Genomic DNA, 67600 nt, shown 5'->3' with positions numbered 1-67600 from the left:
GCGTGTGCCCTGCACAACCCTGCCAGCGTACTTTGACAGTTGCCAATCATATCTGGTGTCTCTTTAGCGTGCTTTTACAAAGAAAAAAGGTTTCCAGTGTAAGCTAATAGCAGCCAGTCAGTGTCCTTCAAGCGGCTCTGTCAGGCCTTCCTTCAGCGTGTGCCCTGCACAACCCTGCCAGCGTGCTTTGACAGTTGCCAATCATATCTGGTGTCTCTTTAGCGTGCTTTTACAAAGAAAAAAGGTTTCCAGTGTAAGCTAATAGCAGCCAGTCAGTGTCCTTCAAGCGTCTCTGTCAGGCCTTCCTTCAGCGTGTGCCCTGCACAACCCTGCCAGCGTACTTTGACAGTTGCCAATCATATCTGGTGTCTCTATAGCGTGCTTTTACAAAGAAAAAAGGTTTCCAGTGTAAGCTAATAGCAGCCAGTCAGTGTCCTTCAAGCGGCTCTGTCAGGCCTTCCTTCAGCGTGTGCCCTGCACAACCCTGCCAGCGTGCTTTGACAGTTGCCAATCATATCTGGTGTCTCTTTAGCGTGCTTTTACAAAGAAAAAAGGTTTCCAGTGTAAGCTAATAGCAGCCAGTCAGTGTCCTTCAAGCGGCTCTGTCAGGCCTTCCTTCAGCGTGTGCCCTGCACAACCCTGCCAGCGTGCTTTGACAGTTGGCAATCATATCTGGTGTCTCTTTAGCGTGCTTTTACAAAGAAAAAAGGTTTCCAGTGTAAGCTAATAGCAGCCAGTCAGTGTCCTTCAAGCGGCTCTGTCAGGCCTTCCTTCAGCGTGTGCCCTGCACAACCCTGCCAGCGTGCTTTGACAGTTGCCAATCATATCTGGTGTCTCTTTAGCGTGCATTTACAAAGAAAAAAGGTTTCCAGTGTAAGCTAATAGCAGCCAGTCAGTGTCCTTCAAGCGGCTCTGTCAGGCCTTCCTTCAGCGTGTGCCCTGCACAACCCTGCCAGCGTGCTTTGACAGTTGCCAATCATATCTGGTGTCTCTTTAGCGTGCTTTTACAAAGAAAAAAGGTTTCCAGTGTAAGCTAATAGCAGCCAGTCAGTGTCCTTCAAGCGGCTCTGTCAGGCCTTCCTTCAGCGTGTGCCCTGCACAACCCTGCCAGCGTGCTTTGACAGTTGCCAATCATATCTGGTGTCTCTTTAGCGTGCTTTTACAAAGAAAAAAGGTTTCCAGTGTAAGCTAATAGCAGCCAGTCAGTGTCCTTCAAGCGGCTCTGTCAGGCCTTCCTTCAGCGTGTGCCCTGCACAACCCTGCCAGCGTACTTTGACAGTTGCCAATCATATCTGGTGTCTCTATAGCGTGCTTTTACAAAGAAAAAAGGTTTCCAGTGTAAGCCAGTCAGTGTCCTTCAAGCGGCTCTGTCAGGCCTTCCTTCAGCGTGTGCCCTGCACAACCCTGCCAGCGTGCTTTGACAGTTGCCAATCATATCTGGTGTCTCTTTAGCGTGCTTTTACAAAGAAAAAAGGTTTCCAGTGTAAGCTAATAGCAGCCAGTCAGTGTCCTTCAAGCAGCTCTGTCAGGCCTTCCTTCAGCGTGTGCCCTGCACAACCCTGCCAGCGTGCTTTGACAGTTGCCAATCATATCTGGTGTCTCTTTAGCGTGCTTTTACAAAGAAAAAAGGTTTCCAGTGTAAGCTAATAGCAGCCAGTCAGTGTCCTTCAAGCGGCTCTGTCAGGCCTTCCTTCAGCGTGTGCCCTGCACAACCCTGCCAGCGTGCTTTGACAGTTGCCAATCATATCTGCTGTCTCTTTAGCGTGCTTGTACAAAGAAAAAAGGTTTCCAGTGTAAGCTAATAGCAGCCAGTCAGTGTCCTTCAAGCGGCTCTGTCAGGCCTTCCTTCAGCGTGTGCCCTGCACAACCCTGCCAGCGTGCTTTGACAGTTGCCAATCATATCTGGTGTCTCTTTAGCGTGCATTTACAAAGAAAAAAGGTTTCCAGTGTAAGCTAATAGCAGCCAGTCAGTGTCCTTCAAGCGGCTCTGTCAGGCCTTCCTTCAGCGTGTGCCCTGCACAACCCTGCCAGCGTGCTTTGACAGTTGCCAATCATATCTGGTGTCTCTTTAGCGTGCTTTTACAAAGAAAAAAGGTTTCCAGTGTAAGCTAATAGCAGCCAGTCAGTGTCCTTCAAGCGGCTCTGTCAGGCCTTCCTTCAGCGTGTGCCCTGCACAACCCTGCCAGCGTGCTTTGACAGTTGCCAATCATATCTGGTGTCTCTTTAGCGTGCTTTTACAAAGAAAAAAGGTTTCCAGTGTAAGCTAATAGCAGCCAGTCAGTGTCCTTCAAGCGGCTCTGTCAGGCCTTCCTTCAGCGTGTGCCCTGCACAACCCTGCCAGCGTACTTTGACAGTTGCCAATCATATCTGGTGTCTCTATAGCGTGCTTTTACAAAGAAAAAAGGTTTCCAGTGTAAGCTAATAGCAGCCAGTCAGTGTCCTTCAAGCGGCTCTGTCAGGCCTTCCTTCAGCGTGTGCCCTGCACAACCCTGCCAGCGTGCTTTGACAGTTGCCAATCATATCTGGTGTCTCTTTAGCGTGCTTTTACAAAGAAAAAAGGTTTCCAGTGTAAGCTAATAGCAGCCAGTCAGTGTCCTTCAAGCAGCTCTGTCAGGCCTTCCTTCAGCGTGTGCCCTGCACAACCCTGCCAGCGTGCTTTGACAGTTGCCAATCATATCTGGTGTCTCTTTAGCGTGCTTTTACAAAGAAAAAAGGTTTCCAGTGTAAGCTAATAGCAGCCAGTCAGTGTCCTTCAAGCGGCTCTGTCAGGCCTTCCTTCAGCGTGTGCCCTGCACAACCCTGCCAGCGTGCTTTGACAGTTGCCAATCATATCTGGTGTCTCTTTAGCGTGCTTTTACAAAGAAAAAAGGTTTCCAGTGTAAGCTAATAGCAGCCAGTCAGTGTCCTTCAAGCGGCTCTGTCAGGCCTTCCTTCAGCGTGTGCCCTGCACAACCCTGCCAGCGTGCTTTGACAGTTGCCAATCATATCTGCTGTCTCTTTAGCGTGCTTTTACAAAGAAAAAAGGTTTCCAGTGTAAGCTAATAGCAGCCAGTCAGTGTCCTTCAAGCGGCTCTGTCAGGCCTTCCTTCAGCGTGTGCCCTGCACAACCCTGCCAGCGTACTTTGACAGTTGCCACTCATATCTGGTGTCTTTATAGCGTGCTTTTAAAACCAAAACTTTGTTTCCACTGTAATAGAAGAGCAGTTGCCTGCCTGCCAGCTTCTGTGTGAGTTTCACAGTGGATACTGTGCCCTCTTGCCCAGTGCCACCACTCATATCTGTTTTTACAATAGCTTAAGCTTTAGATTTAAAATAAATAATTTTTTTCACTGTAATAGAAGAGCAGTTAGTTGTCTGCAAGCGTCTGGGTGTCAGGCCTACTTCAGCGTGTGCTCTGCAGACCTGTGCCAGCGTGCTTTGACAGTTGCCAATCATATCTGGTGTCTCTTTAGCGTCCTTTTACAAAGAAAAAAGGTTTCCAGTGTAAGCTAATAGCAGCCAGTCAATGTCCTTCAAGCGGCTCTGTCAGGCCTTCCTTCAGCGTGTGCCCTGCACAACCCTGCCAGCGTGCTTTGACAGTTGCCAATCATATCTGGTGTCTCTTTAGCGTGCTTTTACAAAGAAAAAAGGTTTCCAGTGTAAGCTAATAGCAGCCAGTCAGTGTCCTTCAAGCGGCTCTGTCAGGCCTTCCTTCAGCGTGTGCCCTGCACAACCCTGCCAGCGTGCTTTGACAGTTGCCAATCATATCTGGTGTCTCTTTAGCGTGCTTTTACAAAGAAAAAAGGTTTCCAGTGTAAGCTAATAGCAGCCAGTCAGTGTCCTTCAAGTGGCTCTGTCAGGCCTTCCTTCAGCGTGTGCCCTGCACAACACTGCCAGCGTGCTTTGACAGTTGCCAATCATATCTGGTGTCTCTTTAGCGTGCTTTTACAAAGAAAAAAGTTTTCCAGTGTAAGCTAATAGCAGCCAGTCAGTGTCCTTCAAGCGGCTCTGTCAGGCCTTCCTTCAGCGTGTGCCCTGCACAACCCTGCCAGCGTGCTTTGACAGTTGCCAATCATATCTGGTGTCTCTTTAGCGTGCTTTTACAAAGAAAAAAGGTTTCCAGTGTAAGCTAATAGCAGCCAGTCAGTGTCCTTCAAGCGGCTCTGTCAGGCCTTCCTTCAGCGTGTGCCCTGCACAACACTGCCAGCGTGCTTTGACAGTTGCCAATCATATCTGGTGTCTCTTTAGCGTGCTTTTACAAAGAAAAAAGGTTTCCAGTGTAAGCTAATAGCAGCCAGTCAGTGTCCTTCAAGCGGCTCTGTCAGGCCTTCCTTCAGCGTGTGCCCTGCACAACCCTGCCAGCGTGCTTTGACAGTTGCCAATCATATCTGGTGTCTCTTTAGCATGCTTTTACAAAGAAAAAAGGTTTCCAGTGTAAGCTAATAGCAGCCAGTCAGTGTCCTTCAAGCGGCTCTGTCAGGCCTTCCTTCAGCGTGTGCCCTGCACAACCCTGCCAGCGTGCTTTGACAGTTGCCAATCATATCTGGTGTCTCTTTAGCGTGCTTTTACAAAGAAAAAAGGTTTCCAGTGTAAGCTAATAGCAGCCAGTCAGTGTCCTTCAAGCGGCTCTGTCAGGCCTTCCTTCAGCGTGTGCCCTGCACAACCCTGCCAGCGTACTTTGACAGTTGCCAATCATATCTGGTGTCTCTTTAGCGTGCTTTTACAAAGAAAAAAGGTTTCCAGTGTAAGCTAATAGCAGCCAGTCAGTGTCCTTCAAGCGGCTCTGTCAGGCCTTCCTTCAGCGTGTGCCCTGCACAACCCTGCCAGCGTGCTTTGACAGTTGCCAATCATATCTGGTGTCTCTTTAGCGTGCTTTTACAAAGAAAAAAGGTTTCCAGTGTAAGCTAATAGCAGCCAGTCAGTGTCCTTCAAGCGTCTCTGTCAGGCCTTCCTTCAGCGTGTGCCCTGCACAACCCTGCCAGCGTACTTTGACAGTTGCCAATCATATCTGGTGTCTCTATAGCGTGCTTTTACAAAGAAAAAAGGTTTCCAGTGTAAGCTAATAGCAGCCAGTCAGTGTCCTTCAAGCGGCTCTGTCAGGCCTTCCTTCAGCGTGTGCCCTGCACAACCCTGCCAGCGTGCTTTGACAGTTGCCAATCATATCTGGTGTCTCTTTAGCGTGCTTTTACAAAGAAAAAAGGTTTCCAGTGTAAGCTAATAGCAGCCAGTCAGTGTCCTTCAAGCGGCTCTGTCAGGCCTTCCTTCAGCGTGTGCCCTGCACAACCCTGCCAGCGTGCTTTGACAGTTGGCAATCATATCTGGTGTCTCTTTAGCGTGCTTTTACAAAGAAAAAAGGTTTCCAGTGTAAGCTAATAGCAGCCAGTCAGTGTCCTTCAAGCGGCTCTGTCAGGCCTTCCTTCAGCGTGTGCCCTGCACAACCCTGCCAGCGTGCTTTGACAGTTGCCAATCATATCTGGTGTCTCTTTAGCGTGCATTTACAAAGAAAAAAGGTTTCCAGTGTAAGCTAATAGCAGCCAGTCAGTGTCCTTCAAGCGGCTCTGTCAGGCCTTCCTTCAGCGTGTGCCCTGCACAACCCTGCCAGCGTGCTTTGACAGTTGCCAATCATATCTGGTGTCTCTTTAGCGTGCTTTTACAAAGAAAAAAGGTTTCCAGTGTAAGCTAATAGCAGCCAGTCAGTGTCCTTCAAGCGGCTCTGTCAGGCCTTCCTTCAGCGTGTGCCCTGCACAACCCTGCCAGCGTGCTTTGACAGTTGCCAATCATATCTGGTGTCTCTTTAGCGTGCTTTTACAAAGAAAAAAGGTTTCCAGTGTAAGCTAATAGCAGCCAGTCAGTGTCCTTCAAGCGGCTCTGTCAGGCCTTCCTTCAGCGTGTGCCCTGCACAACCCTGCCAGCGTACTTTGACAGTTGCCAATCATATCTGGTGTCTCTATAGCGTGCTTTTACAAAGAAAAAAGGTTTCCAGTGTAAGCCAGTCAGTGTCCTTCAAGCGGCTCTGTCAGGCCTTCCTTCAGCGTGTGCCCTGCACAACCCTGCCAGCGTGCTTTGACAGTTGCCAATCATATCTGGTGTCTCTTTAGCGTGCTTTTACAAAGAAAAAAGGTTTCCAGTGTAAGCTAATAGCAGCCAGTCAGTGTCCTTCAAGCAGCTCTGTCAGGCCTTCCTTCAGCGTGTGCCCTGCACAACCCTGCCAGCGTGCTTTGACAGTTGCCAATCATATCTGGTGTCTCTTTAGCGTGCTTTTACAAAGAAAAAAGGTTTCCAGTGTAAGCTAATAGCAGCCAGTCAGTGTCCTTCAAGCGGCTCTGTCAGGCCTTCCTTCAGCGTGTGCCCTGCACAACCCTGCCAGCGTGCTTTGACAGTTGCCAATCATATCTGCTGTCTCTTTAGCGTGCTTGTACAAAGAAAAAAGGTTTCCAGTGTAAGCTAATAGCAGCCAGTCAGTGTCCTTCAAGCGGCTCTGTCAGGCCTTCCTTCAGCGTGTGCCCTGCACAACCCTGCCAGCGTGCTTTGACAGTTGCCAATCATATCTGGTGTCTCTTTAGCGTGCATTTACAAAGAAAAAAGGTTTCCAGTGTAAGCTAATAGCAGCCAGTCAGTGTCCTTCAAGCGGCTCTGTCAGGCCTTCCTTCAGCGTGTGCCCTGCACAACCCTGCCAGCGTGCTTTGACAGTTGCCAATCATATCTGGTGTCTCTTTAGCGTGCTTTTACAAAGAAAAAAGGTTTCCAGTGTAAGCTAATAGCAGCCAGTCAGTGTCCTTCAAGCGGCTCTGTCAGGCCTTCCTTCAGCGTGTGCCCTGCACAACCCTGCCAGCGTGCTTTGACAGTTGCCAATCATATCTGGTGTCTCTTTAGCGTGCTTTTACAAAGAAAAAAGGTTTCCAGTGTAAGCTAATAGCAGCCAGTCAGTGTCCTTCAAGCGGCTCTGTCAGGCCTTCCTTCAGCGTGTGCCCTGCACAACCCTGCCAGCGTACTTTGACAGTTGCCAATCATATCTGGTGTCTCTATAGCGTGCTTTTACAAAGAAAAAAGGTTTCCAGTGTAAGCTAATAGCAGCCAGTCAGTGTCCTTCAAGCGGCTCTGTCAGGCCTTCCTTCAGCGTGTGCCCTGCACAACCCTGCCAGCGTGCTTTGACAGTTGCCAATCATATCTGGTGTCTCTTTAGCGTGCTTTTACAAAGAAAAAAGGTTTCCAGTGTAAGCTAATAGCAGCCAGTCAGTGTCCTTCAAGCAGCTCTGTCAGGCCTTCCTTCAGCGTGTGCCCTGCACAACCCTGCCAGCGTGCTTTGACAGTTGCCAATCATATCTGGTGTCTCTTTAGCGTGCTTTTACAAAGAAAAAAGGTTTCCAGTGTAAGCTAATAGCAGCCAGTCAGTGTCCTTCAAGCGGCTCTGTCAGGCCTTCCTTCAGCGTGTGCCCTGCACAACCCTGCCAGCGTGCTTTGACAGTTGCCAATCATATCTGGTGTCTCTTTAGCGTGCTTTTACAAAGAAAAAAGGTTTCCAGTGTAAGCTAATAGCAGCCAGTCAGTGTCCTTCAAGCGGCTCTGTCAGGCCTTCCTTCAGCGTGTGCCCTGCACAACCCTGCCAGCGTGCTTTGACAGTTGCCAATCATATCTGCTGTCTCTTTAGCGTGCTTTTACAAAGAAAAAAGGTTTCCAGTGTAAGCTAATAGCAGCCAGTCAGTGTCCTTCAAGCGGCTCTGTCAGGCCTTCCTTCAGCGTGTGCCCTGCACAACCCTGCCAGCGTACTTTGACAGTTGCCACTCATATCTGGTGTCTTTATAGCGTGCTTTTAAAACCAAAACTTTGTTTCCACTGTAATAGAAGAGCAGTTGCCTGCCTGCCAGCTTCTGTGTGAGTTTCACAGTGGATACTGTGCCCTCTTGCCCAGTGCCACCACTCATATCTGTTTTTACAATAGCTTAAGCTTTAGATTTAAAATAAATAATTTTTTTCACTGTAATAGAAGAGCAGTTAGTTGTCTGCAAGCGTCTGGGTGTCAGGCCTACTTCAGCGTGTGCTCTGCAGACCTGTGCCAGCGTGCTTTGACAGTTGCCAATCATATCTGGTGTCTCTTTAGCGTCCTTTTACAAAGAAAAAAGGTTTCCAGTGTAAGCTAATAGCAGCCAGTCAATGTCCTTCAAGCGGCTCTGTCAGGCCTTCCTTCAGCGTGTGCCCTGCACAACCCTGCCAGCGTGCTTTGACAGTTGCCAATCATATCTGGTGTCTCTTTAGCGTGCTTTTACAAAGAAAAAAGGTTTCCAGTGTAAGCTAATAGCAGCCAGTCAGTGTCCTTCAAGCGGCTCTGTCAGGCCTTCCTTCAGCGTGTGCCCTGCACAACCCTGCCAGCGTGCTTTGACAGTTGCCAATCATATCTGGTGTCTCTTTAGCGTGCTTTTACAAAGAAAAAAGGTTTCCAGTGTAAGCTAATAGCAGCCAGTCAGTGTCCTTCAAGTGGCTCTGTCAGGCCTTCCTTCAGCGTGTGCCCTGCACAACCCTGCCAGCGTACTTTGACAGTTGCCAATCATATCTGGTGTCTCTATAGCGTGCTTTTACAAAGAAAAAAGGTTTCCAGTGTAAGCTAATAGCAGCCAGTCAGTGTCCTTCAAGTGGCTCTGTCAGGCCTTCCTTCAGCGTGTGCCCTGCACAACCCTGCCAGCGTGCTTTGACAGTTGCCAATCATATCTGGTGTCTCTTTAGCGTGCTTTTACAAAGAAAAAAGGTTTCCAGTGTAAGCTAATAGCAGCCAGTTAGTGTCCTTCAAGCAGCTCTGTCAGGCCTTCCTTCAGCGTGTGCCCTGCACAACCCTGCCAGCGTGCTTTGACAGTTGCCAATCATATCTGGTGTCTCTTTAGCGTGCTTTTACAAAGAAAAAAGGTTTCCAGTGTAAGCTAATAGCAGCCAGTCAGTGTCCTTCAAGCGGCTCTGTCAGGCCTTCCTTCAGCGTGTGCCCTGCACAACCCTGCCAGCGTGCTTTGACAGTTGCCAATCATATCTGGTGTCTCTTTAGTGTGCTTTTACAAAGAAAAAAGGTTTCCAGTGTAAGCTAATAGCAGCCAGTCAGTGTCCTTCAAGCGGCTCTGTCAGGCCTTCCTTCAGCGTGTGCCCTGCACAACCCTGCCAGCGTGCTTTGACAGTTGCCAATCATATCTGCTGTCTCTATAGCGTGCTTTTACAAAGAAAAAAGGTTTCCAGTGTAAGCTAATAGCAGCCAGTCAGTGTCCTTCAAGCGGCTCTGTCAGGCCTTCCTTCAGGGTGTGCCCTGCACAACCCTGCCAGCGTACTTTGACAGTTGCCACTCATATCTGGTGTCTCTATAGCGTGCTTTTAAAACCAAAACTTTGTTTCCACTGTAATAGAAGAGCAGTTGCCTGCCTGCCAGCTTATGTGTGAGTTTCACAGTGGATACTGTGCCCTCTTGCCCAGTGCCACCACTCATATCTGTTTTTACAATAGCTTAAGCTTTAGATTTAAAATAAATAATTTTTTTCACTGTAATAGAAGAGCAGTTAGTTGTCTGCAAGCGTCTGGGTGTCAGGCCTACTTCAGCGTGTGCTCTGCAGACCTGTGCCAGCGTGCTTTGACAGTTGCCAATCATATCTGGTGTCTCTTTAGCGTGCTTTTACAAAGAAAAAAGGTTTCCAGTGTAAGCTAATAGCAGCCAGTCAGTGTCCTTCAAGCGGCTCTGTCAGGCCTTCCTTCAGCGTGTGCCCTGCACAACCCTGCCAGCGTGCTTTGACAGTTGCCAATCATATCTGCTGTCTCTTTAGCGTGCTTTTACAAAGAAAAAAGGTTTCCAGTGTAAGCTAATAGCAGCCAGTCAGTGTCCTTCAAGCGGCTCTGTCAGGCCTTCCTTCAGCGTGTGCCCTGCACAACACTGCCAGCGTGCTTTGACAGTTGCCAATCATATCTGGTGTCTCTTTAACGTGCTTTTTCAAAGAAAAAAGGTTTCCAGTGTAAGCTAATAGCAGCCAGTCAGTGTCCTTCAAGCGGCTCTGTCAGGCCTTCCTTCAGCGTGTGCCCTGCACAACCCTGCCAGCGTGCTTTGACAGTTGCCAATCATATCTGGTGTCTCTTTAGCGTGCTTTTACAAAGAAAAAAGGTTTCCAGTGTAAGCTAATAGCAGCCAGTCAGTGTCCTTCAAGCGGCTCTGTCAGGCCTTCCTTCAGCGTGTGCCCTGCACAACCCTGCCAGCGTGCTTTGACAGTTGCCAATCATATCTGCTGTCTCTTTAGCGTGCTTTTACAAAGAAAAAAGGTTTCCAGTGTAAGCTAATAGCAGCCAGTCAGTGTCCTTCAAGCGGCTCTGTCAGGCCTTCCTTCAGCGTGTGCCCTGCACAACACTGCCAGCGTGCTTTGACAGTTGCCAATCATATCTGGTGTCTCTTTAGCGTGATTTTACAAAGAAAAAAGGTTTCCAGTGTAAGCTAATAGCAGCCAGTCAGTGTCCTTCAAGCGGCTCTGTCAGGCCTTCCTTCAGCGTGTGCCCTGCACAACCCTGCCAGCGTGCTTTGACAGTTGCCAATCATATCTGGTGTCTCTTTAGCGTGCTTTTACAAAGAAAAAAGGTTTCCAGTGTAAGCTAATAGCAGCCAGTCAGTGTCCTTGAAGCGGCTCTGTCAGGCCTTCCATCAGCGTGTGCCCTGCACAACCCTGCCAGCGTGCTTTGACAGTTGCCAATCATATCTGGTGTCTCTATAGCGTGCTTTTACAAAGAAAAAAGGTTTCCAGTGTAAGCTAATAGCAGCCAGTCAGTGTCCTTCAAGCGGCTCTGTCAGGCCTACTTCAGCGTGTGCTCTGCAGCACTGTTCCAGTGCACATTGCCAATCATATCTGGTGTCTCTATAGCGTGCTTTTAAAAACAAAATTTGTTTTTCACTGTTATAGATTGAATAGCAGTTACTTGTCTTCAAGCGGGTGTCTCAGGCCTACTTCAGCGTGTGCTCTGCAGACCTGTGCCAGTGTGCTTTGACAGTTGCCACTCATATCTTGTGTCTCTATAGCGTGCTTTTACAACCAAAATTTGTTTTTCACTGTTATAGATTGAATAGCAGTTACTTGTCTTCAAGCGGGTGTCTCAGGCCTACAGTGTGTGCTCTGCAGAACTGTTACAGTTCACATTGCCAATCATATCTGGTCTCACAGTAGCTTGCACGCATAGTACCACTAATCCCCCAAAAAATGACAGGCAGAGGCAGGCCACCCCGCAGGGGCCGTCGTGGTCGTGGTGCTGTGATTCCCTTTTGCCCTAGAATAATGCCCAGTTTTCAGAAGCCACGTACCCTGAACTTGAAAAGTTCTGAGGACATAGTTGACTGGCTAACACAGGACACCCAATCTTGTACAGCCTCCGCTCGGAACCTTGACGCACCATCCTCCTCCAGCTTAGCTTCAGGCACCTCTCAAGATAGCACTCACCCGCCTGCCGCCACCACCAAAACTAGCACCACAGCCGCTTTCCTTGGTATGTCAGAGGAGTTATTCACACACCCGTTTGAAGAAATGAGTGATGCGCAACCATTATTGCTAGAGGATGTAGATAACAGGGATATGTCTCAGGCAGGCAGCATTAAACACATGGAGGTACGGTGTGATGATGATGATGTTGTACCCGCTGCTGCTTCCTTTTCTGAATTGTCAGATACAAGTGAAGCGGTTGATGATGACGATGCGTCCATGGATGTCACGTGGGTGCCTGCTAGAAGAGAAGAAGAACAGGGGGAAAGTTCAGATGGGGAGACAGAGAGGAGGAGGAGACGAGTTGGAAGCAGGGGGAGGTCGTTGCAAGGAGCTAGTGGCACAGTCAGACAGCATGCACAGTCAGACGGGTCAGCAAGACAGCACGCCAATCAACGCATGCTGTTGCCACCACCAGAATGCCGTCATTGCAGAGCTCAGCAGTGTGGCATTTTTTTTGTGTGTCTGCCTCTGACAACAGCGATGCCATTTGCAACCTGTGCCAAAGGAAACTGAGTCATGGGAGGTCCAACACCCACCTAGGTACAACTGCTTTGCGTAGGCACATGATCTCACATCACAAACGCCTATGGGATCAACACATGAGTACAAGCAGCACGCCTACTCTAAGCCGCCATCCTCCTCCTGGTCCAGCATCTTCAGCCACGTCAACCACTGCTGTCCTTCTTGCCCCCTCTCAACCATCCGCCACTCCGTCTCCCGCCTTGAGCAGTTCCCGCTCATCTGCCCACAGTCATGTGTCTGTCAAGGACATGTTTGAGCGTAAGAAGCCAATGTCACCAAGTCACCCCCTTGCCCAGCGTCTGACAGCTGGCTTGTCCGAACTATTAGCCCGCCAGCTTTTACCATACAATCTGGTTGAGTCTGAGGCGTTCAAAAAATTTGTAGCTATTGGGACACCGCAGTGGAAGGTACCCGGCCGGAATTTCTTTTCACAAAAGGCAATCCCCAACTTGTACTCGATTGTGCAAAAGGAAGTCATGGCATGTCTGGCACACAGTGTTGGGGCAAGGGTCCATCTGACCACTGATACCTGGTCTGCAAAGCATGGTCAGGGCAGGTATATCACCTACACTGCGCATTGGGTAAACCTGCTGACGGCTGACAAGCAAGGAATGCGTGGCATTGCAGAGGAGTTGGTGACACCGCCACGAATTGCAGGCAGTCCTGCTGCCACCTCCTCTACTCCTCCTACTCCATCCTCTTCCATAACCTCCTCGGCTGAGTCCTCTTGTGCCGCTGCTTCTTGCTCCACATCAACGGCACCCCCCCAGCTCCCCAGGTACTATTCCACATCCCGGATACGGCAGTGTCACGCCGTCTTGGGTTTGACTTGCTTGAAAGCAGAGAGTCACACCGGACAAGCACTCCTGTCCGCCCTGAACGCACAGGTGGAAAAGTGGCTGACTCCACAGCAACTGGATATCGGCAAAGTGGTGTGTGACAACGGAAAAAATTTGATAGCGGCATTGAAGTTGGGCAAGTTGACACATGTGCCGTGCATGGCACATGTGTGTAATCTGATCGTACAACGCTTTGTGCATAAGTACACAGGCTTACAGGACGTCCTGAAGCAAGCCAGGAAGGTGTGTGGCCATTTCAGGCGTTCCTACACGGCCATGGCTCACTTTGCCGATATCCAGCGGCGAAACAACATGCCACTGAGGCGCTTGATTTGCGACCGCCCTACACGTTGGAATTCAACACTCCTAATGTTCGACCGCCTGCTCCAACAAGAAAAAGCTGTTAATGAATATTTGTATGACCGGGGTGCTAGGACAGCCTCTGGGGAGCTGGGAATTTTTTTGCCACGTTACTGGACGCTCATGTGCAATGCCTGTAGGCTCATGCGTCCTTTTGAGGAGGTGACAAACCTAGTCAGTCGCACCGAAGGCACCATCAGCGACATCATACCATTTGTTTTCTTCATGGAGCGTGCCCTGCGAAGAGTGCTGGATCAGGCTGTAGATGAACGTGAAGAGGAAGAGGAAGAGTTGTGGTCACCATCACCACCAGAAACAGCCTTATCAGCATCGCTTGCTGGACCTGCGGCAATGCTGGAAGAGGATTGTGAGGAAGAGGAGTCAGAGGAGGATTGTAGCTTTGAGGAGGAGGAGGAGGAGCAAGACCAAGCAAGACCATCCCAGGGTGCTCGTTGTCACCTATCTGGTACCGGTGGTGTTGTACGTTGCTGGGGGGAAGAACATACCTTCAATGACATCAGTGAGGAGGAGGAACGGGAAATGAGTAGCTCGGCATCCAACCTTGTGCAAATGGGGTCTTTCATGCTGTCCTGCCTGTTGAGGGACCCTCGTATAAAAAGGCTGAAGGAGAACGACCTGTACTGGGTGTCCACGCTACTAGACCCCCGGTATAAGCAGAAAGTGGCGGAAATGTTACCGAATTACAACAAGTCGGAAAGGATGCAGCATTTGCAAAATAAATTAAAAAGTATGCTTTACACAGCGTATAAGGGTGATGTCACAGCACAACGGGAATCTAACAGGGGGAGAGGTGGAAGTCATCCTCCTCCTCCTCCCTTGACCACGCCGGCAAGGACAGGACGCTTTAAAGACGTGTTGTTGATGGAGGACATGCAGACCTTTTTAAGTTCTATGCATCGCCACAGCCCTTCGGGATCCACCCTCAGAGAGCGACTCGACCGACAGGTAGCAGACTACCTCGCCTTAACTGCAGATATCGACACTCTGAGGAGCGATGAACCACTTGACTACTGGGTGTGCAGGCTTGACCTGTGGCCTGAGCTATCCCAATTTGCGATAGAACTTCTGGCCTGCCCCGCTTCAAGTGTCCTGTCAGAAAGGACCTTCAGTGCAGCAGGAGGTATTGTCACTGAGAAGAGAAGTCGCCTAGGTCAAAAAAGTCTAGATTACCTCACCTTTATTAAGATGAATGAGGGATGGATCCCGAAGGGATTGACACTGGGCGATACATTCGATTAAAAAAGGCCTGATGAGATGAGCTGCCTTGGGCTAAAAATTGTCCACACGCTGCTGTATTTTAGCTCTGAATGACGTTTGACTTGCGTTACTTATCCGCCACCAACTAGGGTTCAAGCCGCCATGTTTTAGGGCACTTTCTGCCTGTGAAACAAACATCAATTTTTCTGGACGCTGCTACAGCAGCGGCTGCAACAATACCAAATTTTTCAGGCATGTGTACATGCCTAATTTTTAGGCCCACTGGTGCAAGTGGACTGATTACAATTACAGGGCCTCTAAAGAGTCCTGTATTGTTATTTGTCGTCACTACCTTCCCGCGTCGGGAGTGGGTCATTTGCGCCCCTGCTGCCTTCCTTGCATGTGGTAGCTGTTTGTCAGGGATTTGTCAATCCATATCTGCCAAGTGACCCTATGTAGGGGTAACAGTCCCTATTCTGCTCTGTGTCAGTGTGTATCATGGTCTCTGTGGACAAGGAACAGTCTCTATTCTGCTCTGTGTCAGTGTGTATCAGGGGTTTTGAGGACAGGTGTCAATCCATATCTGCCAAGTGACCCTATGTATATCTGCTGTCAGTACACAGGAAAAGTTTAAATATTTCTTGTTCTACGTTCTCTGCAACTCCACGCACCGACTCATCCAATACGTGAAGATCTGGGGTTTCTCTGACTCTCCTCAGTAGTGTATCAAACAGAGTCTGCACTGTGGTAACACGGACATCTTCAGGACATAACTCAACTATTTGCAGATAGGCAGTCTGCAGCTTCTCTTTTTCACCTGTTCTCTTCTTTCTCTTATGCGTATTCTTGTCTATATGCAGGTGGTCTCTTGCCTTTCTTTTAACCAATTCGTTCCTTCCATATGGTTTCAAAAGATCTCTGGCATCATTACTTTCAACGCAAATAACGTCATCATAGTTAGTCTCCTCATTATTCACCGGGAAGAGAGTGTTTGCACTGACTACCCACAGCATGCTCTTGCCATTGCCTACTCCACCTTCAACGACAGGGTGTAAGTCCCAAGGAGAAGGATCATTCACTTTATTATCTGTCTTTATTTCACAAGTAGTGCCTGGAACATCCTCATGGGTCACAAGATGTAAATCTGGACTAATGTCAACCCCAGGGTCTGGAAAATCTAAAGAGTCCTGTATTGTTATTTGTCGTCACTACCTTCCCGCGTCGGGAAGATTTCTTGCACAGGGCGCCCAAAGGCCTAAGGCTGGCCCTGTGCATGGGTCAGTGGCTCTGCACCAGACTTCCCTCCAATTGATCAAAGTTAAAGGATTTCAAGTGGACTGATTACAATCACAGGGCCTCTAAAGAGTCCTGTATTGTTATTTGTCGTCACTACCTTCCCGCGTCGGGAGTGGGTCATTTGCGCCCCTGCTGCCTTCCTTGCATGTGGTAGCTGTTTGTCAGGGATTTGTCAATCCATATCTGCCAAGTGACCCTATGTAGGGGGAACAGTCCCTATTCTGCTCTGTGTCAGTGTGTATCATGGTCTCTGTGGACAAGGAACAGTCTCTATTCTGCTCTGTGTCAGTGTGTATCAGGGGTTTTGAGGACAGGTGTCAATCCATATCTGCCAAGTGACCCTATGTAGGGGGAACAGTCTCTATTCTGCTCTGTGTCAGTGTGTATCAGGGATCATTAGGACAGGTGTCAATCCATATCTGCCAAGTGACCCTATGTAGGAGGAACAGTCCCTATTCTGCTCTGTGTCAGTGTGTATCAGGGATCATTAGGACAGGTGTCAATCCATATCTGCCAAGTGACCCTATGTAGGAGGAACAGTCCCTATTCTGCTCTGTGTCAGTGTGTATCAGGGATCATTAGGATAGGTGTCAATCCATATCTGCCAAGTGACCCTATGTAGGGGGAACAGTCTCTATTCTGCTCTGTGTCAGTGTGTATCAGGGATCATTAGGACAGGTGTCAATCCATATCTGCCAAGTGACCCTATGTAGGAGGAACAGTCTCTATTCTGCTCTGTGTCAGTGTGTATCAGGGATCATTAGGACAGGTGTCAATCCATATCTGCCAAGTGACCCTATGTAGGAGGAACAGTCCCTATTCTGCTCTGTGTCAGTGTGTATCAGGGATCATTAGGACAGGTGTCAATCCATATCTGCCAAGAGACCCTATGTAGGAGGAACAGTCCCTATTCTGCTCTGTGTCAGTGTGTATCAGGGATCATTAGGATAGGTGTCAATCCATATCTGCCAAGTGACCCTATGTAGGGGGAACAGTCTCTATTCTGCTCTGTGTCAGTGTGTATCAGGGATCATTAGGATAGATGTCAATCCATATCTGCCAAGTGACCCTATGTAGGAGGAACAGTCCCTATTCTGCTCTGTGTCAGTGTGTATCAGGGATCATTAGGATAGGTGTCAATCCATATCTGCCAAGTGACCCTATGTAGGGGGAACAGTCCCTATTCTGCTCTGTGTCAGTGTGTATCATGGTCTCTGTGGACAAGGAACAGTCTCTATTCTGCTCTGTGTCAGTGGGTATCAGGGGTTTTGAGGACAGGTGTCAATCCATATCTGCCAAGTGACCCTATGTAGGGGGAACAGTCTCTATTCTGCTCTGTGTCAGTGTGTATCAGGGGTTTTGAGGACAGGTGTCAATCCATATCTGCCAAGTGACCCTATGTAGGGGAACAGTCTCTATTCTGCTCTGTGTCAGTGTGTATCAGGGCTGGGCTTTGAGGACAGGTGTCAATGTTAGGTGATGTCTGCCCTTTATGGATTAAAAGCAGACTCTGCAATTTTCCATGGGAGTTTTGCCATGGATCCCCCTCTGGCATGCCACAGTCCAGGTGTTAGTCCCCTTGAAACAACTTTTCCATCACTATTGTGGCCAGAAAGAGTCCCTGTTGTTTTTAAAATTCACCTGCCCATTGAAGTCAATGGCGGTTCGCGCGGTTCGCCGGTTCACGAACATTTGCGGAAGTTCGCGTTCGCCGTTCGCGAACCGAAAATTCCGGGTTCGCGACAACACTAGTCAGTATGTGTGTATGTCTGTTTCAGTATGTTTGTCTGTTAGTATGTATGTGTGTGTGTCAGTATGTGTATATCTTTTGTGTGTGTATCTGTGTCCTTTTGTATCAGTGCGTCTGTCTGCATTTTGTCTGTGTGTGTATTCTGTGTCAATGTTTGAGTGTCTGTGTTTGTGTGTGTCTGTGTGTGTATATATGTGTGTGTATCTATGTGTCAGTGTGTGTATTTGTGTGTCTATTTATTTGCATGTGTGTCGGTTATGTGTCTGAGTATCAGCGTGTGTGGAAGTTTATAAACTACACACAAATGCACACCTGCATTCAAACACCAACATTCACACACATACTCCATACAAAAACATGCTTCCATTCAAACACATATTGTGTGTGTGTGTGTATATCAGGGGATATAGGGGCTATCAGGGGATGTAACTTTTGTTGGGGGTTTGTGTGTTTTAAGGTATTTTAGTTTTTTTTTTTTAAAAAATGTGTCTTTCTGCCTGGCGATAATTCAGTTAGTACAGTCCATGACTCAATTATCTCCCAGGTACAGAGGAGGGATTACCTGATTATGTATGGGAGTGTCCTGGATCTGAGAGCCAATGTGGTTGTGTAATTGTTTATACTGTGGTTTAGGACGGAGTGCCCCTATCATTAGGAGGTTTGTTCAATGAAATTTGAATTGTACTCTTAATAGTTGATAACATGAAAATTATGCTGACTGTTATTTACATCAATTATTTAGGTAAATGAAAAAAATATAATTTGCATAATAATTTGGAACAGGGTGTACATACATGCACATTTTTATGTGATTCCTACCTTTGGAGTGCAGGAGGCTGGCTCAGGCTAATGGGAGCTTTCCCTGGCCCTTAGAGCATTGGCCACCTGATGAGTCTCCACATCGTGCGGCCCCCGGTGGTAGTTCCACGCAGGGAGGAGGGATAAAGGGGCAACTGCTTTGGGCCCCCTAAGACTGACTGGGCCCGGGGCAGCTGCTCCTTTTGCTTCATGTTAAAGATGGCCCTGCTCCAGACCTTTCTGTTGCGGTCTCGGAGGTGGGGGAAGGAGATCTGGGAGCCCTGCGGACAGATTTGGCTATGGAGAGGGTTAAGAGTAGTGAAATCATCTGTTTTTGATTTTTTTTGTTTCAGGAAAAAATAAAATAAGGGTTTCAAACATAAGTAAAAACGAACTTAGAAACGCTAACAATACTAGTCCCTGTTAAGGAAGAGAGTAGTAGTAAAATAAAAAGATCCTCGATTCAAGTAGTGGCAGCCTCATGCATGCATTCCGTGGTACAAACGGTACGAGCTTTGCTGGGTCCCATTGGTTCACTGCTGGGGTCGGTTCTAAAGAGCCTGGGACCAGCAGGGAGTCCTCTGGCAGGTTAAGTATACTCAGCAGAGCATCTGCTTGTCGTAGATTGGTGACAGAGTATAATATGTTGCCATGTATAATTTGCGGTGCCCGAGGCAAGCACCAGAGGTATTAAACCTTGTGCTTCTTGAGCAGCGTTGTGAAGGGCTGGAGGGACCTTCCGCCATTGCAGGGTGTCACCTCATGAAGTGTGGGAGTTTTGCTGTGAAGATGTCTTCAGATACCCCCCTGACCTTCAGATTGTTGGTCCTCGAGCAGTGCAAAGCGCTGTTCATACTTCGCTTGCTGCATCTTGAGCGCCAGCACTTCAGTTGGACTCACCGCAAGGGATTGTGAGTGTTTGTTGAAGGAGACCTCCACCACCCCCATGATGCCCGTGAGGTCGGTGTGGAGTGGGGCCATATCCACCTGTAGTACTGTCTGCAATTCTCCCAGCATGGTCTTTAGCATTGCCGTGGTAACAAGCCCTGTATCGAGGAGCCCATCTATCATGCGTCTTCTCAGGTCAGTCTCCAAGCCCCGCCCCCATAATATGTTATTATTAACAGTATATTAGCTTACTATTTTTCTATTCACCAAGCTTATATTTTATTATTATTTCATTCATGTTTATTCATTCCCTATTTTTTTTCCCTTTACCCCTTTTAATTACGGTAGCTTTCCTCTCTTTGTGTATCATCATTCTCTACTGTTCCCCTACCAACATGGCTGCTGTTTTACATATATACAGTTTCCCTTAGATCAGTGTGTTCATATACATCTTTTCCTCCTCCAAGATGGCAATTTATTGTATCACAATACGTGGCTCCCCTATGGCCACTGCAAGCAGCGGATTGTTTTTCCTTCATTACCCTCCCTGCCTCTGACCAATACTGCTTACGTGGTCTATGGCAATCCCAGGTGGGGATTATACTCCCTACCCTTTATCCATTGAGCGGTTTGCTGCTTAGTGAAATGTGAGTAAATTATTAATATATTACTCCTGGTTCAATTTACACATATTCTTCTACGTTTAATGGCCACAATGCTGCTGTGATATTTGTTGAACACGTCTACAGGTATTCAACTATAAGTGGGGATAACACCACTGTATGCCACTCACGCTAGAGCTGGTATTAGCTCTGGAAAACATGAGTAAGACTACATAAGATCTATGAATTATTAGAATCAAATACTGTTGTGATAGCACCGATCCTTTGTTTTTCTGTTTTTCTATTCGCCAGTGGACCTGATGCTTGCCCTGGTACTTTCTCTCTCTCTCTGCTTCTTCCTTCAGTAATACAGACTTGTGGTGTCTTTGCATATGTTAGTTCATACCAGCATTAATTTGAGGGCCACTCACTCTTCCCCTACTCATTGTGTGTCACATAAGTAAGAAAGGACAATTCTGAAGTACGGAGGAGAAGTTATCAGTAATAAAAGCAAGACCATCTTCTTTGGTGGCCTTATAGAGGCATATTAGGGAGGCCTCAGCTCTGCTCCATCAGGAGAATGAGACTATCTTGCATGCATCTTACACCATTTCTGGAACTAATAAGGTTTGGTGAAAAGGAAGAAGGGAACAGGATTAAACATATAGTGGGTATATCAACTACACCCCACGGCATCTAGTTAGTAGAAAACAGATGTTGGGTCACACACAAGATAAAATGCAGAATTTATTGGAGTGGAATGAATATCCTGTGTGTGCCCAGACATCTGTTCTCTACATTTAGTATATTTCAAGGGATTGATGGTCTTCCTGGTTTGTGTGGCACCACAGTGTGTTTTTTTAAGTAGAAAGTGTGTGCTGTTCCTGTTTTGTATTTTTCATTCAGTTGGTGGTAGGGGTGGAGAATGCAACAATAAAACAATAAACTAACACCAATAACAATATTAAAATGACATAGTACAATTGACAAAGCAATAAATACACAAGTAAATTATCCCCAAATATCAGATTTTAGTATGCTTAAACATAACAATGTCACATTAGGGGCCCCCCGCTCTCTCACGTATCATCTATTTATTTTTATATTACTGAATGAGCTATTTTCTTGAAATCATTCCTAAATTATGTAGTATGTCAAATTCATAGATTACAAAACATTTAAACAAACTATTTTGATTTTATTAATCTGAAACTATGGGCTGGATTTCAATTGAGGAATTGATATTCAATAACAATAACAAAACCTTACTATGCTGAGAGAATCCAGCCATGTGTTCTGAAACATCTTTAATAAAATCTAACTAAAGAAAAACAAGTGTACAGATTCTATATCATTGCATTTATATCCACGTTTATTATCCATCACACCTATGATTGTAAATGGCATACAGCAAATCCACCAACTACACTGAAACTAAAACGTTTACCATTGTTCTGTTTATACACTTTGCAGAGAATAACACATGGTAATTTGAAACGTGAAGAATTTGCTGTTTATTTTTCAAGTTTCATGCATCCTTAAGTATCCAATTCATGGAATATCTAGTTTAACCTGTTCTTTTTTTTATTAAATCCTTTAAGCAAACCAGTATATATTGTACATGCTCTCTAGGACAGGCATAGGCAACCTTCAGCACTCCAGATGTACTGGACTACACCTCCCACGATGCTTTGCCAGCATTATGGGTGTAAGAGCATTATGGGGGATGTAGTTCACAGCATCTGGAGTGCCGAGGGTTGCCTATCCCTGCTGTAGGATATAGTTAAAAATAAAAGAATCCTCACTATGTCAATGTTTGAAGAAAGAAGGAAAGAAAGATAGCATATTATTCAATTTTTGACTCTTTTTAGTGGAGAGTGACAGTCTCAATCTTGATAAACATGAGAAAATGATCACATATTAAGTACTAATCCTGTACTTAGCATGAGTGAACAATTTACAAATGATTACATTTACTCTTCCAATACTCCAGCAAGCACGCCTAGTGAATCAAACTACCATTTTGTATATCCCATGTGCCACTTTTGAAGTAGCAAAAAGACATTTCAATCTCTTTCTAATTTTCGCTGCTAAAGAACTTTGATAGTTGGTGTTAATATTAATGTAAGAAGCTGCATACATTGTATAGAATTTGACTAAAAACAATTGTGAAAGATGGCACCTTGCAGACAGCAAGAGTCCTCATGAAAGGCTTTTCCACGAGCAGCTACCCACAGCAGATTATCAAGTCAAGTTACATAGGCAACTTTAGTGCACCAGGAGAAGAGGGTGCTGAGTACAGCAGTATTTTTATCTAAACATTTGGGTGGGTCTGGCATAAGGGCAATAAAGTGGAACGGATGGAAGAGGGCCAGAGTTTGTGGCAGACTTATGTGGTATTGTTATCTGAGCTCTGGTACTAGAGAGGAGTCCTCTCTTACATAATTGTATCTGCTCTGTTGGCTAAATCATATGGTGAGCCCCTCTATTCTTCCCCAAACAGATCAAGTGAGAAGTATAGTGCATCTACTATACCTCAGAGTGAGCCCCATTTTCAACTCTTATTCACTCATAGGGAGGAAAAGTGTGGTGTTACAAAATTACACCTATGTCTTTTGTTGCTTAGCAGGCACGAGTGGATAATTCCACTATTTTTATTGCATTACGGTTGATCAGTGAGTCTGCCATTGCAGTCTCTGACCTAGGGTGAGCACCAAAGTTTGCCTTATTAAACCCTTATCTGGGTTCATAATTATTTTCATTACATATATGTAACGGATTGACGGGCACCCCGACTGGGTACCTCCGTTGAAGGATGCTCCTAGCGCTTCCTGAGGACTCCAAGCACTGCAGCAGACACCACAACCACCGAACCGGAGAAGCATACAAATGATCTCAAGCATATGAATGCTGTAAACAGCTGAACAGGAAAAGCATTCAATCAGCGTACACTCCTGGCAATCAGCATACAATCCAAATCCCCCAATAACGAGACGACACTTAGTTTCGAGGTCAAGCAGAACTGACTGTACTGGCACATACAGCCTCTTTTATTCACAATCCATAAACATAGTACTGCCCACAGAGTTTTGAAATACAACCAATCAATCCGTACAATACACACAGATACTCCCACACAAGATCCTCCCCTCTGCCTGCGATATGATTACTGAACACAATGGGTAATATAATTACCACAGGCAGAGAAATACAGTTTTATAAAACATGCCCCCAAAACATGCAATAACCCCATAAAAATATATAGTATATCCTCGGAACCGGGGGATCTGGGTGAACCACATATCCAAAATTCACCCAGATCCATTCTGTAGTTTGGAAGATACAGTTTAATGCAGATTCCGCAGAACATATACAGGCTATATGAAAAATAAATTGTAGCGGAACCCTGTTTTGGCTGCCCCTTCCTGTATTGTGGATTACCCTCACCTACCCTAACTTGGTTATAAAGACAAATACGGTTCCTGGCCATTGGATTACCTCAAGGCAGTGTTGCAGCTTTAAATGGGCACTTCGGATACCGTCGAAGTGCCGAAGTACTCGTCGAAGCGGTCGAAGTCGTCGAAGTGCACGGCATCGAACAAAGGACCACGTGGCGGCGGCCATTTTACCTTCGAACACTGCCGACCCTTACCATCCGCTTGTCAGGGTACCTGAAGTCTCTACCTTTGAGAGGGGTAGAGACTTAGAAGTTTATCCGTCCGGACGGCATGTCTCCTCCCGCGGTTCACTCGGTCTTGCTAACGCCGGCCGCGAGGGAGTCACTTCCTTTTATAACAGGAGGACCGGAGGTAGACGTCATGACGCCAACCCGGAACGTCCTGCCACTCAAATCTCGGGAGACGAATCAGGACTCGCCGGAGGCGTGTCTTCTCTCCCTAGCCAGGATACTTAACAGTGGCTCTCTCATTCACTCATTGCCCTGTCGTGGTTCTAGTCGCCTAGTCACACAGTGCTTTATTATTCACTTGTCTTTTGGTTCTGACCCGGCTTTGTTGTTTACTCTCCTGCCTTTCTGTTATCCTTGACCCGGCTTGTCTCTCGCTTACCTGTCCTCTCGTTCCCTCGACCTCGGCTTGTCTCTGACCATTCTATTGTAGTTATACGTTAGTCCGGCCATTCTAAGGACCGGTATACGTATCTGCTACTCTTTGTACTCTGCGTGTTGGATCCCTGACCCGATCCTGACATTACGACAGGGCCATGGATCCTGCAGGTACAAATTGTCAGCTTGGTTCTCCTGATCCTAGGCTTGACGCCATGGATCATAGGATGGATCAGATGGCTCTAGCACTACAGGCGCTGCTGTCTCGCCCTATTAATCCACCTGAGGAGATGCGTAATACGTCTGCTTCTTCTGTGGGTTCGGGGTTAGAGGTAGCTACTGTAGGTGCTTCTTCCCGAGTTACTCCACCTGTACGTTATGCTGGTTCCCCTGAGAGGTGTCGTGGCTTTTTGAACCAGATCAGTATTCATTTCGAGCTACAGCCCCGTTCATACCCTACTGATAGGGCAAAGGTGGGATTTATTATTACCTTACTCATTGAGAAAGCTCTGAGATGGGCTAATCCGTTGTGGGAGAATGATAATCCATTAGTCTATAACTATAATTCCTTTGTAGCTGCTTTTAAAAGAACTTTTGACCCTCCTGGCAGGAAGGCCAATGCAGCCAGATTACTGTTGCGCCTTAGACAAGACAACCAAACACTTGTGGATTATGCACTAGAGTTCAGGTCTTTGGCGTCAGAGGTAAAATGGAATGAACAGGCCTATATAGACGTATTCTTAAATGGATTATCTGATGTAATACTTGATGAGGTAGCGACAAGAGAGCTTCCCGAGAACCTGGAGGACTTAATTTCCTTTATCTCTCGTATTGACGAACGTCTAAGGGAGAGACAGAATACTCGAGATAGAACCGCTAAATCTTCCTCTAGACTAGCACCATCATTTCAAATTTCTGAAACCAAAGATCCACAGGTTTCAGAACCTATGCAGTTAGGCCTTACTCGTCTCTCAGAGGAGGAGAGACAGTTCAGGAGAAGAGAGGGACTGTGTATGTATTGTGGGGTCAGAGGTCATGTACGTTTGAGCTGTCCCAGCCGTCCGGGAAACGCTCGCACCTAAGTTTCTCTAGAGGACAGACCTAGGGTGTTTCGATTTTGTCCTCTACTCATAACTACAAAGAACATAGACTCCTATTACCGGTCTCTTTAACTTGGGAGAAGGGAACCTTAGAGACTATGGCATTGATAGACTCCAGCGCTGCTGAGAGTTTTATCGACCAAAAGTTTCTCACCAAACACACTATCCCATCCCAGTTAAGGAAGACACCCTTGGCTGTTGAAGCCATTGATGGTAGACCTTTAGTTGAGCCTGTGATTTTCCGGGAAACCACACCTCTTTACTTAACTGCTGGTATTCTACACAAGGAGGAAATATCCTTACTACTCATTTCATCTCCTTCTGTTCCCATAGTCCTGGGATACTCCTGGCTTAAGAGACATAACCCTGTTATAGATTGGAGATCAGGGGAAATAGTTTCGTGGGGTCAGAATTGTCAAGAGGATTGTTTAAAGAAAGTGTCACCTCTTTGTAGTGTCAACTCACTTAATAACGCTACCGACTCTACCAAAGTACAGATACCGTCCTTGTATCAAGATTTAAAGGCAGTATTTGACAAAAGAAAGGCTGATACCTTACCACCACATAGGCCTTTTGATTGCAAAATTAATTTACTTTCTGGTACCATGCCCCCCAGGGGTCATGTCTACCCTTTGTCTACGAATGAAAACTTAGTTCTAGAAGAGTATATTCGTGAAAACCTAGACAAGGGGTTCATTAGAAGATCCTCCTCTCCTGCTGGGGCTGGATTCTTTTTCGTTAAAAAGAAGGATGGTTCTTTAAGACCTTGCATTGACTACCGAGGCCTTAATAAGATAACCATCAGAAATGTATATCCGATTCCCTTGATCACCGAGCTTTTTGATCGATTAAAAAGTTCTAAAATTTTCACTAAGTTAGACCTTAGAGGTGCTTATAATTTGGTGAGAATCCACGACGGTGACGAGTGGAAAACTGCATTCAATACTCGATATGGGCACTATGAGTATACTGTAATGCCTTTTGGTCTCTGCAATGCTCCGGCGGTATTTCAGGACCTTATTAATGAGGTTCTTAGGGAGTTTCAAGATGACTGTGTGATTGTATACCTTGATGATATACTTATACATTCCAGGGATATTGAGACTCACCACAGACAAGTCAGAAGGGTTTTACACAAACTTCTTCAGCATGGCTTATACTGCAAACTAGAGAAATGCAGCTTTGACCAATCCCAAACTACCTTTCTTGGATATGTGATTTCTGGGGAGGGGTTTGAAATGGACCCGGAGAAGCTCCAATCCATATTAGAGTGGCCTTTACCTAAGGGTCTCAAGGCTATCCAGAGATTCATTGGTTTCTCTAATTACTACAGACGTTTCATTAAGGGATACTCCTCTATCATTGCTCCCATCACCAATATGACCAAACAAGGGGCTGAGACTAAGAATTGGTCTACTGAAGCACTTCTGGCTTTTAAGACACTCAAGGAGCTGTTTGCTTCCGCACCAATTTTAGTTCACCCTGATACTACTCTACCTTTCCTACTCGAGGTTGACGCTTCTGAGACAGGTATAGGTGCTGTTCTGTCCCAAAGGTTGGGTGTAGATAAACCATTACATCCTTGTGGTTACTTTTCCAAAAAATTGTCAGGTACTGAAAGCAGATATGACATCGGTGACAGGGAGCTACTAGCGGTTATAATGGCCTTGAAGGAGTGGAGACATTTATTGGAGGGTACTTTGCATCCTGTTACTATTTTGACAGATCATAAAAACTTATCCTATATTGGAGAGGCTAAACGACTATCATCTAGACAGGTTCGTTGGTCCATATTTCTCACTCACTTCAACTACGTACTGACATATAGGCCAGGTTCTAAGAATTCTAAGGCCGACGCCTTATCTCGCCAATATGAACCTGCTGCTGTATCTGAGCCGGTTTTGTCCTCTATAGTCCCCAAGTGTAACATTATCGCTTACACTACTCTCAAAGTTCATTCTCCGCTACTTGATCAGATAAGGAACTTGCAGCATCTGGCACCTAGACTGACTCCGGCTTCCAGACTTTTCGTCCCTCCTGAACTCCAATTGGAGCTCTTACAGTGTCTTCACGAGAGTAAGGTGGCGGGTCATCCGGGTGTTCGCAAGACGTATTCTTTGATCTCCAAGGATTTCTGGTGGCCGTCGTTACGGAAGGATATTAAGGATTTTATCGGGGTTTGTGTGGTCTGTACTAAAACTAAACTACCACATTCGCTTCCTTGTGGCCTTCTACAACCTCTGGAAATACCTGACAAACCTTGGTCCTGTGTGGCAATGGACTTTATTGTGGATCTGCCTGTTTCTAAAAAGCACACTGTTATCCTCACCGTAGTCGATAGGTTTACCAAGATGGCACATTTCGTACCCTTGCCTAAACTCCCGACTTCCCCGGAATTGGCGGAGGTCTTTGCTAAAGAGATTTTTCGCTTGCATGGGATTCCTTCGGAGATCACTTCTGATAGAGGCTCCCAATTTGTTTCACGTTTTTGGAGGTCCTTCTGTTCTCAATTAGGCATCAAATTGAATTTTTCGTCCGCCTATCATCCTCAGTCTAACGGAGCTGCTGAACGAACCAACCAGAAGATTGAGCAATACTTACGTTGTTTTGTTTCCGAACACCAGGACGATTGGGTCGGTTTGATTCCTTGGGCGGAGTTTGCGCACAACAATCTCGTTTGTGACTCTACGCATTCAAGCCCCTTCTTCATGAACTATGGCTTTCATCCATCTATTCTTCCCCCGGTTTCTCCTTCCCAAGGAGTGCCGTCGGTTGATGTCCATGTGGCCAATTTGAGGAAGTTGTGGGATCAGACTCGACAGATTCTTCTACACAATTCTGTACTGGTTAAGAGACATGCTGACAAACGTAGAAGGGCGGCTCCGAATTTTGTTCCAGGCGATAGAGTGTGGTTGTGTACTAGGAATATTCGTCTTAAAGTTCCTTCCATGAAATTCGCTCCTCGTTATATTGGTCCCTACAGGATCTTGACTCGAATTAACCCAGTGGCTTATCGTCTGGCTCTCCCAGCTAATTTACGCATCCCGAACTCCTTTCACGTGTCCTTGCTGAAACCTCTAATCTGTAACAGATTCTCCTCCACAATCGCCCCTCCGCGCCCTGTTCAGGTGGAGGGTCAGGAGGAATATGAGGTTAACTCCATTATTGATTCTCGTGTCTCCCGGGGCCGGGTACAATATTTAGTTGACTGGAAGGGATATGGTCCTGAGGAGAGGAGTTGGGTACCACAAGAGGATGTTCATGCTCCTCGTCTTCGCAGGGCATTTCACTCCCGCTTTCCATCTCGCCCCGGCTCCTTCCGCCCGGTGGGCGTATCTGAGGGGGGGGGTACTGTCAGGGTACCTGAAGTCTCTACCTTTGAGAGGGGTAGAGACTTAGAAGTTTATCCGTCCGGACGGCATGTCTCCTCCCGCGGTTCACTCGGTCTTGCTAACGCCGGCCGCGAGGGAGTCACTTCCTTTTATAACAGGAGGACCGGAGGTAGACGTCATGACGCCAACCCGGAACGTCCTGCCACTCAAATCTCGGGAGACGAATCAGGACTCGCCGGAGGCGTGTCTTCTCTCCCTAGCCAGGATACTTAACAGTGGCTCTCTCATTCACTCATTGCCCTGTCGTGGTTCTAGTCGCCTAGTCACACAGTGCTTTATTATTCACTTGTCTTTTGGTTCTGACCCGGCTTTGTTGTTTACTCTCCTGCCTTTCTGTTATCCTTGACCCGGCTTGTCTCTCGCTTACCTGTCCTCTCGTTCCCTCGACCTCGGCTTGTCTCTGACCATTCTATTGTAGTTATACGTTAGTCCGGCCATTCTAAGGACCGGTATACGTATCTGCTACTCTTTGTACTCTGCGTGTTGGATCCCTGACCCGATCCTGACACCGCTCCACTTCGACACTTCGACTAATGTCGAAGTACCGAACACCCTTCGAACGGGACTTAGCTGTTTTTATGCCAGAAATTGACCGACCGCACAGCCCAAATCTATGGAACTGTTTTGGGCAGGAAAATGTGCTTGCGGTCGGTCATAAAGGGACCTCCAGCTAACTTTGGATCTACTGGAGGGATTGGGACCATTTTTACCAATTGAAGTCTGCTGATTACGAAAATGCATGTTTTATGTTTGTAGCCCTAATATTGCAGGAGTTATAGATATTGGGTAAAAGTTATATTTGAAACTGTATAATAATGGTATTATGTGTCACACTAAGGGGAGGGGATGTGTGGGTTGTACCCATGATGCTATTGGTTGTTTTATGCCTCCCCCTGGGTGTGGCCTGTATGTGTACATTTGGAATAAAAGGCAGGCTGGATATACCAGCCAGCAGTTCTGCTCCTGAAACTGTGTGTCGTCCAGTTATTGGGATTGCTGTTGGGATACTGCTGTATTACTTTACCTGCTGGAAACCTTTCCTGTGGATTTATCATCACCTTGTTCCTGAGCCTCACTGGGATCGTTAGTGGAGAATAGCTGTGAGATATCGGCTCTCCGCTACATAAATGCAAAGGCTTGGCCTGCAGTTGTGGGAGGGGCATGTTACCCTATTTAACCCCCCCTACTCGCCTTCAGCCGTCCCATTCGTGATTTTAGTGATTAGCATGTCGCATGTCCTGGGGCCTGCTGTTTCCACGCTGTTCCGTTTGTCCTCGGTCCTTCTGGTCCCCGCTGGCTCTTTTCTTGTCCCTGGCACTCCGAGTTTCAGTAGTCCATCCTGTCGTCTTCTTTTCGGCTTTGTGAGTTACTTACCCTGCCGTCGCACCGCGGTCACGGTCCCACGGCGTCTTCAGGGTTTTGGTATCTCCCCTCCCCCTCTCATCCTCTTTGCATGCTTTCTTTTTGATTTCCTTCGGGTCGTTTGCCCGTTTGGGAGTTTTTATAATTGTTCCTCTTGCTGGTTCGCCTGTTTCCAGGTGCAAGCTTCCCATGAACCGCAGCTGGCAATTTGCAGCACACGTGCGATAGGCACTCGGACGCCAGCTATACAGGGTACAGTGTATGTATACAAGCTCATTGTGTGTGTATATTAGTTTGTGTATGTTAGTGTATGTTAACTGACTCAATTAATGTGTATACACAAGCTCATCGCATGTGTATATTAGTGTATGTATACTGACTGTGTGTATATTAGTGTGTGTTAACTGACTCAATGAATGTTTATATAAGTGTATGTATACAAGCTCATTGTTTTTGTATATTAGTGTGTGTATAAGGACTCGGTGCAGACACAGTACAAGCTGTATGTTCAGCTGGGATTCTGTCTGTGGCATTGCTAGCACACTCAGTAACAGTGCCACCAGCCCCTGGCTCCAGGATAGTGTATGGGTTAAGAATGTACGTGGTGTGTGCTCAGACGCCAGTTGTGTGGGTACGAGAGGTGGTGAATGCCCGGGGTGAGGGATTCCTTCACACCTTGTAATGGCAGCAAACGCTGCTTCCCCCTGGGACGAGTTCTGTTGATACTGGTGCTAAGTACATAACAGCCTGCCTCTCGGTTTAGTAATTAGAATTCCACTTGTGAAGTAGCAGCAGAGAGGGGGACACTTCCCCTGCACGCCCAGGATCTCCCTGCTGACAGTGTAAGTACACACTGTGTGCACAGAGAATGATGCAAAGCAGGCGACAATTGTGACAGGATTCTGACATCCACAGATGCAGCAACCAAGGATTATGGGAATCGCAGTCCAAAAAAACAAAAAAAAAACCCAATTATTTTGCCATGATTGATAGGGACGTTAAACTATCTGATATCTCTTTCAATGGAACAAAATGTATATATTTATAAAATATTTTACCAGGAAAGATACATTGAGATTTTTCTCATATGCCTATCCATATAGTAACATATATGGCTATGCCTATGGTAGTGAGCAAGTCTCATAATTATTGATCAGTTCTTAACAAGCATCGTGAGTGTCATTTATTCATCCCTCCAGTAGTGCAAGATAATCCATGGTGCTGGGAGTTCGTAGATTTTTAGTCAGGAGGTCCTCGGGTGGGGAAACACAACGGCATGCACTTTGTTCCCTCTGCATAATGCTGTATGCTTCCTATAACAGTGTACTTTTGCACTCTAGCACATGATTGGAGTTCCTGTCATACCTTGCTTTCCGTACTATCTGACACATGGGGGTTCGTTTAGCTGAATTGGTGTACTATAGTGGGTTGCAATCCGGATCTCAAAACTTTTAGGCTAGTATATGCGTTTATGACATGGAGTGATTTACCGGTTACACAACTTTGCTTTAATTTCCACGATCTCGGAATTTCACTACTCGCGATTTCCTGCTTGATAAATTGTTATGGTCTATAGGGGATATTCACTACACAACCACAACCACATCTGCCACATTCATATTTACTTACAGCAAACCCGTTTTCGTCCCAGCTAAGTTAGCTGTGGCTGGCTGTCAGGGTCATAGGTGTCCACTCGTTGTAATTCCCTCTGGCTTCTTCGCCTTAGATTAGTGGTCCCGCGAGGCCAGCACCCATCCTCACACTCGGAGGTACTACGCCCTCGGGCCAAATCAGAGTTAGTCACCTCGCATTGTGGCATAGAGAGGGTCTCACCTCTCACTCCCATTCTATCTTATGTTTAACTGTCACCGAGAGGCCAACACCCTGCCACAATGTTCAGTGGCCACGTTATCCCCTCGCGCCAACTCATAGATAGAGCTTCTCACGCCGCTTGGCATCTAGCAAGGCCTCACCTGTCACCGAACCTAGTCTTAATTGTTTCGCCTTTTTTGGCTTTAGCTAGTGTGCCAGCACACACACTCACACGCACACGCATATGCTCAACTCACACATGCTCGCACTGGGTCCCATGGGCTTGGCGTCAACTCGTATTTCTATTACCTATTGCCGGGCTTGCTCCATACGGCTGGACCACGTGGTCTCTGTCGTGCTTACTCTGCACTTCAGTTACGGCCGGCCCTGCGGTACTTCTTCGATCACCTCACATTTTCCATGCGCATTCATAAATTCCGTCCTCTCTCACGCTACCTTTTCTCCCCTCTTAGTTAGCTGTGGCTGGCTGTCAGGGTTCTAGGTGTCCACTAGTTTTTTACTCCCCCCCGGCTTCTCCGCCTTAGGATAGTGGTCCCGCGAGGCCAACACCCATCCTCATACTCGGTGTGGAGTTTCGGCTACTCCTACCTTCTTTTTGTGTCCTGGTCTCTTCCTCGCTTTGCTGCGGTTCTCGCAAGTCCACCTTTTCCCTCCCTGGCAGCCTTTCGGACAGCCGAACTCGCAACGTCTGTCCTCCTCCACGGGTTACGCTGTTGCTGGAGGGGGCCCCGATTTCGCTCTTCTCCGCTACTGTTGTCTATGGGGCGGTTTCGGATGGCAACTTGGGTACTTGGCGTCCGCCGCTCTGGCTGGTTCCGAGCGAGATTTCCTGCATCTTTTTCATATGATCTCTCCGGTGCCTCCTCTACGCTTTCCACATGGCTCTACCCACGGCCTCTCCCGTAGCCACTGCTGTTCCCTGCGTTTCGCGGCCTGCTCGCGGACTGCCAGCCTTGTTAGCTCGTGGTTGCACTCGCGGTGCTTATGTTAGAGCCTTCTTCTCCTTTGAGGCTTTTTCTGTTACTGTCTCTTTTGATTTGTTGTCTGCGACAGGTTTTTCGCTTCTTTTGCCACCTCTAACTTATGTCAACTCTATCTATCAGGATTACAACTTCTCATGCTGTACAGGTTTATCATTCATACACAGTTTTCATGTCCGCATACCAGATTAGTACCTTATCAGATTTCCCATCTGCATACAACTATTTCAATCACTATCAGACCTATTAGATGCCTGTCCTTATGAACCAGGCACCAACCTTTAAATATAGGGTAATAGCTGCTTGATCCAAGGATACGTCTGACTGCCATTCTGGGGTCAAGAAGGAATTTTTTCCCTAGCTTGTTGCAAATTGGCAGTGCTTCAAACGTTTTTTTTTGCTTTCTTTTGGATCAACCGCAAGATTTACTCTCCCTAATCTAGCCTCACAATTCACAGATATCATCACATGGGTCAGTCCTCACACTACGACATACTTACTATTCTTTGGTTCATTGATCCTGAGGCTAGAGTTATCCGTCCTACGTTTCTGGTCACCCATCTAGGATAGGGTGGTATTCATGGCTTCAATATAGTTTATTTGTCCATATATTTAATCTCCAGGCAATGGAAGTTCTCAGCATCCCCCCTATATGTTCCACGTACCGCCAAGACTTTCGACAGGCATTTACCATATAGCTAGATAATTAAGGTTTTCTTGACAGTTGTTGATTGTTCTATGATTCCTGGCATGTATACATTTTTTGCCCTCTTTTATTACAGGCCTGCCGCGACGTCGGTTCCGGCACACCTCAACCGACTTATTTCCCCCTTTACTATGTGTCATGACATGAAGGGGTGCTGCCCTGCAACAGCACTGTCCCTTTAAGTGTGGGAACCAACTTAGCAGAGAAATAATTCTAGGACACGATAAATGGAGTAATAAAGAAAATGTATTAAGGCAAACCAAAAGGATATAGATATATATAATATATACAAAACAAAATATGACAATGCCACAAATATATAAATATATACAATAACCCAATATATACAATAGAGCAGGCAGAGTCCACGATAGTCCTAGGCAAAGGTAAAGGCTTAGTCAGGTTAGTGCAGCCACCAAGTACAAAATGAACATCAAGGGGCAAAGTCCTAAGCAGGTCACACAGAAATAATGCAGCAAGGTCGGAATCACTGGAGAAGGAGTCTAGACAGGAACACTGCAGGCGAACACTGGAACAGGAGGCACAGGACACAGGACCATAAGGACATCGGAACACCAGATCAGGAAACACAAGATACTCGAGATACTCAGGATACTCAGGAAACAAGACACAGGAGACAGGATCACGGGAGCCAGGAAACAGCAGGTACAGGGTCAAGGATAGAGGATAATGATCTGACAGGGAGTGAGGGGAGAAACCAGAATATATAGGTGCTAAACAAGGGCCAGGTGTAGTGCCTAACGAAAGGAAATGAGAACAGTGCCAAACAGAAAGAGTGGTGAGTGCGAGTACTGCACGAGGGCATGTCGACTAAGGAGTGTCGTGACACTATGCTACTCTTGGTCCGCTTCCTATAAGGCCTTATTTGCCCCTCACACAAATGCAAAGGCTTGGCCTACAGTTGTCGGAGGGGCATGTTACCCTATTTAACCCCCCCTACTCACCTTCAGCCGTCCCGTTCGTGATTTTAGTGATTCGCATGTCCCCCACCCCCCACTCCCTCTATCAATATTTTCATTACACCTCATGGGTGGGCCCTCTTTTTATTACAGGCCTGCCGTGACGTCGGTTCCGGCACACCTCAACCGACTTATTTCCCCCTTTACTATGCTACTCTTGGTACGCTTCCTATATGGCCTTATTTGCCCCTCACACAATTACTGTATAATGTGTCCCCTGTTGTATAGTTTAAAACTACTGCACGATGTCTTTGTGCACCAAATACCGGCGAGATGGCACCGTGTAGAAAAGTCCAAAGAGTGTCTGTGAGTTAAAATAGCCGCCATCCATTGTTCTCACCATGTGCCTCTGATACATGAAATGGTGGCCACACAGTAACTTCACAGTATGTCCCCAGATGGTTCTTAAAGGGCCAGCAGCATAATAAAATACAATATGCCCAAATCAGTTCCTAGAAGGGCAATACATCCGTGGGCCATAGTCGCAGGGCAGAAGGCTGGCAAACAGGCCCCTCCAAAAAACAGTGGCGAGGTCACTTTCGCCACAGCAACCATTTCAAAATTGAAGGCATTCAGTTACTTCTGGATCTACTGCAACTGAAGAACTGATTAACACACCTCAATCTAAAAGATGCATACCTCTCATTTCCCAATTAATGAGGAGACAGTCAGCATTTCTTACACGTCAGATAGCGAAGTATACACTACACTGGCAATTTATATGCATTCCCTTCAGCCTCAGTTCAGCACCATGGTGCTTCACAAAACTTCTCAAATCTGTGGTAGCAGATCTCCAAGAGCAGGGCATTTGATGCATCATCTTCATCTTCTGCACAGAAACATCAGACTCAATTAGCAGTTTGGGTCTCTTGGTTTTGTCATTGTCACAAACTCCGGAACCAGTCACGCTGACAGAACACAGACACAGGAAGTGCAGTACCGGTCCTTAGAATGGCCGGGCTGTGCACGCAAAGAGAAGTCAGAATACAAGCCAAGGTCTGAGGGAACCAGAGAGACAGAATAATCGATAAGACAAGCCGAGGTCAAGGGTCAGAGAAAGCAGAAATTTGGTAACCAGACAATCAGACAAACGGACAGAGTATACGCGCTATTGGGCTTTCAAAAGACCACAACAGGGCAAGGAGAGATGGGAAAGGTAAGTATAAATACACTTAGATTAAGTCTGATTGGCTAATTTCCAATCAGAGTTAATTATCACACGTGGGAGGTACTTGCAGGTGAATGACTCGGGCGCCTATATTCACATGCTGCATGCAAGCATACAGCATCCGACTTTCTGCCAGAGGGAGCAACCGTGGGCAGCGTGCGGGCATCGGAAGCCGTCGCTTGTGGCAAGCGGGAGTGTGAAGAAGCCGCGAGCGGTGTGTGAGCATCGAAAGCGACTGCTCGCGGCGAAGGTAGGAGGGAGGCTGCCGCGAGCGGCGCACGGCCACCCCAGGCCACCGGTCATGGGACCCTGACAGTCATGAACCATGAAATCTTCACTGAAATTAGCAAAACTGGTTTAATTCATAGGCTTTAAGATCGTTTCGATCACCTGAACACTCAGATTTCCCTCTCCCAAAGTGACTTGAAATCGCAAAGAACTGCACTGGTCCCTTATTGAGATCCCATCCCTCTTCATCTCTTAGCGAGAATTGTTGTGCGATGACCCCATTGTGATCCCTACATTTCAGATTCTCCTTGCAAACCCAAATGGGAATCTTCATTCTGTAAGACTACTTGCACCTAGTGGCCTGGATGCTTTTTGGGATTCCAGGGACATCAGAGAGCTATTGCAAGATGCAAGATGCTAAACACTCCTTGTGGGACCTAATCACTTTCATTAGATATTAAATATAGGCTCTCCAGCAATTAAGTTGTTTCCAACAGAGATTAATTTACATACTAAGATTCTTGAGTAATATGTAGTGCAATTCCAATACCTGTGGAAGGGAGACTTGCTTAAACCAAAAGTTGTAAATTTACACATACATTTTTAATGTATAATTGAAGTGTGATTTATAGGTTGTATAGGACATATATAGGTTGTATTTTTTTCTGTGTGAGCAATAAAATAATGAAACATTTATGTGCACAATATATTTAGTTTCAAAAACAAATAAAATGCACCTGAAAAGAGAGGTGTTTGATGGGAGCATAGGTGTTTTTCTAGAACACAAAGATTTTTTTTTTCAGATGGCTGATTCATGCAAACAGGGGTATTTGGTCCCTCCCAAAACCTGCATTATTTATAAACCTGCTTTGTGTGTTTAAGAAGAGTTGAGAGGGAGCCTGAATTATTATACCTGTACGAGGAACCTGACTCTGTGCTTCTGTGATTACAAGGTAAGGACTCGATCATGTTAATACAGCAAACACTGTTTTACAGGGTTTTTTTTTTTATTGTATATAGTTTTATCTTTTTTTTGTTTGTTTCAAGTTGCTTTTTTATCATTAAATAAAGACTGGTAGGCAGGTGACAGTTAATACAAGCAGCAATACACCCAGTTCTTTAACGATAAGGAGTTTATTCATTAGACATCAAATGCAAGTTAATTAAAAACTAAATGTAAAAATTTTGGCAAAAAAATACTGATTTGGAAAAATTCTCCAATGCAACTATAGACACAGCTTGAATATTTTTTAACTACATTTCGTAATTCTGTTTTTAAATTGCTGCAGTTTATTGTTTAATTTATTGCTTAGTGAATAGACCTCCATTAAAAGGTTTTCATTCAATACACCGTTAAAAATATTGTGTTACAATAACTTACAGTTTAGTGATTAATCCTAGATTAAATGATGAACAAATTTGGTCTCACTGATTTTATATAAAGGAATACATGTATATAGAATGTTATTTGGATAACATAACCAACTGTAACCAACTGTTTTGTTGCTTTACTAAAAAACAAACAAAGTTTTTGCTGTGATGTTAGGGAATAAATTGAAGATAAAAAGTAAAAATTCAACAAAATCAATACAAAACAGCCGCCTTATATGTTGAGAATTTTCTGTAATCTATTTAAATATTTTTTCATTCTTTACATGTTCCTGTACTTGGATGTTGTCTCTATCCACTATCCTACTGTGAGGGATTAATTCATTTAACACTGCATTATAGTGAAATGGAATCTGAATTGGAAAAATATATACAAAAATATTATAGCTATAACAGTGTTGGACAATATTTCAATATTTTTGATTACAAAAAGCTCTGAGATTTAGTTTGCTTAGCCCAATCACTATTTCCATCTTCTTTCTTCCCAAAATTAGACACACAATACAATTATCAAAATTACTTTTTAATAGTGCTATCTCCAATTATTGCCTTTCTGAAATTACTGCTGATGCAAAATATGACAATTTTCATTTTTTCCATAATTAAAATGCACAAAATCTACAATTTTGATACGCACCCAGACAATTTACAGGGAAGCAGATTGGAGCTGCTTTTGCGGAATTTTCTTCTATTTAGAGACACATTTCATTGGTGTCTCATTTTGGGAAGAAAGAAGATGGAAATAGTGATTGGACTAAGCAAACTAAATCTCAAAGCTTTGTGTAATCATACAAGAATTAACAAGTAATGCAGTAAAAAGATATGGAAATCTTATGAAAAGAAGAGGGGTTAAAATATTCTAGAGTTCTGTTTAAGCCCATTAAATGCCAAATTCTTTAAAAACGTTTTTTGTATATTTTTTTGAAATGGTACATAATTAGTACATAAATATAAATTAAAGCTACAATTTCACACTCAGATTACCACATGGGTATTTCTTAAAGAGAGTTAAAATGTTAATTAATGTTTGTTTCCTCTTTATATAATCTTTGAAGTCATTAAGAGTTTATTTTATGCTATCCTCCTATATTGTCACATTTCATTCAGGATCTGAAATATTTACATAGAAGTATTAACATTATTATCACATTTGACATAAATAAAGAAAAACTAGTAAGATACGTATTTGTAAGGATCCTATATGTATTTCTGTACATCCTGCTTCCCTTACCCCTTAAGAACCAAACTTCTGGAATAAAAGGGAATCATGACATGTCAAACATGTCATGTGTCCTTAAGGGGTTAAATGTGACTGAATGTTAAAACAATTATTTATTCGTATATATTTTTATTTATTTACTTCTAAGGTGTTTACCAGAAACAACAGGCTATTGTTCTGGGTATCTAAACATGCCCCGATTATGGTAAATTTTAACCACTGGATTTTGTTCTATCTTAAAGGGACACTATAGTCACCTGAACAACTTTAGCTTAATGAAGCAGTTTTGGTGTATAGAACATGCCCCTGCAGCCTCACTGCTCAATCCTCTGCCATTTAGGAGTTAAATCCCTTTGTTTATGAACCCTAGTCACACCTCCCTGCATGTGACTTGCACAGCCTTCCATAAACACTTCCTGTAAAGAGAGCCCTATTTAGGCTTTCTTTAATGCAAGTTCTGTTTAAGTAAGATTTTCTTATCCCCTGCTATGTTAATAGCTTGCTAGACCCTGCAAGAGCCTCCTGTATGTGATTAAAATTCAATTTAGAGATTGAGATACAATTATTTAAGGTAAATTGCATCTGTTTGAAAGTGAAACCAGTTTTTTTTTCATGCAGGCTCTGTCAATCATAGCCAGGGGAGGTGTGGTTAGGGCTGCATAAACAGAAACAAAGTGATTTAACTCCTAAATGACAGTGAATTGAGCAGTGAAATTGCAGGGGAATGATCTATACACTAAAACTGCTTTATTTAGCTAAAGTAATTTAGGTGACTATAGTGTTCCTTTAAGGGAAATTAAAAGTTTCCCTGAATCTTTACAGTTACTAAAGCCGGGTCACAAAATGGATTATTAGCCTTTGACTAGTCAATGACTTTGTCTGAAGCTATTTGTCTGATCACTGATTTACACTAGAATAATCCAATAAGGATAAATTAAACTCAGTTAACAAGGACATAGTAGTTCAGCTTACTTCTAATCTCTAGATAAAATAGAAAATTCATGAACAAAAACATTAATTTGCACTGTAGTATTGCCTATATTAAGAATAGATTGCAGGTATGGTGAGACTCTGAAAGGGGCCAGAGGAGAAGACAATGGTAGTTATCTACCCTAGCAAAAGCACACATTTCTAGACTTAATAGAGTTTAATAGACTTAATAGAGTTTAATAGAGTTCAAGGAAGCCCATGTTGTAGCTACACCCTGTCAGGGTACCTGTTGTCTCTACCTCTGTGGAGGTGAGACACTTGGACGTTCTTCCTCGCAAAAGGGTTGAATCACTCGTTCCTCGCGGTTCCCTCGGTCGTTTACACGCCGGCTGCGAGGGATCCACTTCCTTTTATGACGCGGCGTTCAGTAGCCGACGTCATGACGACAACCCAACCCGATCTGTCAATCAAGCCCCAAGCACGAATGAGGATTCGTCGGGGGCGTGATTACCTGTTTGGAACCAGGGTATAAAATAGGGCTTTCTACATTTGTTCATTGCCCTGTCGTGGTTCTAGCTTGTCTAGTCACTCAGTGCTCTTGTATTCTGTTAGTTTCTTTGGTTTTGACCCGGCTTGTCTGTTCTACCTTGTTTACCTCTATTACCCTTTGACTCGGCTTGTCTCTCGCTTACCTGCTCTCTCGTTCCCTCGACCTCGGCTTGTCTCTAGACCATTCTTTACTTACTACTTACGTTAGTCCGGCCATTCTAAGGTCCGGTATACGTACCCTGTACCTGTTTGTACTCTGCGTGTTGGATCCCTGTCCCGATCCTGACATTACGACAGGGCCAATGGATCCTGCAGGTACAAACACTCAGGTTGGTCCTTCCGATTCTAGATTTGATGCCATGGATCACAGAATGGACCAGATGGCTCTAGCGCTGCAAGCTTTATTATCTCGATCTAGTAATCCACCGGAAGAGATGCGAGCCACGTCCATCTCCTCTGTAAGTTCAGGTCTAGAAGTAGCCACTGTAGGTTCTTCTTCCCGTATTACACCTCCTGTACGTTATGGTGGCTCTCCGGAGAAGTGCCGTGGTTTCTTAAACCAAATTGGTATTCATTTTGAATTACAACCTCGCTCTTACCCTACAGATAGGGCAAAGGTTGGATTCATTATCACACTCCTCATTGATAAGGCTCTGAGATGGGCCAATCCTCTGTGGGAGAATGATAACCCGTTAGTCTATAATTATAATGCCTTAGTCGCTGCTTTTAGAAGAACTTTTGACCCTACAGGTAGAAAGGTCAATGCAGTTAGATTACTATTGCGCCTTAGACAAGATAACCAAACCCTTGTGGATTATGCACTAGAGTTCAGGTCTTTGGCGGCAGAAGTTAAGTGGAATGAACAGGCCTATATAGACGTATTTGTAAACGGATTATCTGATGTAATTCTAGACGAGGTGGCTACTAGAGAGCTTCCTGAAAATTTGGAGGATTTAATTTCTTTTATTTCTCGTATTGACGAACGTTTAAGAGAGAGACAGAACACTCGAGATAATATTCGTAGACCTTCCTTTAAACTAGCTCCTTTATTTCAAAGTCCTCAAACCACTATCCCAGTTTTTTCTGAACCTATGCAGATAGGCAATACTCGCCTCTCAGAAGAAGAGAGACAGTACAGGAGAAAGGAGGGGTTGTGTATGTATTGTGGAGTAAGAGGGCACCTTCGCCTAAATTGTCCTAATCGTCCGGGAAACGCTTGCACCTAAGTTTCTCTAGAGGACAGGCCTTGGGTGTTTCTATTTTGTCCTCTATACACAATTATAAAGATCACAGGCTTCTGCTACCTGTTTCTTTAGCATGGGAGAAGGGAGTAATAAAGACTATGGCATTGATAGACTCCGGAGCTGCTGAGAGCTTTATTGACCAAGTTTTTGTTTCTAAACACACTATCCCATCTCAGCTAAGAGACACCCCCTTGGCCGTTGAGGCCATAGATGGTAGACTATTATCTGAACCTGTGATTTCTCATGAGACTATACCTGTTATTTTGACTGTTGGTATCTTACACGAGGAAGGTATATCCCTTATGCTTATCTCGTCCCCTTCTGTTCCTATAGTTCTGGGGTATCCATGGTTAAAGAAACATAACCCTATTATTGATTGGGAGCTAGGGGAGATAACTTCATGGGGTCAGGGTTGCCAGGACAGGTGTTTACAGAAAGTCTCACCACTTTGCGTAGGTAATACACCGGTTAACCCCACCCAGTCTACAGACTTACAAATACCGTCTCGGTATATAGATTTAAAGGCAGTCTTTGACAAGAAGAATGCTGATACTTTACCTCCACACAGGTCCTTTGATTGCAAGATTAATCTCCTACCTGGTACTATGCCTCCGAGGGGCAATGTATATCCTTCATCCACTAAGGAGAACTTAGTCTTAGAGGAGTATATCCGTGAGAATCTAGACAAGGGATTCATTAGGAGATCATCCTCGCCTGCCGGGGCCGTTTTTTTTTTGTGAATAAGAAGGATGGCACGTTAAGGCCTTGCATTGATTACCGAGGTTTGAATAAAATAACTATCAGAAATGCATACCCAATCCCTTTGATTACTGAGCTCTTTGATCGTTTAAAGGGTTCCAAGATTTTCACCAAGTTAGATCTCAGAGGGGCGTATAACTTGGTGAGAATTCAGCAGGGAGACGAGTGGAAAACAGCTTTCAATACTCGATATGGGCACTATGAGTACACGGTAATGCCTTTTGGGCTCTGTAATGCACCGGCAGTATTTCAGGATCTGATCAATGAAGTTCTTAGGGAATTTCAACAGGATTGTGTTATTGTATATTTGGATGATATACTAATACACTCTAGAGAAATTGAGACCCACCACAGACAAGTCAGAAGGGTATTGTGCAAACTCCTACAACATGGGTTGTACTGCAAATTGGAGAAATGTAGTTTTGACCAATCTCAGATAAACTTTCTTGGTTACGTGATTTCTGGGGAAGGCTTTAAAATAGATCCGGTTAAACTCCAGTCTATTTTAGATTGGCCATTACCCAGGGGTCTCAAGGCCATTCAGAGGTTTATTGGATTCTCCAATTATTATAGGCGCTTCATTAAAGGATACTCTTCCATTATTGCTCCTATTACCAATATGACCAGACAGGGGGCTGACACTAAGACTTGGTCTACTGAAGCTCTCGTTGCCTTCAAGACACTTAAGGAACTTTTTGCTTCTGCACCAATTTTAGTTCACCCCGATACAACTTTACCTTTCCTACTCGAGGTAGACGCCTCAGAGACAGGTATAGGTGCCATCTTGTCTCAAAGGTTAGGCGTAGATAAACCATTACATCCATGTGGTTTTTTTTCCAAGAAACTATCTGGGACTGAAAGCAGATATGATATTGGTGACAGGGAACTACTAGCTGTTATCATGGCTTTAAAGGAGTGGAGACATTTATTGGAGGGGACCTTGCATCCTGTTACTATTCTGACGGATCACAAGAACTTGTCTTATATTGGGGAGGCCAAGCGCTTATCCGCCAGACAAGCTCGTTGGTCCTTGTTCCTCACCCATTTCAATTACGTGCTCACTTATAGACCTGGTTCTAAGAACTCTAAGGCCGATGCTTTGTCTCGCCAACATGAACCTTCTACTATATCTGAGACGGTTTTGTCTTCTATAGTTCCCAAGTGCAATATTATCGCCAACACTAGCCTCAGGATTCATTCTCCGTTGCTTGCCGAGATTATGAAGCTACAACATCTGGCTCCTAGACAGAGTCCTGAGTCACGGTATTTTGTTCCTGCTGAACTCCAACTAGAACTGCTACAATGCTTTCACAATAGTAAGGTGGCTGGGCATCCTGGCATTCGTAAGACATGCTCCTTAATAGCCAAAGATTTCTGGTGGCCCTCCTTACGTAAAGATATTAGGGATTTCGTCGAAGCATGTGAGGTCTGTATGAAGACTAAACGACCTCAGACGCTTCCATGTGGGCTTTTGCATCCCTTGGAAATTCCCGAGAAACCATGGACCTGTTTAGCTATGGACTTCATTGTCGATTTACCTGTTTCTAAAAAACAGACTGTGATTCTCACGGTGGTTGACAGGTTTATTAAGATGGCTCATTTCGTGCCCTTACCTAAACTTCCATCTTCTCCTGAATTGGCTGAGATATTCGCTAAAGAGATATTTCGTTTACATGGGATACCTTCCGAAATTGTTTCTGATAGAGGTTCCCAATTTGTTTCCCGTTTTTGGAAGTCATTCTGCTCTCAAATGGGTATCAAATTGAATTTCTCTTCTGCATATCATCCCCAGTCTAACGGAGCTGCTGAACGCACTAATCAAAAGATCGAACAATATTTGCGTTGTTTCGTTTCCGAACACCAGGACGATTGGGTTGGTCTGATTCCTTGGGCAGAGTTCGCACACAACAATCTCGTTTGTGATTCTACTCATTCTAGCCCCTTTTTCATGAATTATGGCTTTCATCCCTCCATTCTTCCCTCGGTTTCTCCTTCCCAAGGAGTACCGTCGGTTGATGTTCATGTTGCCAATTTGAGGAAGTTGTGGGATCAGACTCGACAAATTCTTCTGCATAATTCCATGTTGTTCAAGAAACACGCTGATAAACATAGAAGGGCGGCTCCAGTCTTTGTTCCAGGGGACAGGGTATGGTTGAGTACCAAAAACATTCGCTTGAAGGTTCCTTCTATGAAATTCGCTCCTCGTTACATTGGACCTTACAAGGTCCTGACTCGAATTAACCCAGTTGCGTATCGTCTGGCTCTTCCATCTGCCTTACGCATTCCTAACTCCTTTCATGTTTCCTTGTTAAAACCCCTAATATGTAACAAGTTTTCCTCCACTGCATCCTCTCCTCGCTCTGTTCAGGTTGAGGGACAAGAGGAGTATGAAATCAATTCCATCATCGATTCTCGTATCTCCCGGGGGAAGTTACAATATCTGGTTGATTGGAAGGGATATGGTCCTGAGGAGAGGTCTTGGATACCTCAGGAGGATGTGCATGCGCCTCGCCTCCGCAGGGCTTTTCATTCCCGTTTTCCATCTCGTCCCGGTTCCTTCCGCCCGGTGGGCGTTTCTGAGGGGGGTACTGTCAGGGTACCTGTTGTCTCTACCTCTGTGGAGGTGAGACACTTGGACGTTCTTCCTCGCAAAAGGGTTGAATCACTCGTTCCTCGCGGTTCCCTCGGTCGTTTACACGCCGGCCGCGAGGGATCCACTTCCTTTTATGACGCGGCGTTCAGTAGCTGACGTCATGACGACAACCCAACCCGATCTGTCAATCAAGCCCCAAGCACGAATGAGGATTCGTCGGGGCGTGATTACCTGTTTGGAACCAGGGTATAAAATAGGGCTTTCTACATTTGTTCATTGCCCTGTCGTGGTTCTAGCTTGTCTAGTCACTCAGTGCTCTTGTATTCTGTTAGTTTCTTTGGTTTTGACCCGGCTTGTCTGTTCTACCTTGTTTACCTCTATTACCCTTTGACTCGGCTTGTCTCTCGCTTACCTGCTCTTTCGTTCCCTCGACCTCGGCTTGTCTCTAGACCATTCTTTACTTGCTACTTACGTTAGTCCGGCCATTCTAAGGTCCGGTATACGTACCCTGTACCTGTTTGTACTCTGCGTGTTGGATCCCTGTCCCGATCCTGACACACCCATGTGCACAAACTTCATCACAGAGTTTGCTAGAAATTAGACTTTGTCCTACAAAAATATGTATAGAACAGTGGTGAGTACACTTTTGTACCTAGCTACAACTTGCAGACCTGACGTGCTTTGGGAATATAATGCAGAAAAGTTAGCTTTCCCAGTAAAAGGGACTGCATAGCACTCTATAGACTAGTAAGATATCCTAAATGATATGTATCAGGTGTCAAATAGCCCAGACTAGTAGGATATGCAGAGGCAGATTGGGCAGCAGATAAATCAGATCCAATAAATCTATAAATGGACATGTGTTCTTATTGGAATATATAGGAATATAAAGGTAGCTATCAGCTTGCTAGTCATAAGTTAGAATCAGTGGCACAGTTTGGAGTTATTGTTAGGCATTGGAGTTAGAAAGTGTGATTGAATTGAGGCAAAAATTTGGGTTTGAAAGTTAAATTAGGAATTTGAGTTAGACAATAGTGTTAGAGACTGGAGTAACCATTGGTTGCATGGCAATTGGGATTAGATTTAGAGGGACACGACAAGCATCTCACCATGCAAAATAAAATCTTAAACTAAAACAACTTGCTTCATATGCATGTTATAAATATTCCGTAACTGGAACATCAACAGGCCAGGATTTACGCATCTCCCACATCTGTTCCAGTGCATATACCTACCAAAAATGGACTGCTGGTATGCATCTTGAGGGCCATTATCTTTGTCATAATTTATGCTTCAAAATATTTCATTTGTAGGGCCCAGACCAGGGTAGCAACAACTGAAGAAAACAGAACTACATTGTGAAAATTACTTAATGTAATAGACTTCATAAAATAAAATGATGTTACATATGGCCTGTTTCTGGCTGTTCCATTAACGCCATTGGCATACCATTAAGGATGTTGTGGTGGTTGCACATGTGAGCCAGCCATGAAATAGTGACTGTGGTATCTGATGTTTTAATTGTGCTGTTTTCTTCTTTTTATTTAGCTTATTTGAGGGTTTAAAGGCTAAGTTTGAGAATAAAAAAAAAATACATCATATATGTATTATAAAACAAACTAGTATCCAAGAATGGAATACGAAAGCCGCTACTTTAGATTTTATTGAAATTTATTTTTCTCTCCTTAGCAAAGTCCCATTGTAACATATTAATAACTTACTAATTATTTCACCATAGATGCCAAATGGGGAATCACTATTAGGTTGCCAAGGTTAAGTTTAGAACATCCAATGGAATATAAAATATCATATCTCTGCTTAAAATGTAAGACAACGTCTATATATATATTTTTTTTCTTTTCTATTCTACATTAACTTTAAAGTGACCCATTGAAAAAACGTAATATAAATATTTGTATTTGATAATGGAATTTTGTTTCTGTAGTAGGTTGTTAAATACTCAACATTCTCATCCCCCCTTAGATGGATCCTTTACTACAGAACACAATGATCATACTGGTCTTCATCTTTCCAGTCCATGTTGTTGCCTATAAGAATGGCATGATTCAGCCTGCATGTATTGACATGCATCCTCAGCATAACGCTAGTGCTCAGACTAGCTCTCCTCCATTCAGTCTGACCCTGTCGAAATATAACTACACATCAGGAGAAAAAATCACAGGTAAACATGCAGCATGTATCATAAGAATAAGACAAGTCTAAGCTCATTGCAAAGCTAATTATGGAATAACCTCCCGGACACAATTAAATCTTCCTCAACTCTAGAATCCTTTAAAAGGTCCCTGTCAACATATCTCAGTACAGAATGCACCTGTAATAATGTAGATTATATTTCTTACTTGTTCTGTGTTAAATGTATTTAAGCGTATTTTAATATTACTTTGTATTTTTAATATTATGTTGTGTATTTTACTATTACTTTGTATGTTTAATGTTATACTGTACCCTATTGTAACAAGGCAATGTTTGTGGGCTCAGGACATACTTGAAAAGGGGATACATCTAAAAGTATCCTTCCTGGTCAAATATTTTAGAAATAAATATTATATTATACTACAAAAAAATAGACAAATAAAATAAACAATATTCTTATCAGTTATACAGGTACAGCTTCCCACAGATCACCTCCCAGATAGTGGTCCTAACAAGCCATAGACATATATACAATATACATGGGATTCAGCTGATATACCTAAAACATACTAAATAAACAAAACATAGTGCGATACAGTTTGTATGAAAAATTATATTCCCTGCTATAGATTGCACTCACGAGAAGTTGGAGTTAAATGCACTCAAAAGGTGCCGCCCCCGAAGTAGGTGGGTTGCTAATATCTCCTTCTCAGGATCAAAGTATCACTTAGCATCAGGAACCATGCAGGACTCCGATAGGTAGTGTCAGGATCCCGCGGGCGGCTGCGAGGGGAGGCTGCAGTCCGCTCGCGGCACTCACCCTCCAGTCGTCCGCGGTCCCCTTCTCCTCGTGCGCTCGGCGAACGGCATCCTCCCAGCCTCGGATGCCGCCCGCGTCTTCCTCTTCGTCCCCCAGCGGCAGCATGCATGACGCTGCACGCTGGGAGACTGCCCAGTTTTGTAAACGCCGGGGTCAGCCACCTGACCCGGCGTTAAAGGCACAGTGCCTCAATCACAGTGGGAGGTATAAATATCTCCCACGTGTGATTGTTAACTCTGATTGGAAATTATCCAATCAGAGTTAAGCAATGGGTTTAAATACTTACCTTTCATGTCTCTCTCTGCTCTGTTGTGGTCTTTGCTTTCTAGTATTGCTGTTCTACTTGTGGTTCTCTCTGGTTTATGTACTCTCTGGCTTGTTTATCCGACCTTGTGACTTTCTCCTACCCTTTGACCTCGGCTTGTCTCTCGTTATTCTGTCTTCTGGTTCCCCTTACTCGGCTTGTCTCCTGACTATTCTTTGTGCGCTTAGCCAGGCCACTCTAAGGTCCGGTACTGCACCTTTTCTGTGTGTATGTTAGCGTGTTTTGGTTCCCAGAAATGTGACAGGTAGATAGAAATCAAATAAATGTATTGGATAAAACAGCCATAAAAATGGTCTTACACGTTTCGTCCTGAATATGAGACTTAAAAATAACATCAAAAAACTTGTATGTTGCATTCAGTTCCCATACATTGTAATTCATGCACCTCCTTTTCTCTTAAGGGTCTTAAATGTATTAGAATAGAGAAAGTATTACCTAATTGGATAGGGGGTACTTACAGGATCCACAAGCTACGTACATTGGTACCTTGGGGACTGAATGTCGACATAGACTTGGTCTGTTTCGTGTAATTTTTTCTTCTTTTTGGGTATCTTGTTTCTTGATCTTAAATATATTTTCAATATAGATCTTGTCTAGTTTTTGTAAATATTTTCTTTTGTGTTTTTTGTTTAGTGATATTGTGGGAATTTCCAAGTTATAAGAATTGTTTTTGGTTTAAACCAGTCTGAAGCACATATATATACTTCCATTTAACATTAATAGTTATAACCATGACTTACCAATAGGAAGATAGAATATTTAAGGTTATCAATAGGAAGATTATGGCGGTTTGGGCAAAACTGTCTTTTGGCAAAAGATGGGTATGCGTGGCATTGTTACCTCTTCATTTGTATTTTATTATGGTTTTTTTTTTATTATTCTTTATTTTTGTAGTGCGTATGTTAGTTACAGGCATACACATGGCACCCCAACGGCATTCCATATGTAGGTTATATTACATTAGTTACAGTAGGAGGTCGATAAGCAATGCACTTTTTTTTTTGTGTACAAATATTAATGAACGCAGTACTGAAGTCAAGATTGTATAAACAAGCTAGTAGTACATATCTGAGCTATGCTGCCGACTTCAATTTGCAAAAGAGGAACGACCTAGACGTGTGTATAAACAGATTGAGTTGAGTATTTAGATAATTAAAGCAGGTTTAGCGATTCTGACACAAGTTAAGCTATCTTAGCTGGGTCACAGCCTGATAGGAAAGCTAGGCATAAGTGTTAGGCCAATGTAAAGGCTGTGTGTATGTTTAAGCTATACATTGCAACTATGTGGGCTGTATTTAACGATGGGTCAGCCTTTATATATTTAACTAGAGAGTACTGAGGCTTAACATGTTATCAAGGTGGGTATAATGTTTTATACAATAAATGTATTTGATTTCTATCTACCTATTGGTGTCCTGCATGGTTCCTGATGCTAAGTGATACTTTGATCCTGAGAAGTAGATACTAGCCCCCCACCTACTTCGGGGATGGCACCTTTACAGCGCATTTAACTCCAAACTCTTGTGAGGGCAATCTATAGCAGGATATATCATTTTCCATCCAAACTGTATCACACTATGTTTTGTTGAAATATTATGGTATACTAACCAGTATTTTTCTTCATATAAATCTACATGTCACTAATAACAGGGGGGGGATTGACAGAACTTGACAGTATTAGCTCTGCCTCTTCTTATGTTTTTTCAACTTGAAGCTTTCCCTAAGACAAAGTATTCCCTACTATTTCCTTTGATATCTTTTGCTTGAGGAGGAATTTCAGTGAAATTATATCATAGTGTTTATGAGCATTTTATAAAGATTGTATCTTTACGAAAGCTCTAAAAAAACAATTTTGGTGACAGAGCTGGTTTAAGTTGCGCTTAACATTTTAAGGTTGTTTCGTTTATCCCAATCAGCTTATCATCACTTAATAGTCACCATATTCATCAAAGGAACGCTCTAATTAGTAATCTTTTTTTAAACTCATTGAATTGCTTATGGTGCCTAAAGGTGCTTTCCATCCAGTCAGTGTTAAGCCATTTAAACAGCTTAAACTAAAAAAGATACCCTGGCCACCCACAGTCCAGCCTTTGCTGGAGGTTTGGCTAAGGCAGAGATTACACACTTCCTTCTACCCATACCAGAAATGGGCAGCGTGGTAGGATGAAAAATGTGAGCTGACACGCTCAGATACTCCCAGCCAATCGCAGCTACCCATTGCTGCTATGGCTAATGCTTCCTCATTAGCACAAGCAGCTTTGAGGGTATGAGCTGGGGTAATCTCGTTTAACATTAAAAACAAGATTTTGGGAAGAAGAGATCTGGAAATCAGTATGAGATCAATCCTAGAGTAGGTTTTATGCACGGCTGAATAATAGGAATATTCCCTAGCGGAATGATGTAGTGTTCTCCAGGTGTCATATAGCCCATGCTCCATGGGTAGTTTTGTGAGTGCTTTGCAGTAAGCTTTGAGAGTGGCATGTCTTTGTGAGTCGACAGGTATGGTAGTGTATATTCGTGAGTTCAAAGTGTGATTGAGGTGCCCACAAATTATCAGTGGGCTATCAGTGGTTATTGGTAGCTTCGCTAGTACTTTGTGCTCAATATGGGGCAAGTGGGAGTGCTGACCCGGGTGGGCCCTATGTAGACTGTGAGTCAGCTTGCGTGCTCGCTGGATCTGCTCCCCCCTGTATCCTAGCTAAGGGTAACCTCTGGCTGTAGGTACCGGGGAGTGGTATTCTATTTGCAGCGTGTATGGAGTCGCTACCAGGCATATAATTAGCATGTTTAATTTAGGAAAGTAATATAAATATTTTAAAAACAGTTTAAAACTACAATTAGATGGTACTTAAAGGGACTCTATAGTCAACATATAAAAGCAAGAAAGACAGGTCCCCCAGCCTTCCTTCTTGGTTTTATATGTACTTTCATTGATTAAAAATTATTTTCGGAGCGTTTTTATATTAAAAACTTACCTCCATACCAGCGCCGAGCTCCCAGCCATGCCGCGCCCCCTTTTTCGTAAAAATGACGAAATCGCGAGGCCCAATAGGACACTTCTCACAGAGAAGCGTCCTCGCGATGTGGTGCGCATGCGCGGCTTCGCGCTGCACCAATCGCGTTCTTCATAGAGCGGCATTGACAGCCGCCCTATGAAGAACCTCAGTGCTATACCGCGCATGTGCGCGGAATGCGCGTTCGCGAGCTGAGCTGTCTGACTGACAGCTCAGCTCGCTTTCTAAAATTATCAATAAGGGGGGGACCTACTGTCCCCCCCCGGCCCCCACCCCTGAGCGGCGGGTGGGGGCCCTAAAATTCACAATGGGGGGGGACCTACTGTCCCCCCCGGCCCCCACCCCTGGGCGGCGGGTGGGGGCCCTAAAATTCACAATAAGGGGGGGACTTATTGTCCCCCCCGGCCCCCACCCCTGAGCGGTGGGTGGGGGCCCTAAAATTCACAATGGGGGGGACCTACTGAGCGGCGGCGTGGGGGCCCTAAAATTCACAATGGGGGGGGACCTACTGTCCCCCCCCGGCCCCCACCCCTGAGCGGTGGGTGTGGGCCCTAAAATTCACAATGGGGGGCCTACTGTCCCCCCCCCGGCCCCCACCCCTGTGCGGCGGGTGGGGGCCCTAAAATTCACAATAAGAGGGGGACTTATTGTCCCCCCCGGCCCCCACCCCTGAGCGGTGGGTGGGGGCCCTAAATACAAAGGGGGGGGACCCTAGTTAACCCTTCCCCCCCCAAAAGAAAAATTATCTCCCTACATACCCCCCTCACCCTAAAAATAATGAGGGGGGGACCTTTAACTAAAGACCTGTAACAAAAAAAAAAAAATTAGATAAAAACAACTTACCATTCGATGTTTTCCTTCTTCTAAAATCTTCTTTCTTCAGCCCCCAAAAAAGGCCAAATAAAAAGCCATAATAACCAACGCAATTTAAAAAAAACCTGAGCGCAAAAAAATAATCCATCTTCACCCATGGAGGGCTCCGCGCAGACTGAGCTCCGCAGGGCGGGGGAAGACTTATAAAGCCTTGCCCCACCCTGCAATTAGGCTAAGAACACTCTGATTGGCTGGTTTAAGCCAATCAGAGTGCTGTGTGTCATTTTACACAGCGTGGGAAAATTCCAAAGAATTTCCCCACGCTGTGTAAAATGACACAGAGCACTGTGATTGGATGGCTTGAAATCCATCCAATCACAGTGCTCTGTGTCATTTTACAAGCGTGGGAAAGTTCTTTGGAATTTTCCCACGCTTGTAAAATGACACAGAGCACTGTGATTGGATGGCTTGAAATCCATCCAATCACAGTGCTCTGTGTCATTTTACAAGCGTGGGAAAGTTCTTTGGAAATTTCCCACGCTTGTAAGATGACACAGAGCACTGTGATTGGATGGCTTGAAATCCATCCAATTACAGTGCTCTGTGTCATTTTACACAGCGTGGGAAAATTCCAAAGAACTTTCCCACGCTTGTAAAATGACAAAGAGCACTCTGACGGGCTCAAACCCACCAATCAGAGTGTTCTTAGCCTAATAGCAGGGCGGGGCAAGGCTTTATAAGCCTTCCCCCGCCCTGCGGAGCTCAGTCTGCGCGGAGCCCTCCATGGGTGAAGATGGATTATTTTTTTTGCGCTCCGGGTTTTTTTTTTTTTTTAATTGCGTCGGTTATTATGGCTTTTTATTTGGCCTTTTTGGGGGCTGAAGAAAGAAGATTTTAGAAGAAAGAAAACATCGAATGGTAAGTTGTTTTCATCTCATTTTTTTTTGTTGTTACAGGTTTTTAGTTAAAGGTCCCCCCTCATTATTTTTAGGGTGAGGGGGGTAGGTAGGGAGATATTTTTTTTTGGGGGGGGAAGGGTTAACTAGGCCCCCCCCCTTTGTATTTAGGGCCCCCACCCACCGCTCAGGGGTGGCTGCCGGGGGGGGACAGTAGGTCCCCCCCCCATCGTGAATTTTAGGGCCCCCACCCGCCGCACAGGGTTGGGGGCCGGGGGGGGGACAGTAGGTCCCCCCCATTGTGAATTTTAGGGCCCCCACCCGCCGCTCAGGGGTGGGGGCCGGGGGGGACAGTAGGTCCCCCCCCTTATTGAGAATGTTAGGGCCCCCACCCGCCGCTCAGGGGTGGGGGCCGGGGGGGGGCAGTAGGTCCCCCCCTATCGTGAATTTTAGGGCCCCCACCCACCGCTCAGGGGTGGGGGCCGGGGGGGGACAGTAGGTCCCCCCCCTTATTGAGAATGTTAGGGCCCCCACCCACCGCTCAGGGGTGGGGGCCGGGGGGGACAGTAGGTCCCCCCCATTGTGAATTTTAGGGCCCCCACCCACCGCTCAGGGGTGGGGGCCGGGGGGGACAGTAGGTCCCCCCCTTATTGAGAATGTTAGGGCCCCCACCCACCGCTCAGGGGTGGGGGCCGGGGGGGACAGTAGGTCCCCCCCCATTGTGAATTTTAGGGCCCCCACCCACCGCTCAGGGGTGGGGGCCGGGGGGGGACAGTAGGTCCCCCCCTATCGTGAATTTTAGGGCCCCCACCCGCCGCACAGGGTTGGGGGCCGGGGGGACAGTAGGTCCCCCCCATTGTGAATTTTAGGGCCCCCACCCGCCGCTCAGGGGTGGGGGCCGGGGGGGGCAGTAGGTCCCCCCTATCGTGAATTTTAGGGCCCCCACCCACCGCTCAGGGGTGGGGGCCGGGGGGGGACAGTACAGACCCCATTATTTTAGCAGCGCTAGTCCTTCTTCAGGGGGTATTGATTTCGATTTGCCGTCTTTTGTGAGCAGTAGTTTCATAGGGAATCCCCATCTGTAATGAATTCCTTGGTTCTCATCTCTTTGGTGACTTAATGGAACGCTTTTCTGCGTCGCAAGGTTGCTGGTGATAAGTCTGCAAGTATTCTTCATGTGGGGTATTCTTCATGCGGGTCCGCTCTATTCCGGCAGGCTCTTAGGATAATTTCCTTGATGTGGAAGTAGTGCGCTTGGAGAAGCACGTCGCGTGGCGTTGAATCCAGTAAGTATTAAGGTTTAGGGACCCTATGGACTCTATCCATGAGTAGCATGTCCGCTGGAACACCCAAGGCATACACGTGCATTAGGCTTTGAACGTAACCTGGAGGTTGCATGGGAGCACAGTCTCCGGGACTCCCCGCAAGTGGAGCTTGTTTCTTCGTGCTCTGTCCTCCGAGTCTTCCATTCTCGTGTCCAGAAGCTCTATTTCATGCTCAAGAGCCTGTACATGGTCCGCCAAGTCATTGTGCGTGGAGGCAAATTCTTTACACTTTTTCTCGGATCTCTTTGTGCAGTTGGTTGGCTGTGTTTAGCCATGATTGTATGAATTTCGCCAACATTGCTTCCAGGGCTTGTAGGTTTTCGTTAGTCCATCAAAGCTTTGGAAGCCATCTATAATTGGCATGTGGGAACTGGCATCGGAGTCATGAGCTCCGTCTTGCATAGCCGCCCGTGCGGCCTCAGACGCGGTGCATGGCTTCTGACCGAAAAATTGAGATTTTCAGCTCTGGCAGCACTCTTTTTATTCTTATGTTGTGCCATAGTCGTTTTGGTGTCAATGGTAGGGGTTCTGCAAGTGATATCTGATAGTAAGTGGAGCCCACGTGCCGGAGCAATTTTTTAAGCGCCCATCTTGCTCGGCGGTTAGCCATGCCCCCGTGAATTTAAATTTTAAGGTCAAATTAGCCAAATGTGAGAAAAGTAAATTCGTCTCTGACCTTAAATGTCCTTCCCACCCAAGGCACCCCTGAGAAACAGAGCACACACTTAGCTTGTAGCAAACAGCATTACTAACTCTAAGGTGAATAAGCACAAATAGCATACATCAACAAAATACAACCAAACAAACGAGTGCTCTTGTAAAGGCTTACTCTAATAATATGACAATCTGACTGACTGCAATGGGTATGGTACTGACAAGCATCATGTCTGCTTTCTCAGTGTGCCTGACAAAATCACTACAGCTATAAGCCTGTCCCCCTTATACACAGAATTCAAAAGAAAAAAAAAATGTTACTTCATCCTTTGCAGTTTATGATCTGTCCAACCCTTTCTTGTGACACAAATGCTAATGTTCAGTCAGTGTCTTGGCAGGTTGTTGTGAACAGCCCAGCTCACAAAGATGCTAACTATGCTGGGTTTAAACTGATAGCAACAAAGGTATGGCTGATACCACCTAACTAACATATCCATTCATACTGTTTAATGAGCGGAACTGTGGCTGTAGGATAAAGTACTTAAAAAAAAAACCTTCAAAAAACACTCCAGGAACTACAAGCAAATGTGTAGATGATTTGTCATTGACATGTTTAATAAAGACAAACATTCAGGTTTCCCAGTGTATGAATTACGTTTGACAAGTTTCACCCTCTATTTCTTTACAGTAACCCTAAAAAATACAACTGCTGATTCTGTAATTGAAGGATTCTTAATCCAAGCTCGTGATGGAAGCAGTACTACCCCTATTGGTTCTTTTCAGGTCAGCGGAAATGATGTGCAGACGCTAACTTGCACCACTGCAGCGGTACGTCTGTCCTTATACTTTCTATATTACAAAGAATTGTTTTTTGCATTTCCTCTCCTGTGGTGGTACCCAATATGACCTCGGCATGCCTGGTCCTTTGCTCATTATCAATATTATAATCTCCTCACTGCTTTGGTAAGTCTTTACTGCACCAGTGCAGGATATACATTAACTATGGCAATATAATCCATAGGCATCAAGGCCATGTGACTTTACAAGCTCATGGTGCAACTGGAGTCATCCATGAGTAAACGGTCCTAGGCTTTTTTTTTTAGGAACCAGTAGTCTAAATATATTGGACATGGGTTACATTTATTGACAAACCATTTAATTATACACTGATCAGCTACGGTATTAAAACCACCTGCCTAATATCATATAGTCCTCCACATGTTTCCAAAACAGCTTTGATGCATTGAAGCATGGACTCCACAAGACCTCTGAATGGGTCCTGTGGTATCTAGCAGCAAAGAATTAGCAGCTGATATTTTAAGTCCTGCAAGTTGTGAAGTGGGAAATTCATGGATCAGATTTGTTGTTCCTGCACACCATAGAGGCTCAATTGGATTGAGATCTGAGGAATCTGGAGGCCAAGACAACACATTGAACTCTTTGTCATGCTCCTCAAACCATTCCTGTGGCAGAGTGCATTATATGCTGAAAGAGGCCATCAGAGAAACCCATTGCCATGAAGGGGTGTATGTGGTCTGCAACAACGGCAACATCCACATGAATGCCAGGATCCAGGATTTACCAGCAGAACATTGGCCAGAGCATAGCACTGTCTCCACCAGCCTCCTCCTTTTTTCCCATATTGCATACTGCTGCCATCTCTTCCTCAGATAAGCACACACAGTTGGTCATTCACCTCATATAAAGAAAATGTGATTCATCGGATCAGACACCCTTTTTTACCTTGCTCCATGATCCAGGTTCATCAATAAGCATGGTGCATGTGACCATGATGCAGAATCACAGATTTTTCTGCTTGCTTCACTTTTGGTAGGTTTTCACCACTGCATACAGGGACACTCCACAAGACTTGTCATTTTGGAGATGCTCTGATCCAGTTGTCTAGCCATCACTTATCAAATTCGCTCAGATCTTTTCGCTTGCCCATTTTTCCTACTTCCAACACACGAAGTTCAAGAACTGACTGTTCACTTACTACCTACTATATTCCCCCTCTTGACAGGTGCCATTATGACAATATAATCAATGTTATTCACTTCAGGTGTCAGTGGTTTAAATGTTATGGCTGATCAGTGAATATTTATCAAAAGGAGTTTGTGATGAGTAATGCATGCATGCAAGTTAATCTGTTAATAATTGCATCTTTAATATTTTCCAATCTACACAGTAGTGTTTCTACAGTTATAACATTTTGTGGTTGACAGGGGTTTATTATATATGTTAGGGACCAATGTATAAAAAAATTAACCCCCGCTACTGCTGAAAACCCCATCATTAATGCCTTTCATTATGGTTAAGGCCACAGAGGTAAACATTTTAGGATCCTTTATTGTCCTATCAAGGTTGCCAGAAGCCATGGTTAGGCATATATATTTCTGTCATGATCTAACTCAAGAGTGGTATTTAAAGGAAAACAGTCACAAAAGTGTTACTTTTTAATTTTTTAACAGTTTATTGTAGTTATTTTCTTTTTTTATGGAGGCTGTGTGAGTATGGTTGGGGCTGTAAATGCAAATTAATTTAGCTCCTAACTCACAGAGAATTGAGCAGTGAGACTGCAGAGGCATGATCTATACATCAAAGCTGATTCATTAAGCTAAAGTTGTTTTGCCAGTTGGAATATCCCTTTAAAGTTATATAGTTACTACATTGTAATTGCATCTAAATTGTTTCTTTTCACAGAGCGCTGTGAGTCACACATCAGATAGCTCAAAAGCACAAGTACAGGTGACGTGGGTGGCACCAAATGCCAATTATACAAACCTCCTGTTCAGGTAATGGAATTAGAGTGAAATAGGCTTAACGCAATCTAAGTACTAGGTATACGTCCATATTAATACATAGTGATGTCGCAAACACAAAATTTTCGGTTCGCGAACGGCGAACGGGAACTTCCGCAAACGTTCACGAACCGGGCGAACCGCCATTGACTTCAATGGGCAGGCGAATTTTAAAACCCACAGGGACTCTTTCTGGCCACAAAAGTGATGGAAAAGTTGTTTCAAGGGGACTAACACCTGGACTGTGGCATGCCGGAGGGGGATCCATGGCAAAACTCCCATGGAAAATTACACAGTTGATGCAGAGTCTGGTTTTAATCCATAAAGGGCAGAAATCACCTAACATTCCTAAATCACAATGGATATGGATTGACACCTGACATATTGACACCTCGACATATGGATTGACACCTGTCCTCAGAGACCCTTATACACACTGACAAAGTGCAGAATAGGGACTGTTCCCCCTACATAGGGTCACTTGGCAGATATGGATGGACACCTATCCTAAGGATCCCTGATACACACTGACACAGAGCAGAATAGAGACTGTTCCCCCTACATAGGGTCACTTGGCAGATATGGATTGACACCTATCCTAATGATCCCTGATACACACTGACACAGAGCAGAATAGGGACTGTTCCCCCTACATAGGGTCACTATGTGCCTTTTTTTTTGTTTGGTTTTTGAAGCCACAGTGCAGCACCAGAGGGACGAAAAATTAGGCATGTACACATGCCTGAAAAATTAGGTATTGTTGCAGCCGCTGCTGTAGCAGCGGCCATAAAAATTGATGTATGTTTCCCAGGCAGAAAGTACCCTAAAACATTGCGGCTTGAACCCTAGTTGGTGGCGGAAAAGTCACGCAAGTCAACTGGCATTCAGAGCTAAAATACAGCAGCGTGTGGACCATTTTTAGCCCAAGGCAGCTCATCTCATCAGGCCTTTTTTAGTCGAATGTATCGCCCAGTGTCAGTCCCTTCGGGATCCATCCCTCATTCATCTTAATAAAGGTGAGGTAATCTAGACTTTTTTTGACCTAGGCGACTTCTCTTCTCAGCACCACGACCACGATGGCCCATGCGGGGTGGCCTGCCTCTGCCTGTCATTTTTTTTTGGATTAGTGGTACTATGCGTGCAAGCTACTGTGAGACCAGATATGAGTGGCACTGTGCAGTGGCAGAGGTTGGCAGAGTACACGCTGTAGGCCTGACACACCCGCTTGAAGACAACTAACTGCTATTCAATCTATAACAGTGAAAAAAGTTTTTTCTTTGTAAAGGCACGCTATATTGACACCAGATATGAGTGGCAAAGTACACTTGCAGAGGTTGGCAGAGCACACACTGAAGGCCTGACACCCAGACGCTTGCAGACAACTAACTGCTATTAGCTTACAGTGAAAAACGTTTTTTCTTTGTAAAGGCACGCTATAGAGACACCAGATATGAGTGGCAAAGAACACTTGCAGAGGTTGCCAGAGTACACGCTGAAGGCCTGACACCCGCTTGAAGACAACTAACTGCTATTCAATCTATAACAGTGAAAAAAGTTTTTTGTTTTTAAATGCACGCTATTGTGATACCAGATATGAGTGGCAATGTGCACTGGCAGAGGTTGGCAGAGTACACGCTGTTGGCCTGACACACCCGCTTGAAGATAAGTAACTGCTATTCAATCTATAACAGTGAAAAAAGTTTTTTGTTTTTAAATGTCAAGCTTAAGCTATTGTGACACCAGATATGAGTGGTGGCACTGGGCAAGTGGGCACAGTATCCACTGTGAGCCTGACACAGAAGCTGGCAGACAACCAACTGCTATTCAATCTATAACAGTGAAAACATTTTTTTTTAAATGTCAAGCTTAAGCTATTGTGACACCAGATATGAGTGGTGGCACTGGGCAAGTGGGCACAGTATCCACTGTGAGCCTGACACAGAAGCTGGCAGACAACTAACTGCTATTCATTCTATAACAGTGGAAACACTTTTTTCTTTTTAAAAGCACGCTATTGTCACACCAGATATGAGTGGCCAAGTGGACTGGCTGAGGTTGGCAGAGTATACGCTGAAGGCCTGACATACCAGCTTGAAGGACACTGACTGCTAGTAGCTTACAGTGAAAAACTTTTTTTCTTTTTAAAAGCACGCTATTGTCACACCTGATATGAGTGGCAAAGTGGACTGGCTGAGTTTGGCAGAGTGCACGCTGAAGACCTGACACCCAGACGCTTGCAGACAACTAACTGCTATTCAATCTATTACAGTGAAAACATTTTTTTTTCTTTTTAAATGTCAAGCTTAAGCTATTGTGACACCAGATATGAGTGGTGGCACTGGGCAAGTGGGCACAGTATCCACTGTGAGCCTGACACAGAAGCTGGCAGAAAACTAACTGCTATTCAATCTATTACAGTGGAAAAATTGTTTTTCTTTTTAAATGTCAAGCTTAAGCTATTGTGACACCAGATATGAGTGGTGGCACTGGGCAAGTGGGCACAGTATCCACTGTGAGCCTGACACAGAAGCTGGCAGACACGCAACTGCTATTCAATCTATTACAGTGGAAAAACTTTTTTCTTTTTAAAAGCACGCTATTGTCACACCAGATATGAGTGGCCAAGTGGACTGGCTGAGGTTGGCAGAGTACACGCTGAAGGCCTGACACACCAGCTTGAAGGACACTGACTGCTAGTAGCTTACAGTGAAAAACTTTTTTTCTTTTTAAAGGCACGCTATTGTCACACCAGATATGAGTGGCAAAGTGGACTGGCTGAGTTTGGCAGAGTACACGCTGAAGGCCTGACACCCAGACGCTTGCAGAAAACTAACTGCTATTAGCTTACAGTGAAAAACTTTTTTTGTTTTTAAAGGCACGCTATTGTCACACCAGATATGAGTGGCAAAGTGCACTTGCTGAGGTTGGCAGAGTACACGCTGAAGGCCTGACACCCGCTTGAAGACAACTAACTGCTATTCAATCTATAACAGTGAAAAAATATATAATTTTTTTAAATGTCAAGCTTAAGCTATTGTGACACCAGATATGAGTGGTGGCACTGGGCAAGTGGACACAGTATCCACTGTGAGCCTGACACAGAAGCTGGCAGACAACTAACTGCTATTCAATCTATTACAGTTAAAGAAAAAAGTTTGTTTTTAAATGTCAAGCTTAAGCTATTGTGACACCAGGTATGAGTGGTGGCACTGGGGAAGTGGGCACATTATCCACTGTGCGCCTGACACAGAAGCTGGCAGACAACGAACTGCTATTCAATCTATTACAGTGAAAACTTTTTTTTGTTTTTAAATTTCAAGCTTAAGCTATTGTGACACCAGATATGAGTGGTGGCACTGGGCAAGTGGGCACAGTATCCACTGTGAGCCTGACACAGAATCTGGCAGGCAACTAACTGCTATTCAATCTATTACAGTGAAAACATTTTTTTTCTTTTTAAATGTCAAGCTTAAGCTATTGTGACACCAGATATGAGTGGTGGCACTGGGCAAATGGGCACAGTATCCACTGTGAGCCTGACACAGAAGCTGGCAGGCAGGCAACTGCAATTACATTACACACAAAAAAAAAAAGCAGACTGATGTTCTAGCCCTAAAAAGGGCTTTTTGGGGTGCTGTCCTTACAGCAGAGATCAGATGAGTCCTTCAGGACTGTAGTGGACACTGAATACCCTAGCCTAGCTATCAATTTCCCTATCTAATCAGCAGCAGCTAAACTTTCCCTCCTCTCACTAAGCATGCAGCTTCAGAATGAATCGAAAATGGATGCTGTACAGGAGGTGGGAGGGTCTGGAAGGGAGGGTCTGCTGATAATTTGCTGGAATGTGTCTGCTGACCGTGAGGCACAGGGTCAAAGTTTGCTCAATGATGACGAATAGGGGGCGGATCGAACCACGCATGTGTTCGCCTGCGGTGGCAAACGCGAACACGCTATGTTCGCCAGGAACTATTCGCCAGCGAACAGTTCGGTACATCACTATTAATAAATGTAAGTGAATGTTGTGCTGAGATCAGTCAATTCAAACACATTGGGATACAGGCACATAAAGCTGACAGAACTATGCATGCACATCGAGAACTGAAAGGAGCAGAAGAATAAAAAATGTCCAAATAAAAATAGAATTCTTTGGGCCTTTATGTGGACCTGTAGAGCCTTAACTGTCTCATTTATATTACTGATAAAACACCTGTCCCAAATTCTGATAGTTTAAGTATTAAATAAGAAAACAATGTTATATAAGTTTTATGCCCATTTGACCGATTCTGACAAAGGTTGAATATTATAGACCAGGATTTGAGAAATATAAGTTTTCATTTAGGCATTGTGCACATTGCTATTATTTATCATGTTCCTTTTTTGTTTCCTTTCATAATTTTATTTTACACCTCTTAACCCCTGCCCACTGGCAATTGTGTATACAGTATTGTCAAGGTATGCATCCATTCCCTGAAATCATGTATACACAATTTAAATAAATGCATACATGCAAATTAAATGCCTTTATTGCAAACAAATTATACCATTTATAAAGTCCAGAAACTCACAGTGCCATGCTGTGAGCATCCAAGAGCTGAATACAGAGAGACCAACTCTCTGTATCTTGTCCTGTGCTGCTACATCCTGATGGGAGAGGTAGAGGAGAGATTCTTACAGAGCTAATAATGCTGCACTGTGGCCCTAGGAGGTAGGCAGGGGGGAGGGGGAGGTCAGCCATAGCTCCTTCTCACTCTCCCTATATTCACAGAGAGCATGGGAGCTGATGAACAGAGTCGAGCAGATAATCAGAGAGTGGCTGATATAGAGCTGGCGGAGGGAAGTGTAAGTGTGCTGTGTGCTGTCAGCACACTCTGATTTACCATGCTCTATAAACTACACTTCACATCATAATGGAGCAGGGAGGTAGCATGTGCTGAGATACTGTTTGATGGCTGTTGTCAGTCTCTCACAGCACACTATCACCTCTACATGTGTGTGTGAGTTTCTGACAGTGTGTGTGTCTTTCAGCATGTGTATCTGTGTATGTGTCTGACAGTGTATTTTGGTGTCCGAGTGTGCATATATGTCTCTGACCATGTGTTTCTGTGTGTGCCTGAGAATATGTGTATGTGTGGCACTGATAATGTATGTTTATCATTTTGACAGTTGTATTAGTGATTGTGTCTGGAATATCTGTGTGTGCATGAGGGTGTTCATATACGTGCATGTATCAGTGAGTATATGTTTGCATGTATTGGTGTGTGCATCTAAAAAAGCACCATGGGTGCTATGATGGTTATATCATATGAGCAACATCATGGCAATGATATTATTAATATAATAATATTTACAACACTGTTTCCTTGTCTGCAACTTTATTATCTGGTAAATTATTTTTTTTACAGTTTTTCTCTCCAACCAAAAGCTTTTTGTTTTGTTTCCATTAAATAACGTGCTATCTATGCATACTGAAACGGAAAATACATTTAAACATTACTTTCCTGGACACCCAAAATATATTGGAGGTGTACTTTTTTTCAGTTAAGTTGTTAATTGTTTTCCTTTTTTAATGAAGGTACAAATGTAAGAAAAACTAGTTTTGTTTATTTTTTTTTATTGAGGGTCTATGCTCTTAGGTTATATATATAGAAGGCCAAGTGTGACATTTGAACTCACAATTTTTACATTTTAAGAAATTTATATAAAAACTATGCATTGTGTGTAACGGATCACCTGGCACCCAGACTGAGTACCTCCGTTAATGGATGCTCCTAGTGCTTCCTGAGGACTCCAAGCACTCTGGCAGACACCACAATCACCGAATCCGAGAAACCTTTTAAATTCTCCCAAGCATATGAATGCTGTAGACCATTGAATAGGAACCATACGAATAGGCTTGTACTCCTAGCAGTCAACTGGAACAGCATGCAATAAATCCTTCCCCCCAATAATGAGACGACACATCACTTTGAGGGTAAAACAGGAACTCTGGACTGGCTCATCCAGCCTGGCTTTTATTACACTTGTACACTTACAGGCCACACCCAGGGGGAGGCATAAAATAACCAATCACATACATGGTTCAACCCACACATCCCCTCCCCTCAGATAACCAGTTAACATAATTATACAGCCAGGAAAACTACAGTTTTTATACATGTGCTATAACTTTAAATCCATACATCCAATCTTCCTAAAAAGATACACATATTTAGAATCAGCACACTTTAAACATAAACCCTTCCAAAAATCAGCCAAATCCCTCCAGTGGATCAAAAGTTAGCTGGAGGTCCCTTTATGACCGACCGCAAGGACATTTTCCTGCCCAAAACAGTTCCATAGATTTGGGCTGTGCGGTCGGTCAATTTCATGCGAAAAAACGACTAAGTCCCATTTCGAACGGGACTTAGTCTCTGGAGCTGCAAGTTCAGTATGGAAGAAGGTAAGGGTCAGCGGTGTTCGGCAAAATGTGTAGCCGATTTCAGTTCCACAGAATCTTTAGCATACACCGCTGACCGCGTTCGACTGAACAAAGATGGCCGCCACCACGTGCAATTAACCTGCAGTAACCTCTCAGCCTGGGAGGTAAATTGCCTGCACACTTTAGCTTCTGGGTGGTCCGCCTGTGTGGTACTTGGTTCAGTAAGCCCTATATACTGAACCAAGTGGGGGAAAGCCAGGGGCAAGTTATTTTACAGGTGTGGGGACATAGTCTTAAAGGGACATTGTTCACCAAAGTTACAAGATGTCCCCAGACGGTTCTTAAAGGGCCATACACACCAAATAAAAGCCCATACGTTTTCAGGGGCCATAGTCTTAAAGGGTATTGTTACCCAAAGTCTCAATATGTCCCCAGACAGTTCTTAAAGGGCCAGCAGCAGTACAATAAAATACCATTCACTGTGCTTAAAGGGCCAGCAGTCGCACAATAGAATACAATATGCCCCAAATAATCCAGGGGCCATAGTCAGCAGGTAGGAGGCGGGCAAACAGGCTTCTCCAGGGCCCAGTGGCGAGGTTGGTTTCGCCACATTGTGTTGCTTACCATGACAATTATTTGAAGAAATCATGTCTCTGAAACTAGCAAAATATATTATAGTCATTTAGTTAAAATGGCTGCCCAATAATACATTTTTTTGAGTGCTACACTGTTGTACTGTTATTCTGTTGATGCCTTGCTAATAAAGCATTTGTTTCATAATAATATCATTCATTTTTTCAGGGCTACTGTTGTGCAAAATGCAACCATTTTCTGGGAAGGTGTCGTAAGCAACAAGCTCACATACTCTGGATCCCTTCATCTGGTAAGAAATTATTGGGGTTTTTTAAGTTACATATTTACGTAGCTATATAGTAATGTAGTTAGAAAATCTCAAGTCCATTATGTTCAACCTATCACCTTATCAGCTGTTGATCCGAAAGAAAGTGAAAAATCCCCTCTTGAGATGGTTTACAACTGTGCATTAACATGAATAAAATCCCAGTTGACTCTGGAGTGGCAATCAGAACACCCATGTATCAATATGCTTCCACTTACACCTATATTACCTACTATATACCTTATTATATTTGACCAAAAAATCCTAAACGTTTAATGTGATATATTGTTATCATACATATTTTTTTTTTAGAATATCTATAAAAATATCTAGTTTGCTCTGCTTGCGAAATAGCTTTTCCCAATAGACTTCAGTTGAGGATTTGCTCTGCTAAAAGAATTCAGCCATTTGTATCTTATTGGATATACACAATATATTAATTTGGGAATAATAAATGTTATTATGCTTAGTGAAAGAGTCTTTAACAAATGCAGGGACTTACATGTTACAGGCAATACAACAAGGGTTAGATAAAAAAAAAAAAATCCACAAACTATCATTAAAATTCACTTAAGCACAGATTGACACGGCATCTGATAAACAATGCGGTAATTCCAACAAAACCCATGATATCTTTATATTCTTGACATTACATCATTGTTTTGTTGGTGACTGTTCAGGAGTGGGATGGAATCATTCACGCCTGGAGAGGGTGTGAGTGTTAAACCCAACCAACCAGAAAGAAAAAGCAAAGTATGAGATAGGTAAGGCTGGGAGACAAAAGTTTCATTTTTGTTGTATACGGCTGTGCTTAGTCTTCATCATTATCAACAAACAGCCTTGTTCAAAACACTCTGAGGATGAGCTACAAGCAAGCACCAAGTTCATTTTAAATTCAATAAACAGCAGACTTCTGCAAAACTGACTTTCAGTAGGCTAGTCTAAATTAAATTCATTTTAATCCACATCTCAATGACTTGATCCATCAGGAATTGACCTGTGCAGTCTTATTCATCCAATAGGACTCTCCCTTTGCCCCTCTTCCTTAATATTATGTTAAGACTTCATATAGATAAAATTGTGCCAACATGTGAATTCACATCACAATGCACGATGCTCACGTTGGTAATGCATTGTGTATGATATGAACTTTGATATGGCATTAATGGTACCTGGGTATCTACCTGCAATGTAACCTGTACAAATCGACCCACAAAGGCTGTAGGTAGTTCATGATTTGCGCTGTACATATTTTTTTCAGTTACATTTTAATCTGTACCCATTCTTGTTCTATGATCAATACAACCATTGTATTATTACTACATTTGGCTGTCTGTATTGCAGGTTCCTGCCTTTAGCCAGACGCTCCTGTGTCTCTCTGCTCTGTTCGGTTTCCTGTGCATGCTGTGATGGCCTGAGACTACTACAGAGAATAAATGACAAATCCCAGGATATTCTTCTGTACATTTGTGTATAACATGCATGTGTGTTCATTGAGAAAATTGAGAAAGATAATCAGGAATTTATCTTGCTATCAAAAATATTTTCCCCTTGACTTTTTAGCGATGTCCTATGTAATGTGTCACTTTACCACTGAGCATTCCAACATTTAAAGGGTGGAATATATCATAAGGGAAACACTACAAAGCTGTGGATAACGTCATACATAAAGCACACCTATAGTGAGTTATTGAAAGTAATGGCCTTCGCAAGGACCAAATTAAATTACAGTGATTTTTCTAAAAAATTGATTTTTATGATTTAAAAAAAAAAAAAAATGTAGATGCAAAAACGACTAATTAGGTCATGCTGTTTTTCTAAATACAATATATACATATAAGTATGATTTTTGTCTATGATGAATATTATATAATAAAACCTTTCCTTTATTTAAGAAAAACAGTACTGCTCTTAACCACACGTGACCTGTTCATAGGAAATTAGATATGTTAAATTAGAATGTTAAGGATGCAAAGAAGGGCAAATTGGTAAGCAAAATGAATGTCTAAACAACCAAAGAAATAGTGACTCTTTTATGAAAAAAAGAATCAAGAAGAAAGGTGATTTGCTCATTGTCCCAAATCCCTATGCACATTTATATAACAGCTTTTTAGCATCACTCCAATGGACATTAAAGTGTAAGCTAACTTGCCTTGTCAAATTAAACCTCTTTATATAGAGTTGCCCGTCAAATTAAACCTCTTTAAATCATACCAATGATTTACCTTGCTGCTTTCAACTGAAACAAAACGTGGTATTCTTATAAAAAAAACGCCACTCTCATTAATCTATAATAGGATACACATGGGATATAATTTATAACTGTACAATGTAAATAACATATCAATAGTGATGTCGCGAACACGAAATGGGCAGGTGAATTTTAAAACCCACAGGGACTCTTTCTGGCCACAAAAGTGATGGAAAAGTTGTTTCAAGGGGACTAACACCTGGACTGTGGCATGCCGGAGGGGGATCCATGGCAAAACTCCCATGGAAAATTACACAGTTGATGCAGAGTCTGGTTTTAATCCATAAAGGGCATAAATCACCTAACATTCCTAAATCACAATGGATATGGATTGACACCTGACATGACATATTGACACCTTGACATATGGATTGACACCTGTCCTCAGAGACCCTGATACACACTGACACAGAGCAGAATAGGGACTGTTCCCCCTACATAGGGTCACTTGGCAGATATGGATTGACACCTATCCTAAGGATCCCTGATACACACTGACACAGAGCAGAATAGGGACTTGGCAGATATGGATTGACACCTGTCCTCAGAGACCATGATGCACACTGACACAGAGCAGAATAGAAACTGTTCCTCCTACAAAGGATCACTTGGCAGATATGGATTGACACCTGTCCTCAGAGATCATGATACATACTGACACAGAGCAGAATAGAGACTGTTCCCCCTACATAGGGTCACTTGGCAGATATGGATTGACACCTGTCCTCAGAGACCATGATACACACTGACACAGAGCAGAATAGAGACTGTTCCCCCTACATAGGGTCACTTGGCAGATATGGATAGACACCTGTCCTCAGAGACCATGATGCACACTGACACAGAGCAGAATAGAGACTGTTCCCCCTACATAGGGTCACTTGGCAGATATGGATTGACACCTGTCCTCAGAGCCCCTGATACACACTGACACAGAGCAAAATAGGGACTGTTCCCCCTACATAGGGTCACTTGGCAGATATGGATTGACACCTGTCCTCAGAGAT

The 67600-nt window shown here is 44.4% G+C and overlaps 1 protein-coding gene across 1 annotated transcript; it reads left to right on the top strand.

The window, feature by feature from the left end:
- The first annotated feature begins 36422 nt into the window (after nt 1–36422).
- On the top strand, nt 36423–66107 carry LOC134568690 (putative ferric-chelate reductase 1). The gene is made up of 6 exons (XM_063427342.1): nt 36423–36494; nt 46208–46406; nt 54914–55053; nt 56929–57020; nt 64246–64327; nt 65687–66107. The coding sequence occupies exons 2-6, from the start codon at nt 46208–46210 to the stop codon at nt 65750–65752; spliced, it is 579 nt and encodes a 192-aa protein (XP_063283412.1). The 5' UTR covers nt 36423–36494; the 3' UTR covers nt 65753–66107.
- Nucleotides 66108–67600: the final 1493 nt, after the last annotated feature.

This window comes from Pelobates fuscus, chromosome 7, assembly GCF_036172605.1.
Source record: "Pelobates fuscus isolate aPelFus1 chromosome 7, aPelFus1.pri, whole genome shotgun sequence".
In the NCBI taxonomy this organism is placed as follows: Eukaryota; Metazoa; Chordata; class Amphibia; order Anura; family Pelobatidae; genus Pelobates; species Pelobates fuscus.
Note: the sequence above shows the minus strand (reverse complement) of the source record. Positions and strands in the feature narration are given on the sequence as shown.

Coding starts and splice junctions, on each gene's coding strand:
- LOC134568690 (XM_063427342.1), top strand. CDS start 46,208: ATGGATCCTTTACTACAGAACACAATGATCATACTGGTCTTCATCTTT. Junction 55,054..56,928: donor TAACTTGCACCACTGCAGCG/GTACGTCTGTCC, acceptor TTCTTTTCACAG/AGCGCTGTGAGTCACACATC. Junction 57,021..64,245: donor TATACAAACCTCCTGTTCAG/GTAATGGAATTA, acceptor TCATTTTTTCAG/GGCTACTGTTGTGCAAAATG.